The 72,089-nt window shown below is 40.6% G+C and overlaps 2 protein-coding genes and 2 long non-coding RNA genes across 6 annotated transcripts; 2 read left to right on the forward strand and 2 right to left on the reverse strand.

The window, feature by feature from the left end:
* Nucleotides 1-2,036: 2,036 nt before the first annotated feature.
* On the reverse strand, nucleotides 2,037-9,925 carry mrps23 (mitochondrial ribosomal protein S23). Of its 2 annotated transcripts, XM_085380322.1 has the most exons (5): nucleotides 9,745-9,924; nucleotides 7,900-8,079; nucleotides 6,608-6,685; nucleotides 4,464-4,587; nucleotides 2,037-2,442 (listed from the first exon to the last, which is right to left on the reverse strand). In XM_085380322.1, the coding sequence occupies exons 1-5, from the start codon at nucleotides 9,786-9,788 to the stop codon at nucleotides 2,329-2,331; spliced, it is 540 nt and encodes a 179-aa protein (XP_085236448.1). In that variant the 5' UTR covers nucleotides 9,789-9,924; the 3' UTR covers nucleotides 2,037-2,328. The 2 variants fall into 2 exon arrangements, with proteins under 2 accessions (XP_085236448.1, XP_085236449.1); XM_085380323.1 differs by lacking the exon at nucleotides 6,608-6,685 and having other exon boundaries at nucleotides 9,745-9,925.
* Nucleotides 9,926-10,741: 816 nt separating this feature from the next.
* LOC146653463 (uncharacterized) lies at nucleotides 10,742-12,678 on the forward strand. Its single transcript, XR_014907188.1, has 3 exons — nucleotides 10,742-11,318; nucleotides 12,245-12,346; nucleotides 12,542-12,678. It is a non-coding gene; the product is annotated as an uncharacterized LOC146653463 (long non-coding RNA).
* Nucleotides 12,679-15,606: 2,928 nt separating this feature from the next.
* Nucleotides 15,607-31,250, reverse strand: LOC146653464 (uncharacterized). The gene is made up of 3 exons (XR_014907187.1): nucleotides 30,248-31,250; nucleotides 24,739-24,889; nucleotides 15,607-15,741 (listed from the first exon to the last, which is right to left on the reverse strand). It is a non-coding gene; the product is annotated as an uncharacterized LOC146653464 (long non-coding RNA).
* On the forward strand, nucleotides 18,219-53,084 carry ngef (neuronal guanine nucleotide exchange factor). Of its 2 annotated transcripts, none has more exons than XM_085380082.1 (15): nucleotides 18,219-19,947; nucleotides 24,755-24,860; nucleotides 31,773-32,120; nucleotides 32,437-32,501; nucleotides 36,185-36,435; nucleotides 37,310-37,470; nucleotides 37,572-37,724; nucleotides 39,499-39,628; nucleotides 45,778-45,852; nucleotides 47,442-47,531; nucleotides 49,600-49,757; nucleotides 50,701-50,859; nucleotides 51,489-51,568; nucleotides 51,649-51,753; nucleotides 51,887-53,084. In XM_085380082.1, exons 1-15 carry the CDS (start codon nucleotides 19,740-19,742, stop codon nucleotides 52,099-52,101), a joined length of 2,304 nt encoding a protein of 767 aa, XP_085236208.1. In that variant the 5' UTR covers nucleotides 18,219-19,739; the 3' UTR covers nucleotides 52,102-53,084. The 2 variants fall into 2 exon arrangements, with proteins under 2 accessions (XP_085236208.1, XP_085236209.1); XM_085380083.1 differs by lacking the exon at nucleotides 18,219-19,947 and adding an exon at nucleotides 23,991-24,116.
* Nucleotides 53,085-72,089: the final 19,005 nt, after the last annotated feature.

The raw sequence follows: 72,089 nt of genomic DNA on the forward strand, positions 1-72,089 counted from the left end.
CTTACTCAGATATGATGTTCTTCTACTTCCCTGGCCGCTGTCGCTGTGGGAATTTTGTTAGCTCTATGTTATAGCGTCCTGATGACACCCAATTTCTGCACCAGTGGATCATTAGATTCAAACGTTACATTCTGATCTGTATGGTAGGCGCCCAGGACTAGGTCTGTTTACATTATATGTGCTTCTCTTAGGTAGTATCATTAGAAGGTGGTAGAAGTAGTATCAGCTTCAAGTTTGGGTTTAGGAGACAGACACCCTCTCTACTTTTAAGATTTACCTTTAAACTTTCCTTTTTGCTGAAGCATATAGTTAGGGTTGGATCAGGTGACCCTAAACCCACCCTTAGTTACGCAATAGGTCTAGGCTGCTGGGGGATTCCCATGATACACTGTTTCTTCTTCAGTCCCCTTTTTCACTCGATATGCATTTGTTTATACACCTCTATGTACTTGATTATTAGTTATTATTTATCTCTGGCTTTCTTCCACAGTATATCTTTGTCCTGTCTTCCTCCCCTGGCAGCGCTGTCTGAGGGCAGAAAAAGGTCTAAAAAGGCAGGATCACCGATGGCAAGGATCCACCACATCTAAGATCTAACCCGTACACACATGCCACGTATTTTAACCACTTCTACAGCCCTTCTGTTTCGAAAGATTCCAAGGTGGATCACGTCGATGCAGTTCCTCTGGTACCAACACCAGAGGTGGTGGGAGTCCTCCAAATCGCTGGCAATGCAGGGGAGGATCAGCATTGAGTCACGGATATTAACCTCCTAGGACCTGGCATCCATCTATGTGGACATCACATTTTGGGCCTGGTACCTGCTTACGAGGACGTTATACTGCCACTGTTCTATCAAAATTTAAAATGAATGTCCTCATATGTGGATCTAATTTTTCTCAGGAACAAAAATCAGGTAAAAAAAAAAAAATCTTGTAATTCTTTGTTTTTACATTCATTGGGTCCCAATCAGACGAATTGGCAAATAGAAATTAAAAATGAACCGAGAGATGGCACCATCTTGGACTTTTAAATATTACCAATACTTTTGGAAAAGCTAGCTTGTCATTTTTCATATTCTCCCTGCTCAACCTGATGTTTATCTATTTTGATGTGATCAGTGATTGTGGTACATCCTGACATTTGATTTTCACCCAGGTGTCATCCACGTACCCAAACCAATGCGTTTTTTTTGGTTTTCTAGAATAGGACAACAGAGCCCTGTTTTCCACTGAGAAGCTGAACAGGTATATCTAACAAAGTGGCTATTGAGTTTATATCAGGCTAAAACCAGCAGTAGTTTACAAACAGTGGACAAACATTCTATGTCCCCAAATAAAGACAGGTCCGGCCAAGTGAGTGCTTTTAGTTCAAACTGTTTTCCTCTTTCTCAGTCTGTACATCCTCGATTTCTTTCCTTGTAACTTGTCCCTCTCCTCGAGGTTTGGAAGGTGCAAAGAAGACATAAGAAACAGGCAGAGTTAACAGGAATTAATGCCATCCTTTTGTTGCAGCTAAATTATGTCAAAAGATGAATGGCACAGCTGCATTAAAACTATTGCATTGTTTCTCTGCATTTTGTGTTCTTTGGCATAACTGAACTGATGATATGCTTTATTTTAAGGGCGACTTTTAATTAAATTCTCAGTGTAGTACCATCTTACAAAAGACCCAATAATTTCTCTCACACACAAAATGAAGGCCAAAGTTTAAAGGCAGTTGATCATCTTAACAACCAAAACAACTTATAGATATGATAAAGTAGCTGTTGGCATAGTTCTCCCGAATTCAAGCTGTAAGACTATTTTATATATTTAAAGTTAATGTGCAAAGGATACACCCTGTGCATACTCGCTTCCTCCTCTGTCCACGTGGTGCTTGTAGGTATTGAGGCATCATTCAACATGTTACGCAGAAATTAATTTCCAGGTCAGCAAGAAGGCAAGATAGATGAGGTGCAAACCACAAAAACTAAAAAAAACTTGGGAAATTTCAGATCAGAAAAGTTCAAAACTATTACAATAATTTCACAACAATTCTACATGTTATAACAATGTGTTTTATTGCCAGACATAAGACCTCTAAATACTTATAACATTCTTTTCTGGGTTTTTTTTTGTAACTTTTTACCTGCACTGACATGATTTATAGCGCCATTGAATCTTTAATGGCAACATGCTGCCGCTGGTGCAGTGTGCAATGGGCTTTCAAGAAATTAAAAACAGACAATTGTTGGGTGTCAGAAACAAAAACAGAAATACATTGATCATAACAGCTGGTAAGAGAGAAAATATGCAGTTCACCAAATGATTCTTGAGCTACTGTGATCTATGAATTTTTATCTTCTGTTGTCTTCGTTGTGTCAGTCCCAGCGGACTGCTGCTCTGCCAACATGTCTATCAGTTTCAGGTCAAGCACAGGATCCCTGGACTCGGCCAAAACCTGCAGAATAAAAGCAACACAATGATAATATGCAATAATCAAAACAAAACTGTGTTTGTACTTGTGAATTAGTAATCTCTCTCTCTCTTTATATTTTTGTTTTTATTTTGTAATAAAAGCAAAAAAGCAAGCAAACTTTTTCCCTTTTCGAGGTGAGTTTTGAGGTGAAGAATAAAATGAATTTAATCCATTACCTGACAAAGTTGCTGGTTTAAGAAAAAGTGGCTATAGTAATTTATGACAAGAACTAGTCAAAGAAAATAATTTCAGACATTTCTGAAACAAAAAATGAGTTTAACTTCCCCTCACTTTCCCTTCATCCAGAGAAATCCCTGGGTTAGGCCTTTTTCACAGGAGAAAAAGTATTGAAACAATTAAGACGCATTTATTCTAAACACAGCGTTTCAGTGGCTTTTAAACACCAAAATACGCTGTGCCAAAGATTGGTCTACCCCAAGGATTGGGTCTCCCATTGCCAGTGCCAGAAGAATTGATATGATTTAGACATTGGGGAAACCAAACAACCTCTGGCTAAACAGGGACGAACGCTGGTTTGAGCAGGGAGTCAAGGAGAACCCACTCAGGAACCCATTGCACACCCATTTTTCTGCTGTAGCATTGACCCATATACATGAATTATATGGAATGAAGACACAGTTCCAAGAGCAAACACACTTGGCCAGTGCTGACAGTGGTCATCCCATAATCTCTGACAAACTATCCCCACTGCTTCACTGAATGGAACACAAGTAAGAGAGATGTAACATGTGAGACCATTGTTCAATCTGCCTCCATAGTGACATCTCTCACCTTCTCAACAAAATCCAAACTGTTCTGGATGTGGTGTTCAGAGCTGCCTACCAATGGGTTGAGGATCGAAGCCAGAAACGTTGTGATTTTATAGGTGACCCAGCTGATCATACAGACAATTGGTCTTAAAGGCACACCCTGTTTATCCTTCTTCAGTAAACAATACAGATTTGGTGTAGCTTCCCCTGGGTGTAGCCTGTGGTAGGAGGTCTGGTCAAGGGGTTTGTCTTGTTGTAACTGCTTCAGACAATCTTTCACCCTCTTCTTGTAGTCACTTCCTGGGTATCATTTCAGGGGCTCCTAAGCATTTCTTTTTCCACCAAGCATGGACAAAATTGTCCATAACCTCTTTAAGATCACCATTTAATATTGTGAACAGCAGATGAGACAGTGACATTTGACTTTGATTAATTTATCCTCAGCAGCAGAGGTGACTCTTGGTTGTCCTTTCCTGGGGCGGTCCTTATGTGAGCCAGTTTTGTCATAGCACTTGATGGCTTTTGCGACTGCACTTGGGGACACGTTCAAAGTTTTAGCAATTTTCCAGACTGACTGACCTTCAGTTCTTAAAAGTTATGATGGACTGTCATTTCTCTTTACTTAGAATTCATATTATGGAAAGAACCAATCAGCTAACAGTTGTCAAATAGGGCTCTGAGCTGTGTACGACCCTGACCTCTGCACAACACAACTGATGGTCCCAACCCCATTAAGAAGGCAAGAAATTCCAAAAATGAACACTGACAAGGCACATCTGTGAAGTGAAAACCATTTCAGGTGACTACATCATGAAGCTCTTTGAGAAAATGCCAGGGGTTTGCAGCAATGCCAACAAAGAGTGGCTACTTTCAGGAATCTAAAATATACCATATATTTAGAGTTATTTATCTTTTTTCCCCTTTGCTCCATAATTCTATATATCTTGCTTCATATATTTGATTTCTTTAGTATGTTTCTAAAATGTAAAAGTGGTAAAAATAAAGAAAAACTATTAAATGAGATGGTGTGACCAAACTTTTGACTGGTTAGATGAATCTTTGGATGTACTTGGCACCTTTTTCTTTAGTAAAAACCTTTCGTTTTCACACGACTACATAATTTAGCTGACTGGCATAACATAGTTTGCAGCTGGCAAAAATGTGACCATGTCAAAACAGGGCAAACAACATTTTTGTAGGAACCCAAAGTAATAATTATAACAAGAGTCTTACAGGAGGAGCTCCTCGCCTTCTCAGGATGATACCTTCTTTAAGTAAAGCCTTCCCAGTCTCTTCAAACAAAGAGGACTTATCCAGCATGCCATGGCTTTTTAACTCTCTGTACTTGTCAACAAACCTGCGGGATTAAAAAGATAAGAGGAAGAGTGTGAAAATTGCCTGTCAAACTGTTATCGTTGCATTTTTCATAGATTTAACTTAACTTACGAATGGTAGGTGTATGTGTAGTAAAAATGATTCATGGCGTTACTTCCATTTGCTTTTGACACAGTTGCAATGTATGCTAAAACTGGTTCTTCACACTACTGAATTCCTCTGACCCTTCTTTTCAACAATGTCCTTGTCTTTGAGCCTTGTTTGTTGGGGTCTCATATTCAGTAACGTCACTCAAGTATTCCTTAAAAGTTTCTGTTGTCCTTTTGTCTTTTATTGTCCTCACATTGTACTGATGTGTACAACTGCAGTAGCCTAAGCTTTAACACATGCTCTGCTGGTGGCTGCCCCCCTTCTAAGATCTGTGTATCAACCTAACATGATGTGATCAAACTTTATTCCAACTACATGATTGCTTTGGCATTGTGGGGTTAGGGTTAGTCACTTAGTCCCTAAACCCTAAACCCTTAGTCACTGGTTTGTTGTGTTCTCTGTCAAAACATGGATGTTGAATTTCTACTGGCCATGAACCATTTGTCACCAAGCTCTACTTGAACGAGTCATAGATTATTGATAAACTGCTAAACAAAAATGCAAGTAATAGATTGAAAATGAGTTTAAAAGCATCTAATATCCAGAGACAATTTTAAAAGGTTTTCAGAAAGACTGGAGTACTGTGTGTGTTATTCTGAACTAGGGGTGGGCGGTATAAACGGTATACGGTAGAAACGATATAAATTTGGCCAACGGTAGAGATTTTGATTATAGCGCTCTACCGCGATAGCGCATGTTGATGGTGTCATCAAGCTGCGGCTATTTGGGTCGAAAGCATCGCAGCGGCTACAAACAACATCATCATCTGCAAATTATGCCGGGCGACAGTAATAGCAAAGAGACGAAGCACTTTTGGAAGATGGGGAAAGCCAAAAATTTTGCTTCCTCCACTTCCCTACCATTGATTCATTAAGGCTGAATTCTCTCGCAGCTGCTCTGTTCCCATGTTGTTGCAGTATATTAATGACTAACCTCGTATTGTGGATGGATTATCTCAGTTGTTCTCCTGACTGAAGTTTGGTCCGTTTATAGCATCCTGCCATGCAATTGCATTTGTCCCTAACCACCAGAAACCCTCACGTTAACTTTTATCGAGTGGAAAAGGGTTAGCGGCCATCCTTCAGCTTCACTGTGCTAATGTTATGCTAACATAGCTGTTTTGCTAGCAATCACATAGCATATCGTTATATACCAGCTAGCTCAACTTCAGTAACCCTACAAATGTCACTGCTGTTTAGTTTTCTGTCTTCATTTATGTTGGAAGTGATAGCAGAGCTGTACTTTTTAATTTTTTCAGAAATCTCTCAGTCAGAACATGCTATATCATGTTTAGGTGGAAACTAGCGAGTTAACTTCCTGCTAACTTCTAACTCCGTTGAATTTAATAAATTCTGTTTTCATGGATGCCTGGATGTTAAACTTGATTGTTATACCTGGTAAAGCAGCAACGCTGATCATTTTATTAAAGATGAAAGAATTTAGACACTTTCTAACTCTCAGTGATGCCGCAGTGTTCATTTGACTTTGGGACCTGAAGCTGACAGAGTTTTGGACCCAGATTCCTCCGCGAGGCTCCTGACTACGGCAGCCGTAATGCTCCGGCAATCCATCAAGCGGTGCGACTTCATAGCTTACTACTATGAAGCCGCACGTCGTACTAAAGCATTTTTGACAGATTTCTGCGCGCCATGTACTGCATAAAATCGGTTCAAGGTCAGTAAGCACAACCAGAATTCACACATAAGGCGCACTGTCGATTTTTGAGAAAATTAAAGGATTTTAAGTGTGCCTTATAGTGTGTAAAATACATTATGCAGAAGAAAATAATATACCGCGATATATATATCGTTACCGCATATGCTTCAAATTATACCGTGATATGGATTTTAGGCCATATCGCCCAGCCCTATTCTGAACACAGTCAAACATACCTCTGACATGTAGAAACAAAGTTTGATTTGGAGAGATCAAGAGCCCGCAAACCTCTCCCATACTGCTCATAGAATCCCCTAGCAAAAACAAAAATCAAACAAAAAAACCCCAAAAACAACACAAGTTAGAAGTTAGTGAGGCCTACAAAAATATTTCACTTAGTATCAACACTTAGTTATCACTGTTTAAAATGTAAAATTGTTCCAAACCAAGACTAAATGCCCAAAACATGTGTCCACTCTGTGCTGATCAGAATTATGGTTTTGGTAGAAAAAAAGAGGAAGAAGAATATGCAAACTACATGTATTTTGTCTATATTCCTGTATTTATATAAGAAAAAAAATCTGGGTTAACATCTGAAGAATATTTCTCCCATTTCTGTGTAGTGTTATTTATTTAGGAAACAAAGTGGACCTATGGCATATTCATATTCATTTTTTGTGACAAATAACCATTCATTTCTCCTCTCTCAGTCGAGACATTTAACATTTTACTTTACAGAACAGAGGTTTTTTTTCTTCTTTTTTACAGCGCCCATTCAAAAGGCAACAAGTAGGTATTAGTAATCCTTACTGTCATCGTTGTATTTTTACTCAGTTGTATATAGTATTTGTATTTGTATTCTATTTTTATCTTATTGTATATTTATTTTATTTTATTCTACTGTATATAGTATTTTATTCTATTCTGTACAGCTGTGTACTGTATTTATTCTTATTGTATTCTAATTTTTGCCTCATAACTTTTGCACTGTCCACTTCCTGCTGTGACAAAACAAATTTCCCACGTGTGGGACTAATAAAGGTTATCTTATCTTATCTTATCTTATCTTAGCAATGTTTCAGGTGATTTTTTCCCTTTCTTGTTGCATAATTTGATGACTTATCAATCTTCAGTGAACTGGCTCATCTTGCACTTGAAGGAACTATATGTAATCAAAATGAAATAAATTTTTAATTATAATAATATAAATGAACCTAGCCCATGGACCAGGTTGCATATGGAATAATGTAACATGCATTTCAGGATAATGTATGAAGTATAATACTTTGCATGTTGTTACTGTGAACAGAAACTTATTCTCAAAGAATTCAAATAGAGTATCTGAATACCAGTCTCTTAGATGCTCCGCTTCCGACTTTTAAATGAATGCTATCAATCTGAGAGACTGATAAAGCCAGAAATGTATATTATGTGTGTGCTAAGGTGCCGTTTTCACAATATTTATAAAGGAGCCTTCAGATATAGGGAAAAAGTTATTTTCGTTGCCATGAGTGTGCCATGAACTTACGTTCTAATTTTATCCTCACTGTAGAAGATTTCAGGCACAGTTTCCTGTTTCTTAGCAGAAGGGCTGGTAACTGGTTTCACATGAAGTGGGGCCCTCTTTGGTGGAAAAGTCTTGTACACATCATACCAGAGAGGTTTTTCCTTTGGCTTTATGACTCCAGAGCGTATCAGGTCTCTAACCCTGTTGATAATGTGAAAACACACAATTCCTTATCATTAACTGTACAGGAGAATGCTTTACAAAGGATGGCATTACAACTTCTAATACTGAAACTCTTTTTGCACAAGTTGTTTATGCTTTAAAAATAAAATAAAGTCAGATATTTTTTACCAAGTCATCTCTCACATCCCATGATTTTTAATGTTTGCTGCTTGTGACTGGCTACAGGACTTTGACTGGCAGGCCCCAGTCCATCAGGATTGGCAACAGGACTAAAGCCAGCATTATTACAAACACTGGCATTCCACAAGGTTGCGTCCTCAGTCTCATCCTCTACACCCTGTACACCCACGACTTTGTCACCTCCAACAAAGTAACATCATTTTGAAGTTCGCAGACAACACTGCAGTGATCAGTCGCATCACTGGGGGGGACGAAGCGGCTTACAGGAGAGACACCGGTCTGGTGTCATGGTGTGAGGACAACAACCTCACACTCAACACTGACAAGACAAAGGAGATAATAATGGACACGGGGAAGAAGAGGAGGCCTGTTTATCAGGGGGCCTTGAAGTGGAGAGGGTGAGCAGCTTTAGGTACCTGGGCGTCTACATCTCTGAGGACCTCACCTGGTCACTGAACACCACACAGCTGGTCAAGAATGCTCAGCAGCAGCTGTATTTCCTGAGAAGGCTGAGGAATTTTGGTATGTTGGCCAAGATCCTCAGCAGGTTCTACAGCTGCATTGTATTGAGCATACTGACCAGCTGCATCATTGCATGGTATGGCAGCACTACTGCTATGGACTGCAAACGCCTGCAGAGAGTGATAACAACTGTGGAGAAGTTCATCAGGACTCCGCTGTCCTCTCTGCAGAGCATCTACCATCGCAGAGTCCAGAGGAGAGCTGCCTCCATCCTCAAAGACCCCACACACCCCGAACACAGACTGTTCACACTTCTGCTCTCGGGGCGGAGGTTCAGAAGTGAGAGATCCAGAACATCCAGAGTCAACAACCCCTTGTTCCCCACTGCCATCAGACTCCTGAACAGATGACCTATTTTTGACAGTAGTAATAATATATATATATATATATATCATATTAAGCCAGCATATTAAGCTATAGCTCGTTTGCACACATCCCTGTTTCAAATCTCCATATTTTGTCTCCCTATCTATCTTCATTTATTTATTTGTATTTGTTATTTTGTTTGTTTGTTATTTATTTGTTAAAAACTCAAACTCCCACATTACTATTTCATGATCACATTATTTCAAGAATGTAATAAATATGTTTGTAAGAATTTTAACGCTAACTAGGTACACGTATTTGCAATATTTATCAGGATCCAGCAAGCGCTGTTTCGGCGCATCAGATAGAGAGCAGAGCTATTAATGTCGCAAAACTGGTCGCATGCCGATGACGTCATCACGTCGCCCCCTTTTTAAAGGGTCACAGTTCCCGTGAATAATGTTTCTTGATTAATTAAATTATTTTAATAGTTGTAAACCCACGTGTTGGCTGAATAAAACACGTATTACTGCCCAAGGCTAGCACATATACTGTACCAACTAAAGACTCTTTATAGTGCCGGAAATAGTATCACCATCATCGACATTGTGGATACAGCTAAAAGCCACATTAGCTTCATCATTACTTGATAAAAAGCGTAAACATTGGTCTTACCTTGTGAATACCGTTCCAAATCTCTCTAGTCTACTACCTGCCATGTGGAGCTTTTCGTCGACAGATCTAGCTATATAATTCCCCTTTTCTAGAAAAAATCTGCATTAAAGTTGACCATTGTTTGCAACACTGTCGAAACAACCCGTTCGGATGCTGTCATGCGATTATAGTACGGGTGCCTTGAATGGTCAAATTGTGCGCATTGATACTGAAATATTGGTTCTTCCGATACCAGACATTTATGTTCCAGAATCGACTTTCCTATTACATTATCGATATTATAGTAATTTAGGGTAAATTTGTAGCTTATAATTTACAAGAACACAGTGGAAAGTAACTATATTATTGGATTGTCTGAATAGGAACTACTTCTTCTGCCTATCACAGTGAGTTGGGAAATACGACTGTATAAATGCATCACGGCTCACGTGTGCGCGCTAGTTCAGTTTTCTATCATAAGTATGGGGCTATTTGAGCTCCACAAAAAGCAAAGATGCGGTTTGTGACACATGTGGCAAGGCCACAAACCTTGTCAAACACAAACAAAAGTAAATTGTAACAGAATATGATGAGGCGAACTGGAGGAGGAGGAGAGACTTTGTGTCTAGGCATTGTGTTCAAATGACGGGAATTCGCCGCATTCTTAAAACTGCAGAATCCCATTTGTTCAAATTGCAGAGTATTTACAGCGTATTATATAGACTAGGTATATATAAAATATACAGTAAAACGGTCATTGTATGCTTTAAAAAACTCAAAATATTTCATACATAAGATAAATAGACAATGACATGTATCTATAATGTTTTTTCTCAGCTTTACTATTTTCAATCAGTCACATTTGTTTTGGAATGGAAAGGGAATATTTAAAATGTAGGTATAGATTTCAGGGTTGTTGTTTTTTTTGTTTTGTTTTTTTAGTTCTTGTGTGAATTCTTCATAATTAAGCAAGAAGAACAATAGTCTGATGTCTTGTAGTCATACAGTTGTATTTCCGAATACGGTTTGAAATACACTACTTTTCATTTTTATTTACCAAACACATCAAGTTTTTACGCAAATGGTAAATGACCTGAATTTGTATAGCGCACTTAGTCCCTATGGACCCCAAAGCGCTTTACACTACATACAGCCATCCACCCATTCACACACTGGTGTTGTAGCCACAGCTGCCCTGGGGCGCACTGACAGAGGCGAGGCTGCCGGAGACTGGCGGTCCTCTGATCAATGCCAACAACTCTCTATCGAAAACGTTGTACTTATGCAAAGTATTGGTATCGATACCAGCCTGAATTTTACTTGGTATTGGATCCCAACAATGCTGGATCCTTTTCCAGCCTGATCTCTCCAACTGTGGAGGTATTGTACAGACGACACAGGAGCTGTAACTTTCCATTCCGACTTTATTCATCTCCAAACTACAACTGGACACATTGCGCCAAAAACCAGCAGAACCCCTCCCCCCGACCTGGGTGTGAGTGGAGCCCTTTGGTGGGCCACCACACAACCATTCATTATGGAGGTGGATGCCTTGGATCCTGGGGTCAGGGCTGTGGTTTCTCAGCAGTCTGAAGGTAAAATAAATCTGTGTGCTCCAGAAGGAAACTATGATTTTGGTAAACAGGAATTGCTCTCTATTTAGCTGGCAATGGAAGAATTGAGGCATTGGTTGGAGGGGACAGAGTATCCACTGGTTGTTTGGACAGACACAAAATTCTCTCTTAACTGTTGCCAGAGAAGAAAGAAACCGTCCTCTTCCATTATTATGTACATGGTGGTAAGGTGTCTTGTGGGAACTGACGGATTGAAACAAATGAGTGTGCTGTGTGCACAACAGTGTGACAAACATTACCTGTCCTTTTATTAACTGCAATAGTGGTGATCATTAGCCGCTAACTAACTGGGTAAGGGTGTCATGGGCCTGTAGCACTGTCCACTGTTTTAGGGAACATATTTGGTTTTACAGTAAGATACAGGGCTGTTCCCTGCCTTTCTGGGGGGGCTTATATTTCACTATTAACAATAACAACAACAACCAAACTATCCAGAATGAATTTTGACATAATTATGAATTATTATAACAATGATATTTAAAAACAACACAGTTTTAAAGAAAATACATTAAGACGCCAATTAAATATATTAGATTTATATTTCAAATATGACAAAAATGCTGATTTTACAGCAGCAAAATTATTGTATCTCTACAGTTTAAATGTGTAATAAGCTCACCCATCTGCCTAGCACAGAGTGGATAGTGAAACTAATTGAATCATTATAAATACAGTATTTTATATTTATTACTTTTTATTAAATTTCTCATTACTTAATTATTATAGCACTAGGAATAAATAATAAGGGAAGGATGTGGATCAGCGCTATGATGCAAACCTGTGGCCATAGTACATATAGTCTTCTGGAGAAGGTAAAAATGTCATTGTGTGTGCATGTGTGTGTTTTATGTGTATAGATTTTTTAAAAATTATTACTCATTGACCAGATATGCCCTGTAAGGACAGGGGGAGGAAACAGCTACAAAAGGAGCTATGTGAGGTTGCTAAAGGTATTGGAGCACCTCACCAGCTGGATTAAAAGAGCACAGGTAACATTAACACATGTACCAGTTGTTGAATTGCAGAGGTATTCAAGAATGAAATCAATAATAAACACAACTGCAATGTTATGGTTCTATAACATGTTTCTATCATTACTTTATTAAGGATTAGGTGCAAGAGTTGTTAAGTGTGGACAATTAAATAATAGATTAATGCAATAGCAAATTGTGCCTTGTTCTCAGATGGACCACAAGTGGAGAGTGACAGATCAGATGAGGAGATGGAAGGAGGAAGAGAGTGAGTCACAGGCAGAGGCAAGTTTATTTTCCACAGTTTTTTTCATCAGTTTCATCACCATATGGTTCCAAGTGCTGTCACCAATCTTTGCATTATATTTTTTATCTCATAACACTTGTTTAATCAGCTACCATCTCTCCTATGGACTTTTTAATGTCTACAGTCTCAGATCAACACAGTCCCGCCCTCCAGCACTATCAGCATGAGCACCACCAGCAACCCTTTAACAGCAACATTGTATGCCATCAGCTAAAACATAGGCTAGGTTTGCTTTGCATTGTCTCCACATGATCACAAAGATATAGTATGATGCGATTCCATATTAGACTCTTCATGCATGTCGGTTGTTGTTATTCAGCCTGGTTCTATGTGCCCCTTTTTAACTTTGAGCACCCGCCCCTTCAAACATCTCTGCATGACCCTCGCCACTCCTGTATGGTCCTTCCAAGGTCAGAGGAAAGTGATTCACTGGGCTCATACTGCCAGATTCACTTGCTATCAGGTTGAGAATCTAACCGCTTCTTTCATGCAACAAAACCTCCAGTTCTCCACCTACCAGGTTATTAAAGCTATTACCCACATTGGGTCATTCTTGGGAACATATTGTGTTTCATTTTGTCACACAACTACCACCCTCATGTAATACTGTAATATTAACTATTAGTGATATTTTTTCCAAAGCTGTCCATTTCATAGTTCTCCTTAAAACTTGAGACTGCTCAACTTCAAAGTGTTTTTCGCTTGCATGCATTCGCTGAGGATATTGTCTCCGACCAGGAGCCTCAGTTCAAAGCTCGTGTCTGGAAGGAGTTGTGTTCCAAACTTGGGGCCCAGGTCAGCCTCTCTTCTGGTTTTCAACTGCAGACTAATCGACAGGTGGCGCTGGCTAATCTAGAGCATGAGGCCACTTTTTGCTGTATTACATCTACTAAGCTATCTCTTTGGATTTTCTAGCTTTTCTGGGTGGAATATGCCCATAACTCCATGACCTACAAACTCAAAAGTACTCTGTTCCCTCTGTCCAGCACCACATTTGTTGTTGCCGCTGTCTATGAAGGTGCATCTGTGCCAGAACAGTATAAGGAACAGAATAAATGCATTGCTGACTGCCCTGCTATGAACCAGACCAGAGAGTGGTTGTCCAATAAATATCCCTCTATGAACAGAATCTAAAAAGCTTGCACCTAGTCTTTTTCTCTTTTTCTCTTTTCATGCCTCCCAGCTCAAAGTGGTCTGGACCAGTCAACTGCCCTTTCCTCCAGTCATAAGAAATATAGATCCCCTTCCCTTATTTAAGTCATAGCTCAAAACATACTTGTTTAACCTGGCTTACTCACTTTAATACAGATCTTGTTGTCAAATCTTGTTTATTTGTTTTTTGTATCTTAATTTATTTTAATCTACTGTTTTATTGATATGTTTTTCTCTCTTTGTAAGGTAACCTTGGCTTTTAGAAGAGCACCCTCCAAATAAAATGTATTATTATTATTATTATTATTATTATTATTATTATTATTATTGTTGTGTGTAAAGTGATTCTGACCGGTGAATCTGTGAAAGAAAATTTACCTTTATTTTCTTTCTTAAGAGATAAGATGAGATGAGAGAGATAGCCTTTATTTGTTAGTTGCAGTTTTTTTGCCCACAACCGAGATGACAGACCTTGCCGACCGTACATACAATACACAAACATCACATTGGGGAGACAGGTCAGGCCAGGTAGCAAGGAAAAAAACATCAAAATGTGTAACACAAAAATGATAATACAGGAATGCACAGATATCAACACACCATAGCACAGTAAACACAGACAAGCAACATGGGAAAGTGTTCCAGTGTGTACAACTGATCTGGGACCGCTGCAATCTTTGATTGCGCCTCCAGCTGATCCAGTGTCCACATCGGATGGTAGGTAAGCGTTGGAGGAGGCGTTGGATCCGGGGTAGGGAGGGTGATGCATCAGTGAGTGCTTATCAGTATCAGTATATGTATGTGTGTGCGTGTCCATAGTTCAGCTGAGACAGTGTCCTTCGCCCTGCCAGGCTAAGTAAACAGTCTTCCAGCCAACCCAGGTGGCCTTGCATGGAACGGGAAGGAACAGACTAAACACAGTCGTTATCAGGGAGTTTTTGTTCAGCTTCAGCCTTGAGCCCACGGCTGGCGCCGAAGGGGTAACCGCATTATGATGGTGATTTTTCTTTTCTTTTGCAACAACTCATGAGAATTTCAAAGCTGTTCTTTAACACTCCGTCACTGGACTCTCAATCTCCCGTTGGAGAGCTGCGAGCTTCTCCATGATGTTATCAAATTTCCGCTCGGTGGTCTTGTCATTCTTGTGCTCAAAGAGCAGATTCTGGGACCTCACGACCGCAGTGAACTGCTCCAAGATGTAATCCAACTTCCGCTCAGAGGTGTTATTCTGAGTATTCACTGCAGCTGTTAGCTCCTCCAAGCTCTTAACCATGCTGCATTCAGTGAGCGCATTCTGAGAAGTCACGCCTCGTCCCATCATTTCAATCCCAGCGGGCAGCCTTGGGGGGGTTTGAACAGCCGGTTCCGCTTTCTTAATTCTCCGATAAGCCAGGGCCAAGCCAGCTCCGATCAGCAAGAACCCTGTTATCATGGTTCTGAATAGGTAGATATCTTCAGCGTCCTCGATCGACAGTCCCGCCAGGCACACGATCCTCTATTTCTGCCACCCGTCCATCGTGTATCCGGCAGGGAAAGTCCCTCCAGGGCACTCAGGCTCTCCTGAGCCCAGACTTCTCGTTGAGAAAAGGGTGTCAATAGCATTCAGAGACCAGTTGAATCCATAATTCTCTTTTAGGTTTTAGAAACAGACTGTGAGAGAGTGTTCCAGGGAAAAAGTAATACAAAAATCACGAGACTAGACAAGGACATAAGGGCTAAGCAGGGAAGATAAGGGAAAGGAGAGGAGAAAAAGTGCGTCCGCCTCCTCCGAGAGCCAAAAAGAGGAGGAAACCCGTGGAACGGTTTTGGGGAACCCTTGGTGCACACATGTTGCTGCTTATAGTGCTGAGTCTGACCCTTGTATGTGAAAAACTTGGTTGGTGCTGACAGTGGTCCTGTTGCTGAGGTTGGGGTCATCCTGTAAACTCTTAAACGACCTCCACTGCTTCGGTGACTGGAACACAAGTAAGAGAGATGTCACTGATTTTGTCACTGAGCAGTGACAAAATTCTCAAGATAGTCTCCCTTTAGAAAACCACCAGGATTTGTCTCAGCATCACAGTAAAGTTCATCCCTTTGCAAGGATGTTTTTCTCTGCTTGAGTGAGTTAGTCAGACAAATTTCCCCCCCACTTGTCCATGTCCCTAGTGTGACATCCTGTCTCTGGCCACTGAGGACACACTCTGTATTTTGTTGGTGTTTCCAACGCACAACAAGTAGGTCAAACGTCTTTTGTTGCCTGGTATTAGACTTTTCATGTTGTGGTACACGAACCTTGTCAGTGAATTCAGAACTCTTTTCAGAGTATTCTCATCTGAAAGAGTTGTAAGTCTCTGTCTTGATCTGCCCCTCTTTTGATTTTAGCACACAATGGTAAAATTTGTTTGTCTGACCCATTCATTGAGCAGCTGGCTGTGTGTTCTGGAGGATTTTTGTTGCTTGGAGTTCCCCTAACTCAAGAGCTCATTTGCAGACAAATTAGATTTAAATAAATATTTTAGACTAGATTTAGGGGTTTTATTCACTTTACGGATTCATGTTTATATATCTTGGGGTTTTTTTTTAAATGAGAGAAGACAAATTTGCTCAAATTATAAGTTTAATTTTTATGTTATTTATTTCAACTTCGTCATCATCATCATCATCAGTTTCTTTCTCTCATTACTTTTTTTTTTTTAAATTTGTCTGTTTTAGTTTATGCTTAGTTATTACTGTGGTCATTGTTAATCCGTTAATTAATTTCTTATTTTCTCAATCCTTAAATCATATTTCTTAATTTTTTAATTAATTAATCTTATTTTTCCATTCTACCCATGTCTACCAGGGGCTGGGGAGTGGCCTGCAGTATCACCCTCCTTCTACTGGATGGTGGTGCTTTAGCTCAGTCCTACTACTAGTTAGCACTGTTGCATTTTTTTTATGTGTAATACCCTCTTTTGAACACACAATGTCACACTCTGTTGAATAGACCCGTGCTTACACGAAGTCGTGCACCTTTTAAACAAAACAAAGACACGACATAGAACAATAACAAACATTTACACCACTTTCTTTTAAAAAAATTGGAAGTATGTTACCCAAATGACTTAAAAACCATGTGGATACAATTGTCACCATGTTGCTTTCATAACATTTTTTTTAAATTAAACAACTCAAAAAGCAGTGACCACTATTTTACCGGCCTCAATTTTTCCCACAGTTTCAAATCCTGTGATTACTTGTTGCTTTAACCGGACCTCAATTTTCCCTGCAAACATCTTTATACGATATCTTTTATGCCGATTATGTGTAGTCGTTGCTTTTATAATGATTTAGCTTACACGGCTTTAAATGCTATACAAAGTTTATAAGGTCCTCGTGCTTCTGAGAGGAAAATCTCAACACATATGTTGTCGCTTTTCTCCTTAAGGCAGGGGACTTTAAACTTTCTATATTTAAATTGAAAATATTATATCATATATAAATTATGGTTAGAATTTTAAATTGTTTTACATGATGTGATGGACCTCCATCTCTCTGGCTCAGAGACAAAAGCTGGCGCACCCAGGCAGTAAACACTTTTATTGCATGTGGTAAAAACAGAATGTTAACATGATTGATCAAAAAGTTGAAGGGAAGCCCTTAGACCCCATGTCCAACTCGAGTTTCATCTCCTACACCTTTTGGATATCTCCCTATAAGGAGATGACACTTCTCACATCACCATGGCAACTAGCTCCTATCCTCCGCTCAGGGCTGTAGAGAAAAGTGCCCATTCCATAACACCTGATTTATGGCCCTGCTTTTTCTCTAGTAGTCAGCATTAAAGTTTGTACCTTCTGGTGCCATCTCTAGTGCAGGCAAACTAGACAGGTCAAAGGCATTAATCATCCATGTATAGGGATGGGAATCGAGAACCTGTTCTCTACAGGAAATGTTTTCTAGTAGTCTAAATTTCTTGTAATCGCAAGTCTGCTTGCCTATTGATTCAGCCTATCGGTTCATACTCTTACATTACATTTAGTTGATTTCAGTTGTCGGAGGAGCAAAATACTAGTGCAGTCTACAGCTTGGATATGGACATAACATATTTTAATTGCACAAAAGGACAAGTGTAACAATGGTTGCATTCAGTTGTTTAAAGGAGGTGGCAGAAACACTCAGGACAGTCAAAAAGTCATGACCACACCATCAGTTCATCAGTAGGATGAACAAATTAAAGGTTTTCAGGCCACACTAACAGTAATGTTCAGTGATAAGCACAACTGAATTATTCATGATTTTCATAAATTCAAGATCTTCTATAGACATTTGAGGTTAATTCTCTTGCTTTCTCATTGAAGTCACGATTGTATTGCTTTACCAACGGCTCCTCTATGTGAGCAATGGAGATTTGGTTAACTTGAATGGTGGGAATGCTGCTCCCCAACTTATAGACTTCTCTATAAGGTAGCGAGAACTAAAATCCACACATACACGCACCCACCATTGTCCAACATCAGTAACAACACACTTATCATTTCAGTAGCAAGACACCCTTGCAGAAAACAATAAAAAGTGGGAAATCTTGCTGCATGCTTTAAACGTTAAAAAGTACTACCACCTGGTGGAAAAATATAGAAAAAAAAATTCAAAGTAAATAGTACAAGAGCAAAATATTCCTTGATGTTAAGATAAATGTGGGAGCAAATGTTGGTTATTGGCCAGCTTAGCTACTTCAAGCTAATCCAAGGAAGTGAGATGGTGCATTGGTTAGCAATGTTGCCTGAGTTCAATGCCACCATCTGTGTGGAGTTTGCATGTTCTCCCTATGCTTGTGTGTGTTCTCTCCAGGTACTCCAGCTTACTCCCACAGTCCAAAGACATGTGATTGTAATTCTAAATTGCCATAGTTGTGAATGGTTATGTTTCTATGTGTTAGCCCTACGTCAGATTGGTGACCTATCCAGGGAGAAGCTCGCCCCTCGCCCTATAGGATAGGCTCCAGCAACCTGCAAACCTGATAAGAGAATGGATGGATAGGTGATAATTATTCATTCATCCATCCATTCTATTCGGTCAATTCCACATTCTTTATTTAGTTATATGATAATTATTAACATAATCGTTCTGTTTTCCTTTAAGAGTAAATAAAGCAGGAATCATGTAGGTTAGTGAATTCCACAGTAAACCATCTTCTGTTTGTAGAAACTGTGCAGGATCTTTATTTTACAGTAAAGGTTATTCCAGTAAACAAATTCTTTGCACTTCCTTTTTTGGTTGGTACTGTTCAAAGGCAGAGAAAGCAACTTTATTGCTCTGTTGAAAAAAGGAAAAGATGAACTTTAAACTCTCCTTGTCAGCTGACTAGAGATAAAACTATTATGTGGGACAACGGATCAACAGGGTCAGAAACTCTTGAAGAACAAAGGCCAAGAACAAAAACATGCCTTGATTTCATGAAGGGATCTGAGAAATGTAGAAGGCACAGACATTTATAAGCATTTCCAAGTGGCTTTTCTGGTTCTGCAACAGAGAAAGTTTTAGAGCAGAAAGGCATTATAAGCTGGTAAGACTAGGTTGAGTTCAGGAATGTTGGCACATAACAGGGTGGTGCAAGGAGGCAGAAAGAGGGAGGGACACAAACAGAGGAGGGACAAAGAACAGGAGAGAGTCATAAATGTAATAATTACACTGTAGTCATAAATAAGCGTCAAGCACTCTTTCCACAGGTTACCCATGTAGTTAACAACATTATTGCTGTACGGATAGGAGCAAGAGAGGGCTGAGGATTCCCTTTTCTGATCTTAAAATTGTTTTCAACTGTATTCTTTTTTTTTCTTTTCATTTTTCACGTGAATTTCTGATTCCAAGTGATGGATTTATTCCTGGATTCTGGCTAACTATGGCAAATGTCTTTCCACTCATTTCCTCAACACCAAACAACATTTTCCAGTCTTAGTTTTTCACGAAAATTGAGCAATAGATTTCACTATGTCTGTAGCTACCCTGTTCAGGGGTAAGTGGGGACAGAAACCAAAAGACGTCACAGAAAAGCAACCAGTTGTGGTTCAACCAAGCCAAGAGGAACATGATGATGATGACTCCAGCACTGGATTTAGTAGAGAACCTATTCGCAGAAACTCCCGCTTTTACCGGTCAATGAGGAAGAAGAGACTGATCTCATCTGAGCAATCTGAAAGTAAGACAAGAAGACTAGTACAGAATTTGGCTGTGACCACAATTCAACAATGAATTTGCAGTTAATTTGAAGTTAATTTTAGCTGGGCTTTTAGCCCAGCTAAAATCTTTTTTTTTTACTTAGATGCTAGATGTATAGTTAACTTTAAATTAATCATTTATATATAACTGTGCTTAAGCTAGGTTATGAATTCATTTCTCACACGTTGTTATCAAAGGCATCGTGTTAGGGACTGCTGTAGTTAATGGTGCAGTTGTTATTGAAAGTAGAACAAAGGCAGTTTCTATCCTTCAGTAGAAATCTACATGAATACAACCTGAGAAACTGGTTCTGTTTGAACCGCGTACAGCGGTGAATAATGTATTTCCCACGGGTAAATGGACTGGCGTTCAACCTATGACCTCATCAAAGCAAGAACAACCTTGAGTTTAAATGTTAAAATGAACCTACCTGGATAACGATATATTGTTAAGTATATATACTTAATGTCTTGCTATATATATATATATATAACCCCAATATATAACCCCAATTTTGAACAAACAAACAAACAAGCATGCTGTTTAAATGCTGTGTAAATAAGACTGGGATTTGTCTCTGCCTGATTTCCCCAATGACTTTCATGTCTGCTTCAATGAGCCCCTCTAGGACTACACTCACTTCAACACCAGGTGAACTACGACTCAGCTTGACCTCAGCAGAAGTGGCCCACATGAAGTTGCAGGCCCTGACAGTATACTAGAATGGACACAGAGATTGTGCCAGTCAGCTGTCAGATAATGGGATCTCATCAGTGTTTCATACAGCCTGCAAACCTTGAGAATAAGGACTTGTATATATGTCTCCTATTCTTGGACCACTTATGCCCTCAGTACAATAATTCAACAAACTCAGCAGCAAAAACTTGCAAAACCTGACCTGAGCTTCTCCCTCTTCAGTTGGTTCCTGGACTTCTTAATCACTAGATCCCCCTAGGTTGTGTATGAGACCTCTCATACACTGCTCGGTAGAATATCAAAGCTCTCACATTGTGACGTTTGTAGATGACACAGGAGTGGTGAGATGGAGAACCAACAGTGATGCGTCTGACTACAGGCAGGAATTACAAAACAACCAGCAGGCTGGTGCTCTAGAAAACCAAGGAGATGATTGTGGATTTCAGGAAGTGTAGAATCCCCCCCGTCACACTCCTATACATCGAGGGAGTAGCTGTTGAAGAGGACTCCAGCTGTAAGGATCTCAGTGTACATCTTTAAGAGGACCTTTTCTGGAGTCACAAGACATCCTTCCTTGTTCAGAAGACGTACCACCGTCACTACTTTCTTAGAAAGTTCAGGTTCACTGTATTTTGGGGCTAAGTATTGACCACAACAGGAAAAGACTCAGCTGTGTTTTAGAAGAAAGGTCACACTGTCAAAAAAAAAGAAGCCAAGTAAGTCCACTGTGACCAACCATTATTGAACACAAGGGGTGGATTATGACACCAGCTATTAGTCAGCTATACTCCTACTTCTACTACACCTTGCTCCAAGTCACCATCAGTAATTCACATGATTGTGTGTTGGAGTAATGTCATACAGAGGTTTTACACCTTGGTCCCTTACAGTCAAAATTATTTTTTCCCCACATCTCAGCTCATGTGACAGCCAAGATGGTTACTAGTGGCTTGTGACTACAATGACCAGAATGAATGAAAACCTACGCAGGGATCTTTTTAAAATCCTAATATCTATATCTATATATCTATATATCTATATCTATATATCTATATCTATATATCTATATATATCTATATATCTATATATATCTATATATCTCTCTCTCTCTCTCTCTCTATATATATATATATATATATATATATATATAGAGAGAGAGAGAGAGAGAGAGAGACGGAGCAATACTGGAAGAGCATATGGGAGAAGGATGCAACCCATAACGGCAATGCTCAGTGGCTAGTGGATCTGAGGGCAGACCATAGCAACCTCCCTGAACAGGGTCCAGTAACAATCACGGTGGGAGACATCCATGCAAGGGTCTCTAGTATGAAGAGTTGGACAGCACCAGGCCCTGACATGGTTCACGCCTACTGGCTGAAGAAGCTGACTGCACTCCACGAGCGTCTGGCAGCACAAATGAACCAGCTGCTAGTTGACGAGAGACACCTGGAATGGCTAACCGAAGGTCGGACGGTCCTGATCCCCAAGGACCCCAAGAAGGGACCAGTCCCATCCAACTACCGACCAATAACCTGCCTCAATACTACATGGAAGCTCCTGTCAGGCATCATATCGGCTAAGATGAACAGGCACATGGGTCAATACATGAGCGGGGCACAGAAAGGGATTGGCAAGAATACCAGAGGCACAAAACACCAGCTACTGGTAGACAGAACAGTCAGCCGAGACTCCTGTACATGGATGACATCAAGCTGTATGCCAAGAGTGAACGAGACATCGATTCACTGATCCACACTACCAGGATATACAGCAATGACATCGGGATGTCATTCGGGCTGGAGAAGTGTAGTCGGATGGTAACAAAGAGAGGGAAGGTAGTCAGGGGATCGAGCTACCAGAAGGCAACATTGCAGACATGGAGGACAGTTACAAGTACCTGGGGATCCCGCAGGCGAATGGGAACCATAAAGAGGCCGCTAGGAAACCTGCAACCACCAAGTACCTGCAGAGGGTCAGACAAGTCCTGAGGAGTCAGCTGAATGGTAAGAACAAGATCCGGGCTATCAACACCTACGTCCTGCCCGTGATCAGGTACCCTGCTGGTATAATAAGTTGGCCAAAGGAGGAGATAGAAGCCACTGACATCAAGACAAGAAAGCTCCTTACCATGCATGGAGGGTTTCACCCCAAGTCCAGCACCCTGAGGCTGTACACTAAGCGGAAGGAAGGGGGCCGGGGACTGGTGAGTGTCAGCACCACAGTCCAGGATGAGACAACGAACATCCAAGAATACATTGGGAAGATGGCCCCAACTGACCGAGTGCTCAGTGAATACCTCAGGCAGCAGAAACCCAAGAAAGAGGAGGGAGACGAGGAACCATCATGGAAGGACAGGGCCCTGCACGGTATGTACCACCGGCAGATAGAGGAGGTGGCTGATACCCAGAAATCCTACCAGTGGCTGGACAAAGCTGGACTGAAAGACAGCACAGAGGCACTAATCATGGCAGCACAAGAACAAGCTCTGAGCACAAGATCCATAGAGGCTGGGGTCTATCACACCAGGCAAGACCCCAGGTGCAGGCTGTGTAAAGATGCCCCAGAGACAATCCAGCACATAACAGCAGGGTGCAAGATGCTAGCAGGCAAGGCATACATGGAACGCCATAACCAAGTGGCCGGCATAGTGTACAGGAACATCTGTGCCGAGTATAACCTGGAAGTCCCGAGGTCAAAATGGGAGATGCCCCCAAGGGTGGTGGAGAATGACCGAGCTAAGATCCTGTGGGACTTCCAGATACAGACGGACAAAATGGTGGTGGCTAACCAACCGGACATAGTGGTGGTAGACAAACAGAAGAAGACGGCCGTAGTGATCGATGTAGCGGTTCCGAATGACAGCAATATCAGGAAGAAGGAACACGAGAAGCTGGAGAAATACCAAGGGCTCAGAGAAGAGCTCGAGAGGATGTGGAGGGTGAAGGTAACGGTGGTCCCCGTGGTAATCGGAGCACTAGGTGCAGTGACTCCCAAGCTAGGCGAGTGGCTCCAGCAGATCCCGGGAACAACATCGGAGATCTCTGTCCAGAAGAGCGCAGTCCTGGGAACAGCTAAGATACTGCGCAGGACCCTCAAGCTCCCAGGCCTCTGGTAGAGGACCCGAGCTTGAAGGATAAACCGCCCGCAGGGGTGACCTGGGTACCAGTTATTTAACCTAAAAACAATTACAGACCTAGATAATGCAATTTTAATATAAACCTTCAAAACATGTCTAAAAGCACTCTTACCTTAAGCTATGTTTCTTTCCTCTTGCAATTTTTATAGCAAATCTCTGATGTTCAAGTGGAATGGCCTTTAATCCATCCATTCTCTTCCACTTATCCTTATCAGGGTTGCGGGGGGACTGGAATCTAACACAGGGCTGAAATGTTATAAAGCCAGAAGAAAAAATGGAGATTGATTCATTCAGTCTTCATCCAACTACTGGTCCCAGTGAGATTTCCTGAATCCTTGTTGTTGAATTACACTTAGTCTAGCCCCTCACCAATTTGCCTTTGGAGAGCCTATCAGGCACAAATTGCCTCTGAAGACATAGGTCCTAGGATCACTTTGGCACCTAAATCACTTTAACATAATAAGACAGTTACTCATAGCGGAGGGATGTTTACATTCAAGTGATAAAGTACTTTAGTGATAACTGAATAGCAGAGTTACAGGTCAACAAAGAGGGCTTAGTATTCTTTTCATTTCCTATTACCAGTAGACACCTTTTACTCTGACAAAATACTTTACCTCAAAATTGAAATGTTTATCTCATGGCTGCTGGCAGTGACCTGTGTCTGTACAGAGAAATTAACTTTTTAAGGTGCTCTGAGTGTTTGAAAACCTAGAAAAGCAATGACAATCTAACACTTCAGCCAGTTTAATTACAAAAATTCATAAAAAAAACCCCCAAACTACTTCACATAGGAAACAGGTGTGAGTGAAAGAGAAAGACAGAAAAACAGATAGATTTTTTGTAACCCACTAGAAATAAGTGATTAAAATGTAGCCATTTTAACTACTGTGTAATTTTCAAATTCCTCCCTACTATATCTATAAATACACTCTCTACCTTTCTAACTTTCCAGATTCCACCAGGCTTACTTTGGACCACAGTCCATCCAGTAGTGCAGGATCTTCCTCCTCTCATTCTCCCTTACCCCACAAGTCACCTTTGTTGCCAGGGGCTAGACGGTGAGTCTGCATGCCTTCACTGCCCAACCCTGTAACCAAACACACCCAGAAAACAAACAATCACATAACAATGCTTGCTTGAACATTGTACACTGCTTTATAATTAACACCTGGCACTCTTAGTGTCTTATCATATCTGTGATAAGCACACAAGTCTCTGTGAAAGTTAAGTCTTTGTTCTTCTCGTGGTTCTAGGTCGTTAATCAAGAGTTTTCTGTTTTGACTTTTGAATCGTGTTAATTCATTATTGTTTTGATTGAAGAAGTGGGATTTGTTTCTAGATTCTATTAATTATCTTTGCACTTATGAGTTTTCCTATCTCTGTTTGTTTCCAATTGTATTATTTTATGTAACTGATATAGCCATAAATTACTTTATGTTTGTTAGTTCCCTTCTGGTCTCTTAGTTTCATCTCTGTGTTTTGCCTTTATTATCTCCCATGTTCAGCCGGTCTTGTCTTGTGTCTGTTTACCCTTTTGTGTGTGTCAAGCTCAGGTGTCTTAGTCTTGGTATTAGTTCCTGTTTTATTTTGATAGTTCCTTGCCTCATGTGCTTTATGTTCAGTTTTACTTTTCCCAATTTCTTTACCCTGATTAGCTTCAGCTCTGTTCCCTGGTATTTCCCCATCTCCCTAATTAGTCTCCTGTATATATTCTCTGTTTCCCTCTGTCCTTTGTCAGAGCACTTGCCCTTTTTTTGTCTTCAAGTTCCTGAGTGCTTGTTTTTTAGTGGTCTTCCCCAGTGTAGGTTTTCTGTTGACAGAAGAGTTAAAAAATAAGAGACAAAAATACCCATCAAGTCAAGCAAATTTATAATATTTGAAATTACTAATAAGAACAAAGGATTCATGTGGTGAAAGGTGTAAGATAATCTGATTAAGTATGTCTAAAGTGGTGCATTTTAAGAAAAGATTTGAAAATGCAAAGATGTTAAACTGACTGGATCTTATATACCCCTTTTCTAATGAGCTCTGAGCTCTATCTGAGCACTCATTGTGCTTTATACAATTTGCCTCATTCATCCATTCATATAGAGAGCAACTTGGGATTAGTACCTTGCCTAGTGATATTTGCCATGCTGGAGCATCCAGGGGTCAAATCACCAACCTTCTGATTAGTAGATTACCTGCCAGATATGCTGGCTTGACCTAAAAAGTCACATTTGACTTTTTAGTCACATTTGACATTTGACAACCATACATATGACAGTAAAAAGGCCTGTATTGTAACTTGCGTCTAAAGGGTCACCCTCGCTGCCCCACAGCGCCGCGCTAAATCATCAGAGGGGTCATGCAGGGGCAAGAGGGCATCCTTTTTCATCGGCTACCTCTGTCCAACCCACCTGAGGGTTGCTGACGTGTACCATTGACTCTGGCTTCCAAGGAATCATCTCCTCAGCCATTGGCAAGCTCTAGCTAAACCATGGGATTAGTCACGTTTACAAAACATTGTTTGAGGCTGGACCAGCCAAAATACCAGACAAGTAGATGTGGCAAAAGTAAAGGTACTGTTAAAAAATACTTTGGTAAAAATTGAAGTTCTGATTCAATTTCTTTACTTAAGTAAAACTGAAAAAAAAAGTTTCTGAAATGTACTCAAAGAAAATAAAAAATAGCTCTTCAGAGGACATTTTAACCAGCTATTTTTATGCAAAGCTAACTGAACATTGCAATATATTAATATAATAAACTATATGTACATGGGAATACAAACTTTGTTTCCGTGTAAATTTTATTTCTAATAAATGCACTCAGCTTGAATTAGATATATAGCAGAGGAAAAGAAGGAGAATCTTTAAAAAACAGCTCTATTTTCTGTCTAACACATTGTAGATGGTGACTTTGCCTCCACACCTAAACAGAAACATGAGTACATTCCGGGGTTAAACTGGGATTCAGCAGGTGGGAGAATCCTAAAATCGGTTGTAGCAGCTCAGGGTGGGGAAAAAAAATCACAACTCACAATAATTTCTTTTGTGGGCTCCATCGGATTTTCAGTGTATTGGCTGTGATCAGCTGACCATTCAGCAAGATGTGAGCACATTTATGAGCAGTCTTCACTAATTTCCCTCCCCTACATTGACAGCATACTGTTTATACTGTATTAATAGTAGGTGGTATAACTTTGGTATGAAGGGGAAACTCAGTGAATGAATCTTAGCATCATCAGCTTAAACTTAATTCTCAATTTTAATAATTCTTGATGCATTTTTTTTGGTTTGTTATTTTGCTTTGATTCTTTGTAAGGCGCTTGGAAAGTAAAGGACTTCTTTAAATTTCTTGAAGATGTTTCACCTCTCATCCAACAAGCTTCTTTAGTTCCAAAACTAAAGTGTCCCAGTCCCATCTGTACTCCACCATTTCGTTTTAAAACTAGAAACTTAAACCACCACTCTCCTTAGATTACCATAACCTGGATGACTGAGAACCTACACAGATACTCTGATTCTTTGTTTAACGCACAGCTCTGTAACACTTAGTTGTCACCATGTAAACGTGAGCGTTTCACCTACATTTGTGACTAAAAATGGACCTGCAATATAAACATGTATAAGACGAACGTGAATAAAAAGTAAAATAATCTAAGGAGCTTGAAAAGAAAGCGACTGGTCCTTTTGAAGTTTCTTCACAAAACTTAAAGAAATGACATGACATGTCATTTACATCATGGAGCCTTGCTCTTAAAAAACTGACAGAGATGTAACACTGTCTGTGAAGCTGGATTTAAGAAATAAGTGCTTAAAGTTAAAGTTTTAAAAACATGTTTAGTGCCATCTTCTGTCAATAAGTGATGTCATGTGCTTGGTTGGTTGGCTAATAGACTTAAATTAATTTATGCTAGCTAGTTAAGGAGAAAATTGATAACTCAGAAGAAAATAAGGACACTAACAAACAAAGATTTTTATGATAAGAAAACAAGTGTCCACTTTCACTTTACTGGCTGTTGAAGACACTCTGTGTATTTTGCTGTGGTTTCTGACACACAACAAATAAGTCAAACTTTCTTTGTTGCCTAGTCTTAGACTTCTCATGCTGTGCTAAACAAGCCTTCTCCATGAATTCAAACACCTTTTTAAGAGTATTCTCATCTAGAAGCATAGAAAGTCTCGGATCTGCTCTTCTTTAGCACTTCTCTGGTAAAATTTGTTTGTCTCACCTGTTCATTAAGCAGCTGGTGCTGTGCCTTCTGGAGGATTTTTGTTGCCTGGAAGTCCTTAACTGAAGAGCTCATTTGCAGACTTTTAGAAGTAATCCTGTTTTGTCTTCATCTGAGGCTGAATTCTCAGGTGGTTCCTGCAATTAGCCATCTTATGTGCTGTTTGCTCATACTGATGTACAAGCTTTAGGCAGTCCTTGCCAAAGTGGGTTAAAATTGTATGTAGTTCACATACATGGGTCAGTACCAGACAGAAACATGGGTGTGCCATGGATTCCCCAATCTCACCCACTGTGGCCAACTTGTACATGGAAGAAGTGAAAAAGAGGGCTTTGTTATCTTACCCTGGAACACCACCAAGTCATTGGTTCAGGTATGTAATGGCACCTGGGTGAAAATCAAATCTCAGGACCAACCACAATTCACTGATCACATTAACTCAGTGGACCAACACATAAAGTTCACCAGGGAGAATATGAAAAGTGCCAGGTTACTAATGGGGGACATTTAAAAGTTGATGTGTACCATAAACCTACGCATACGGATTAGCATTTAACGTTCGACTCTCATCATCCACTGGAGCATGCACACCATCCCCACAGACACAGTGGCCAGGGAAGCAGAAGAACGTCACATCAGGAAGGCCCTGAGAATATGTGGTTATCCCAGCTGGACTTTTGTTGAAGCTGGGAAGGCGCATAAAGAAAGCTCCAGTCGATCCAGGGGAGGACAACCACTGCCTAAGCGGAAAAAAAACCCCTGGTGATGCCATATGTGTCAGGAGTATCAGAACAGTTGAGATGCATTTATCCCTCTGTGGCGTTTAAACCCCAAAACACGCTGCACCAAGAATTGGTCCACCCCAAGGATCGGGTCCCCCAACACAAACGGAGTAATATAGCGTACGCTGTTAAGTGCCATGATTTATGTATCGGGGAAACCAAGCAACCTTCGGATGGCACAACACAGAAGAGCTACCTACCAACTCTGCAGTCTATTTGCACCTACAGGCCAGCGGGCAGTCTTTCAATGATGAGGATGTACAAATCCTGGACAGGGAGGAACGCTGGTTTGAGCGTCGAGTCAAGGAGGCCATTTACGGGAAAAAGGAAAGACCATCTCTGAATCAAGGAGGTGGGTTAAGGGTACATCTTTCACCATCTTACAATGCTGTGATTGCAGCCATTTCCCAACCCTCTGTGAATGGTAGTCATGGCCATTGATCAGTGGTCTTTGATCAGTAGTTGTTGATCAATGGTCATGATAATTTGCATATTAATGATCAAGGAACTGATCTCATTCAGTGGTCCTAGTTTCAGTCATTGGGCACTTCTCATCTTTCAACATTGTCAGAATATGTCTTTTTCCCCTTTTCAATTCAGTTGTTTTAAGTAAACTGTGAAACTTTATTTGTTATTTTTTACTGTAGATGAAGTGCAAAGGGTTTAACTATTGCAGTGTGTACTTTGCATTAGATGGAGGAGTTGTACAGGGAGGCATAGGCAGGAATGATTTCCTGTGTCATTCAGTGGTGCATTTGGGTAATCTCAGTCTCACACTGAACTCCTTTGACTGGTCAGCACGTAATGGAGTGGTTGGTCCAGCATTGTACTTATCTTGGACATCATCTGCCTCTCCAACAGCACCTTAAGGGAGTCCATCTCCATCCCCACAACATTACCAGCCTTGCGGATCAGTTTATTGAGTCTCTTCGCATCTGCGACCCTTAACCTGATGTCCCAGTGTGGAACAGCATAGAGGACAGCACTGGCCACAACAGACTAATAGAAAATCCTGAGCATTGTCCAACGTCAAAGATGTCTCAGCCGCCTTAGAAAATAGACAGAACTCTGTCCCTTCCTGTACAGTGCAGTGGTATTTTTTTTTAACCCAGTCCAGTTTATTATCTATGTGTACTCCGAGGTATTTATGGTCCTCTACAATATCGACCCCCTGGATTGAAACAGGGGTCACAGGTTCCTGGTCCTCCTAAAGTCCACGATCAGTTCTTTGGTCTTTGTTACGTTGAGCTACAGATGATTCTGCTCACACCACGTTACAAAGGAGCCAACCACAGCCCGGTACTCTGTCTCATCACCCTCTCTGATGCATTCAGTCACTGCAGAGTCATCAGAAAACGTCTGAAAATGGCAGGTCTCTGTGCAGTGGCTGAAGTATGTGGTGTAGCGGGTGAAGAGGAAAGGGGAGAGCAGCAGTATATTAATGACTAACCTCGTATTGTGGATGGATTATCTCTGTGGTTCTCCTGACTGACGTTTGGTCCGTTTACAGCATCCTGCCATGCGATTGCATTTGCTCCTAATCATTGGGAACCCTCACATTAACTTTTATCGAGTGGAAAAAAGTCCTCTGTTCGTTAGCGTTCGTCCTCCAGCTTTACTGTTTATGTTATGCTAGCATAGCTTTTTCGCGCTAGCGATCACGTAGCACATCATTATATACCAACTAGCCCAACTTCAGTAACCCTACAAACGTTGCTGCTGTTTACTTTCCTGTCTTCATTTATGTTGGAAGTGATAGTAGAGCTGTATGTTTTAATTTGTTTTTAGAAATCCCTCATTGTATATTATATTTAGAGGGAAGCTAGCAAGCGAACTCCCTGCTAACTTCTAACTCTGTTAAATGTCATAAATTCCGTTTTCATGGATGCTTGGATGTTAAACTTAATTGTTACACCTGATAGAGCAGAACGTTGATCATTTTATTACAGATGAAAGAATTTAGACAGTTTTTAACTCTCAGTAATGCTGCAGTGTTCGTTTGACTTATGGACCTGCAGCGGAGTTTGGGCCCAGACATGGCTAATGACATCAGACTTACAGACCGGATAGGTCGGGGCTGGTCAAGGATAAGTCTTTCCAGGGTTTTCATGATGTGGGAAGTCAGTGCCACAGGTCTCTAACCATGGGGGGGCACTGGGACATGGCGTTTTTGGTACAGAAATAAGGGATGATGTCTTCCACAACACTGGACCCTCTGCGGACTTAGACTCATCATGAACAGTTTATGAAAGACTCCACAAAGCTGGAGGGCACAGGGACTCACCTTGTCTGGTCCAGCAGACTTGCCCGAGTGGAGTCTTCTCATTTTTCTCTGAACCTGGTCATGAGTGAAAGTGACAGGTGGGGGAGGGGTGTCAGGACTTTCACAGGAGGCTATGGTGGAATGTGGAGACAGAGGGAGAGTGGATTGCAGGCTGACTACAGGTCAGGTCAGAGGGGTGAGCATTTACCTCAGTTTTGAATCTGTTAAAAAACACATTCAGCTCATTGGCTTTGTCCTCACTGCCCCAGCTTCTTTGCTGTTGGATGACCTGGATGCAGTGATTGTCGTTATGCTACTCCACACCTCTGTCATGCTATTCTGCTGGAGTTTCCACTCCAGCTTTCTCCAGTAATTGTCCTTAGCCTCTCTCATCTTGCCCTTCAATAATGCCTGAACCATTCTCACCTCGCTAATTAATTAACAATACGTTGACCAAGTTAATCCAAGTCTTTCTCCAAGTTTCTTCACTTACATCTACATGAAACTAGTTATATAAACTAGCAGCTAATTTAAAGATTTCTCATGCACAAGGGCAATATATTTTCCTGTGATAATGAAAAAACCTAATTATAATATCCAGTAAATATGCACACAAATTTAAGAATTTGCTGTTGTCAGTTAAGCTTTAGATGATGTGAATGGCTTCTGTACATGTATTTCTAAGGTGTGTTTCTTGTTTTTCTTCTGTCAGATGTAGTCCTCAGCTCTCGCGGCAGCCTCATCATTCCAGAGATTTGTTGCCAAGCAATGGTGAGTTCAGTAGCACACATGCTCTGTACAACCAGAATGCTGCGGATAAGAGAAGAGGAGGAGTGGGAGGAAAGAGGACTGTGGAAATATCAGCTGCTTCATACAGCCAGCAAAGAGATTTTACAGCAGAAATGAGCACGGACTGGACTCACAACAGTGACAGTGAAGCCATAGAAGAGCTTTCTGAGCAAACAGCTAAAGCTTGCACTGTGAAGGATACCAGAAGGAAGACCATGAACTCACAACAGCCTAATTCTGAAGGAGACCAGGATATCCACATGAACCACAGGTCAGATCAAATTACTTTAGAAATAGAGATATAAATATTTTAGAAATAGAGATATAAATTTATAAAAAAAATTAAAAATCATTTGAATTCTGATGAAAGCAAATAATATGCCGAGAAATTAGACAAATAAATAAGATAAAAATGCTTATTGTTTTTTCACAAAATAAAATTACACATTGTAAGAATGTATATTATGAATTATATTATCTTATGAAAAGATTTGAAATTTAGTAGTGATGACACACACACACACACCCAGAGAAAGCGAGAGATAAGCGCTCTCTTCACAAAGGTATGTCCTTTTTTTTCTTCGTAGGGTGCTGAGAAATGGAGAATGCTCACAGACAATCTGCCACAGTCTCAAAATCATCAAAAATATCGGTGAGTTTGACAAAGGGTGAGAGTAGTGCATATATTACACCCACCATCAGAGCTATTGCTAGAAAACCCTTTTGTATTTGTTTCTATATTATGGCTAATATAAGCAGTGGTAAGTCACACCATTCATGTAAGCTCTCTAGCACTTTACTAATTCAATAATATGCATGATAAAATCTTCCTGTATGTAGATTCAGATCGCTGACTGGTTAAGCAATTTTGTGCCTCATATAGAGTTTCCTGGATTGATAGACTACTCCACACAGTCTAATTCACTTTGGATGATTTTTACAGGGATTAGTAGAAATTTACTTATGATGGCAGCATTTAAGAATATAATAAAGAATTCTAAATCTTAAATGAAGAAGAGGAAGCCTGAAAATTGACTAAGAAGTGGAACAATACAGTACACATAGACCATATGTTTCTCTAAAGTCTGTGCATTTATTTTTGCTATGTGTGAGACTGTACTTTCACCCTGCTCTTATGTAATTCAAGTCCAGTTCTACACCCACAAAAGTAATCTGCAGTATATGACTGAGGAAGATTACACAACATGTTCCAATTTCTGCACCAGCAAACTTTCAGCCCACCTGTGAGAAGCACAGTTTAGCTGTGTTGGGGTGTCTGTAGCTCAGGATGTGGAGAGGTTCATCTTATAATTTGAAGGTTGGTAGTTTATATCCCTGGCTGCTCCAGTCTCCAGTCTGCATGCCTAAGTATACTTGGGCAAGATACTTAATCTCAAGGTGGTCTCTGAAGATATGCTCCTCAAGTATAAATGTGTGTGAATGTTAGATAGAAAGCACTTGGGTGTAGGAAAAATAGTGCTTGAATGATTGTTTGGGTTTGGGATTGATTGTGTGTGAATGTGTGAATTTGTAAAGGGCTTTGCATGCTCAAGCAGAATAGAAACGAGCTATATAAGAACCAACCAGTCCAATTATTAATAACAAATTTTAATTATCCAGAGTTTCTATTAATATTTTGTTAGTATATATTTAAGTTTTTCTAAGGAGCTTGAAAAGTAAGTAAATGGACTTCTTTATGTTTTGTGAAGACGTCTCACCTCTAAACGTTTTCTTCAGTTCTAAAACTTATCCATGGAATGAACCAGTTTTTCTACTTCTTCGGTTTTGATTTTGACCCAGGTATCACCACATATCATATCAACTCAGTAGATAGAAACATAGTTCACCAGGAAAGATACAGGGAAGACTCAAAAGATAATGCACTGAGGAGCATATAAGCCTTAACACTGTTTAACGAGTTTACCAGAAGCCCCCCACACAGTCTGGTATCTAGTGTTTCACTCCCATCACCACCAGGAACAACAACTTGTGATGAATCAGAAAAGATGCACAGGAAAAAAGGTCAGACCCCAAGCAGGGAGAAAAACAGAATAACATAATATAACATGACATAACATAACACTGTTGTCACTCATGTAGCAGGATACTCAGACAAACTGATCCAGCTACACTCTCAGAGAAAAACTGGTTCAATCCAAAGACAAAACTAAAAAATACGAACTAAGCAACATAACGTATTCTGTGCAGTGCAGCACATTTGCACTACATTTCTTTAATGCAGAAACCAAACAGCCACTCTATAAATGCATGATGTAACATAGAAGAGCCACCTCAATAGGACAAGACTTAGCTGTACATCTGCAACTAAAGGATAAAGGTCATTCTTTTGAGGATGCCAGTGTTCAAATTTTGGACTGAAAACTAAAAGGAGCCATCTATGTCCACTGTGAACAACCATCATTAAACAGCGAGGGTTTGTTATGACACCAACTGTCAGCCACCTACAATGCAGTTTTGAGATCATTTCCCAGGCGCCTCAAACCGCACTCACATCTTAGGTCAGGTGTCCTCAATAGGTCACAAAAAAGGTGGAGACAATATCTCACAATGGTTTCACTTGAAACTTCTGGTGATAAGGGACAACACCCAGTATGGGTTTAAATACCTGGGACTCTCCACCATTTGATTTAGAACTGAATAAGCCTCCTGGATGAGAGGTGTCTTCTCAAAACTTAAAGAAGTCCAGTCACTTTCTTCCAAACTTCTTAGACTATCAAGGCCCGGATGACTGAGAACCTACACAGAAATTAAAAAATGTCATGAGAGTTTGATAATATAACAATACAAAGAGCATGCACACAAAGTAATTTAGACACCCCATTCTCAATAAATATTTGCCTAAATTCTGGATCGTGGTTCTATTGATTATTTGGAAACACCGACACATACTAATACCAAAAACAATTCCTGTATATTTTGGTTTTATTTTTATTTAATCTGTAAGTATCTTTGGTGGAATGGTGATTAGCACTGGCACCTCACAACCAGTGAATTGATCGATAGACTATATGACAGTTAATTTTGAGATAACTGCTAAAATCGACTTTTCAAAAAAATTTACAAATTACCACAGGGGAACAACTTACTGTAAATTAGCCACTGTTAGCCATCCCAAGCAGATGGGACATTAGGCCAGCTGGGTGACAGTGAAGTGTAGCCCTAAACAGAAGCCCCTGGTACACCGCCAGTCTCTGCACATTTCAAATTGATTTTCCCCATTCACACATCTGCTGAGGAAAAAACTCTTTAGCACATGTTTTCTATAAACAGCATTCTGGACTTTCTGGACACCACTCGGGTACCTGAGTGGTGCTGGGTTGAGATTCACGAGTCTGGAGCGGAATTAAAAACATGACATTCATTTAAGGTTATCACGTGTTTTGTGAGCAAATGCTTTTGCATATTCGTAGTGTTTCCCCCCTTAAATGAAATATCTACTTTGCAAGTATTGCAAGTTGCCCTGTTGTCATCCGTTCTCGTAAAGTATAATCAAACTTTTGAGCGTTTGAGCCGCCGTGTTTCCTGCCAGGTAAATGACGCTCCGCAACGTGGTGACGTCATTCGGGGCGACTGGAATCGATAAGGGAATCGTTTGCAAAAATGGCAAAAAATTCCAAGGAATTGAGACAGTGGGAACCGGTTCTCAACAAGAACCGGGTTTTGATACCCATCCCTATCCTCAACTGTACCTAAAAGTGAAATGTGGATTATTAAACACAAGGTCTCTCTTCTAAATGACTGTTTGTAAATTATATAAATGCCCCCAAACTCCCAAGTGTTAACTCATTTGATCCTGAATTAACACACTTACCTTTGTCCACCCTAAATGGAAAACTCTAAAGTCAGTTTTATTTGTTGCTATCTATCCTCACTGTTTCTATCTGATTTCGCAGACCTTTTATCTGATTTAGTGGTCAGTTGAGCTAAAACTGAATTATAGTATAGGTTTTGTGGTTTCTAACCAATTTCATTTTACAATGACATCTAGAAGTGATGGAATTTTAACTTGTTCTAACAGTGGCATACTATTATAGCACCACACTCAAATTCAGTGAACTCTTTAAAACAACCCTATAACAAATGTTTGTGAAGGCAGACTAAATGGTTAGGTGCTTGATTTTATACACTTGTGGCAATGAGACTAAAGAAACAAGTACATTTTCAGTTTAACTGACTAACCCAGAACTTTTATCCATATACAATAGTGTATGCCTTCTGTCTAGACACCGTATGAAAGAATGGTAATTGAAGCCACTGAAAAAATAAGCTGTATATGCATACTTAACGCGCACTAATCATTTTTTGACTCTTTAGCCTTCCTGTACCAGGAATACCGAGACACCTCCAAGCAGCAGGAGATTGAGCAGCGGCGTCAGCGTGACAACCTTTTTCCTGGGGTCAAGGCAGGGACTGTGGGGACAGACTCTGGTGTAATGTCTCCACCAGTGTTACAGCTGCAGCTGAGGAATAGTGCTCAGTCACTGACCTTGTGGCAGAACCTGGAAGCTGTGCAGGCAAGCGGTCTGCTTACTCAGTTACCGCACAAAGAAATTATAATGCAAGAGGTGAGCAATTTTGTGATGCCAAAAAGTTATTTGGATTGAGTAACGTTATTTATTACAGTAACATGTTTGATTTCAATGACGTCTTTAGAACAACTCCTTGTTTCACAAATGTTTGTAAAGGCAGACTGTATGGCGAGAGACCTTTATTGCAAAGTGGGTTAAGTGTAACTAGATTATGTGTCTGTTATCTGAATTCACTTACCCTACAATGACAATCAGGATAAACAGTCACATGAAGCTGGTTATGAACTCGCTATATTAATCCAAGGTTTTGATTTTATTCACCTGTGGCAATGGGACTGAAAACACCTGCATTTAAAATTTAAAAGGACTGGCCCACTATGTTTAGTGTACTTTATTAGTCATAGACTTGGGAAATCCTTTAGAAAAAATACACTAAGCTCCAGGAAGTGTAACGATATGTACGTTTGACCTTAGCAGACTCAATCACAACAGGCACTTAATAAAGAGATCTTAGCATATGTGTGCATGCAAAACATATAAATGGCATACAAATAGACGAATGTACCAAGTGATACTAAAATATTTCAGTGTAGACCATAGCTTATGTGATAAGGTGGATAATCAATTAATTGTGGTGTTGGTCATTTGGTATTTGATCCTTCTACAAGTTAAAATTGCCCTGGGCAAGACACTGAACCCAAAAGTTGCTCCCAAGCAAACCACTAGAACTGGTGTGTGAATGGTTAGATAGTAAAAACACACTGTAAAGTGCAATGGTTAGAAAGGACTAAGTAAAGACTATTTGCCCAACTGGTAGACAGACTGACAATGCTGCTGAGAAACAAATTAAAAGACAGCTGCCCTGGTAGTGATTTGTTTATACTGTATTGAAATTTCCTTTTGTCCCTAGGCCATGTTTGAGCTGGTCACTTCAGAGGCATCCTACTACAAGAGTCTGGAAATTTTAGAGACACATTTCCTACGTAACCCTGTTTTAGTGAACACGCTAAGCCAGTCCGACATGCATTTTCTGTTTTCCAACATCGAGGAAGTGATGAAAGCCAGTGAAAGGTGGGACAGTATATGTTAACCAAAATCAGTTTATTAAGTCTTAACTGTGAAGTTTAGCCACACAATGTGCTTGAGTTATAGAAATCTCATAATTTTTTCAGGTTCCTGATGGATCTTGAACACCGAATTGAGAAGTCTATTTTGATTCCTGATGTGTGTGACATTGTTTATTACCATGCAGCAAAACACTTCAATGTGTTTATCACATACGTCATTAATCAGGCGTACCAGGAGAAGAACTACAGACGCATTTTGTGAGTATTATATTTCATATGCCTTCTTCATACACAAATAGTTAAATTATGGAGTGTTGTATGAGTCATTTTTTTTGTTGTTGTTAGAAAAATATGAATGATCGTAATTTATATTTATTTACACTTATATTTTTTAAAAATTCATTTTTCATAGTGTTTTTGTTTCTGTTAAAACAACACAATATAGTTCCTGCTATTTTTGTAAGCATTGCTGTTAATGATAAATACATGCTTGGAATTAGAGAAAGTTTTAAAATAAATATCATCTGTTAATGTTTTAAGTCTCTGTTAAGCAAGTTTTTGTAATGACAAATGTTGAGAAAATGCACAGTGTTGTTGGGTATGACCAGTACAATGGGAGAAATAATTATTTGATGCCTGATGAATTTTGTAAGTTTGCTTATAAATGAAATCTGTTAATAAATTTTTAATAGAGACAGACAAAATATCAACAAAAAAAAGATGCTTTTACATAAAAGTTATACATTTATTTGCACGCCATTGACTGAAATAAGTATTTAATCTCTAAGCAAAACATGACTGGGTCAACTTTGGTTGCCAAGTACAATAGAAAGACATTTCTTGTAGTTGGTCACCAGGTTTCAGGAGGGATTTTGGCTTACACGTCTTTAAGAAAAGTCTTTAATAAACTCAATTTAACCTAACCTAACCTAACCCCTAACCCAATTTATAAAACCCAGATTATTGGCTTAATCCCTTTCTAGCTTCTAATTTTTTTCCTTTGTTTTCACTTCTTTCCAGGTAATTGGGAAATTTTTAAGGGGATTCTGGTTTCTTTCTTACTTTTTTGAAAGTGTTTTTACATTGTCTTAATTAACGGGGTTCATATGTATGTCATTGTAGTGATTTTCAAAATGTGCTCTCCAAATGTTGTCAGTTTGGATAGGTAATGATTGTGGGTTGTTTGTATTGTAGCTTTTCTGCCTATCTCATATCTAATTTTGGTTTCATTTCATATACAAGTTTCATGGGAAAATAATTTTATTTGCTTTATTCATGCAAAAGGCAGTTCATATTTAATTGCATGTAAGACTGCTTTTTTTCTTCACAATGTTTGGTGTTAGCCATGTATTGTTATTTTTTATTTTGCATTCTTGTTCAAACGTTTAGTATTTTGCATTTAAAGGCTGCAGTTATTGATTTTATGTAGGTGGACACTAAAGGTTTGATGTCATTAGTGACCATATTTGTATCATCTTTGGTAGGGCCATATTTCTTTTGGTTATATATGACTAAAAAGAGACAGGAGAAAGAGCTAGAGGTGGCAGAGATGTTAAAATTTTTATTGGGAGTGATGAGAATGGACAAGATTGGAAATGAATACATCAGAGGGGCACCTCAGATTGAATGATTTGGAAAGATGCTTTGCAATGAGGAAGGGTGAATAGCAGAAGACGAGAGAGGAGATATATGTACTGTATGTAGTAAAGAAGGATATGCAGAAAGTGGGTATGCAAAAAAGGATAGGAACAGATTGAGATGGAGGCTAATGATTTGCTTTTATGAACCCTAAAGGGTGCAGCTGATTGCTCTTGATTCTAGTATGAATCTCTCCAAAGAACCTCCTTTTAACCTACCATTAAATATGTACAGGCCAAAGACATGTCATAGACATACTGCTGCACTGCCACTTTCCTTATCTCTCAACACATATAGAGATAAGGAGAAGAACATATAGTATATGGAGAACATATAGTATTCAAATAAGCAATGTGTTTGAATGTCCAAGTTCTGATTATGACTGTCTGTCCAGAGATGGAAACCAGCAATTTCGGGACACCATGGCTACACTAGAAAACCATCCATGTGTCAAGGGCCTGTCCTTTACATCTTTCCTCATCCTTCCTTTTCAAAGGATTACAAGGCTCAAGCTTCTTGTTCAGGTGAGTTTACCAACACTGTTATATCTATCTATCTATCTATCCATCTATCCATCTATCCATCTATCCATCCATCCATCCATCCATCCATCCATCCGTAGGGATGGAAATCGAGAATTGGTTCCAGTAGTTCAGTTCCTTGGAATTTTTTAGCCTGCTAGACAAAGCGTCAGAAAGAATTGGCTGAAATGCTAAAATTGGGAGTAAAACAAGTCACATAGCATGTTGTGTAGCCCCCATAGTTCTTGTGGTGAAGACAGATACGTCTATACAGTTCTGTGTAGACTACTGGTAGGTGAATGAGGTGTCAGTCAGGGTGTTGGGTCTTTGACCCAGCATTTTTAGTTTATTTTGTATTCGTGATTCTTTCCGTTGCATCATGAAGATGTTTTAAGTTCAAGTTTATACAGATTAGTCTTGAGTTAGTTCTTTCATCCCTCAGAGATTATTTTTATTTCTGGTTCATGTTTTCATGTCTTTGTCTCATCTCTGTGTCTCCTCTGAGAGTCTGTCATGTCCTATGTGTATGTTTTCCCTGTCATGTCTCTGTTTATTCCCTCTCCGTCTCATGTTTGTGTTCCCTATTTGTTTCTCGGTTCCTTAATTGTGTCTCTGTGTTTCATCTCCCTCACCTGTTCCCATTTTCCTCACCTTGTGTTTCATCCTTTGTCTCCCCGAGTCTGTTATATGCCTCCATGTTTTGTAGATCCCCATTTCTACTGTCAAGCTTGTGTGTCCTTGTCAATGTTCGTGCGTTCATGTACTTCCTGTTTTATTTTGACAGTCACTCGTCCTGTGCTAAATGTGTGCAGTAATGCTTCCCCTGTCTCATTATGTCTAATTTGTTCCTGTTGTGTTCCCATGTATTTCCACTTCCCTCATCACCCAGTGATATATATTGTCTCTGTCTTCCTCACCCCTTTGTCAGATCATCTGTTCATCTTCCTCACGTGTTCCAGGTTTTCATGTTTCTAGTTTCATGTTCCTTGCTTCATGTGTCACATCCTTAATGATTTAGTTCATGCCCAGTTAATGTTTCCTAGTGACCTCTTGTCATTGTTTTGCATCTTTATTTAGCCTCAATAGCCTTAAAACCTAGTTTTGCCCTCAGAATGTCTGCATTTGGGTCCTTACTACAGCAATGACAGCAGCTGCAGCCAGTGACAGTGTCACAGTTTGACGTTTACTCCATGCCCCAGGTCCTGGATCGGTTTGGCACTGCTTGTTTTTTCACAACATTGGATTTAACTAAGGACTACTGGTAGATTACCTTGCCTCTATAGTTCAAGGAAAAACCAGCCTTCTGCACTCTGTACGGTTTGTAAAAATAAGTCACAGTTCTGTTCGGCTCGTTTGAAGCCCCAACCACCCTTCAATGCCTTATGGCTGTTGTGTCATGCTGCATATCCTTCCATCTACTTGGATGACGTTATCATCACCAGTGGAATCTGACCAGAGTATGTGAGTAGCCACAGTCCTGGAGTCTCTGAGGCTCGCAGCCAACCCAAAGAAGAGTGCAGTAGGACGACCAGATGTACAGTATCTGGAGTACCACTTAAGAAGTGGTCAGATACACCCTCAGATAGAAATAACAGCAGCCTTCACATTCTGCCTGCATCCCAAGACCAAAAAAGAGGTGAGATGGCTCTTGGGGCTGGCTGGTTACTACTGGTGGTTCATGCCCGACTTAGTTGACCAGCCCCTCACAGATCTGGTCCAGTGAACAGAGCAGTGGCAGGCAGGGTTTGTGCAAGTAAAGAAGGCTCTTTATGGGGAACGCCTGCTCCACAGTCCTAATGTTTCCCTACCTTTCATTCTGCCTACTGATGCCTGAATAAGGGGCTGGGGGCAGTACAGTGGAAAAGGAGTGCTTCGCCATGCAATGGGCAGTCGACTATATTCGTTATTGCCTCCTGGGCAACCCTTTTACCCTCTGTTCAGATCCCGGCTGAATTCACTCCATCGCATGAAGAATGCCAATACCTGGATCAACCAGTGATATCTGGCTCTCCAGTCTTTTAAGTTCAAGGTGATCCATAGGCCATGGGCGCAGATGCTTGTGGCTGATTTCCTAAGACAGGTTATTTGAATATCTGAATTTAAGTAGGATGCAGGAACTGGGGTGTGTAGAGCAGCAAAAGGCAGCTGTCCCCAGTTTGGAGAGTTTCCTGTCTGACAACAACCTAAACCTTGCCAATGGAGTCATAGACAACATTGTTGCATTCTTTGTCTCTTTGGTTTGGTTGGTAATTTATTTCAACATGTGAACAATATACAAGTACATTTAGAAAAGAAATAAGAGAGAAAAAAAAACTATACAAATTACATACAAAAAAAATACATTCTTTGTCTCTTTCAGACAACAGTTCAGTAAATATTTTCCAGGGACAGCAGAAGTGAATAGCTGGATGAGAAACGGCATCAGCATCAAAGCATCTGACATGTCTGAAGATTTTACAGTTGTTCAGCAGGAGAGTTTAATAGAACTGTCTTGTGACGAGACACTGAAGTCCCCTTTCAGAAATCAGACATGGTTGGACTTTTGGACACAGCTGCCCAGTAAATACTTTAGGGAAAGCCATGCACTTTCTTTTTCCATTTGTGACAAGCATGTTGAATGCTAAATCAAATCTCAGACTGAAGCTGACCTCAAATGACCTTTATATCACAGAACTGTCTGGAGCCATGCCCATCCTTTTCATTTGGTATGTAGGCTGTTTCCAGGAGCATAAACCAGCTGTACTCCACTGAACCATCCAAGATGTGCTCTCAGTGGCAGGGGAACAATATGAGAACAGCCCCACCAAGGGTGGTGACAGAGCATATCGGAGACGGCGGCAACTTATAATAACAATGCTCAGTGGCCCGTGGAGCTAATAACAGACCAAAGTAACCTCCCTAAACAGGATTAAGTAACCATCATAATGAGAAGACATCCAAGAAATAGACTCAAGCATGAAGAGCTGGACAGCTTGAAGAGTTGGACAGTTCTTACATGTACATCTACGGTCTAAAGAAGTTAACTGCACCTGGCAGAACAAATGAACCAGCTGTTAATGGATGAGACATACCCAGACTGGCTAAGTGAAGGCAGGACAGTCCTAAACCCTAAAGACCTGCTTCAACACTACATGAAAGATCCTGTCATTGTAGCAGCTAAGATGAACAGCTATATGGCTCAGAAAGGAATAGACAGAAAAACCAGAGGGGCAAAGCTATATCTACTGATAGATAAAGCAGTCACTCGAGACCATAAAACCAGACCAACCTGTGCACTGCCTGGATGGACTATAAAAAAGCCTATATTTATTTACTTCTATTTATTTATTTATTTATTTATTTATTTAATCGTTTGCAAAAATGGCAAACAATTCCAAGGAATTGAAACAGTGGGAACCGGTTCTCAACAAGAACCGGTTTTCGATACCCATCCCTAAAGAGGAGGAACCATCATGGAAGGACAGGCCCCTGCACAGTATGTACCACCGGCAGATAGAGGAATTGGCTGACATCCAGAAATCCCACCAGTGGCTGGACAAAGCTGGAGTGCTAGACAAAATCAAGCTGTATGCCTGGAGTGAAGGAGACATCACTCCAGGCCACCTGGAGTGATGTAGTGCACAGAGGCACTAATCATGGCAGGAGAGGAACAAGTTCTGAGCACAAGATCCATAGAGGCTGGGGTCTATCACACCAGGCAAGAACCCAGGTGCAGGCTGTGTAAAGATGCCCCTGAGACAATCCAGCACATAACAGCAGGGTCCAAGATGCTAGCAGGCAGGAACATACATGGAACGCCATAACCAAGTGGCCGGCATAGTATACAGAAGTGTTTGTGCCGAATATGGCCTGGAAGTCCCGAGGTCAAAATGTGAGACACCCCAGGGGTAGTGGAGAATTGCCGAACTAAGATCCCGTGGGACTTCCAGATACAGGCAGAGAAAATGGTGGTGGCTAACCACTGGACATAGTAGTGGTAGACATGCAGAATAAGACGGCTGTAGTGATAGACGTAGTAATACCAAGTGAGAGCAACATTAGGAAGAAGGAACACACTGAGTTGGACTGATTGATGCTGTTTGGTTATTTCTAACCAAACAGTGATCCAGGAGCAGGTGGCAGTGAGGAATGCTGGTTCTCACTTCATCCACAGTTCCCATATGCGTTGTAAATAACCTCCCTCAGTGGGTTTGCTGGCATAGTAACAACCAATTCATTCTGTGTTATCAGTTATGTATGGTTTGTTCCAGTATCCCTATCCCACTACTCATCAGTATGTCCTGTTTCCTGAAAACTTGACGTGGACCTTGTTAATCTGGGCAATATCTGAGTCAGTTAGACTTCAGTTATTTGTCTCTTGTTCATACTTTGAGGTAGGCTTAGGTACCATGGGGGACCATGATTTTGTTCCAAAGACAGTGTTGCATAAACACACACCTCAAACAAACAAACAAACAAACAAACAAACAAACAAACAAACAAACAAACAAACAAACAAACAAACAAACAAACAAACAAACAAACAAACACACACACAAACAAGGGGTTCTTAAACAGTTTAAGCTGCTTTGGTGTTAATCAAATTAACAACAGGTTCACTAGATGTGTAACAAGACAATTCCTCAAAAGGTGAAAGCCACTGACATTTTTTTCCTGATTGTTTTTTCACTATTTTTTGCATTTTGCCAGTGCCACTACTTGTAGCATAAGAAAACAGAAAGTTACTCTAGGTCAGGGGTGGCCAACTCCGGGCCTCGAGAGCCGGTGTCCTGCAGGTTTTAGATGTGTCCTTGATCCATCATAGCTGATTTAAATGACTAAATTGCCTCCTCAACGTTTCTTGAAGTTCTCCAGAGGCCTAGTAATGAACTAATCATGTGATTCAGGTTTGTTGATCCAGGGTGATATCTAAAACCTGCAGGACACCGGCTCTTGAGGCCTGGAGTTGGCCACCCCTGCTCTAGGTCTTCAACCTATCAGCAGGACCGTAATCTGTTCCTCTGTGCAAGGAGGCACAGGATGAGTTCAAGGATAAGCCAGCAAGCCAGTGGTGTGAATGTCTCTAAACAATCAGAAACAGACTTCATGAATGTGGCCTGATGGCCCCACATCCTGTAGTAGACCCTTCTACTCTCTACCCAGAATTCTGGATCCCAGTTGGTATTGCCAAACCACTGGTGCCCTGTGGTTTTTACATATGAGAACAGGTTTGTTCAGAGCACATGTTACAGATGTGAAAGGGTCTGGAGAAGCTGGGGAGAACATTATACTGCCTATAACATCATTCAGTATGACCACTTTGATGGGTCAATGATGGTCTGGGGTGGCATATCATTGAAGGGACGTACAGACCCCTACAGGCTAGGCAAAAGCAACTTGAGGTCCAGGGTTATCAGGATCCTTGGACCCATTGTCAGACTCTACACTAGTGTAGTGGTTCATGGGTTTCTCCTGATGCACAACAATGCCTTGTCTTATGATGCTAGAGTATGCGGGCAGTTCCTGGAGGATGAAGGAATTGATACTATTGACTGGCCCCCACACTTACTTGAATACAGTAGAACACCTCTAGGACATTATCTTTCACTCCATCCAATGCCTCCAGGTTAGACCTCAGAATCTTTCATTTTGAATGCACACAGAACAAGGGATGTCAAAATAAAACAGGAAGTAATGAACACAGAGACCAAGACTAAGAGACAAGAGACAAGACTGAGGGGACAGAATGGGGACACAAAAAGGAAATAAAAACAACCTTGCGGTAACTCAATGCAGAAATAACTGGGACATAACAATGACACTATAATAAAAGGTCAGAATTACAACAGTACAAAATGTAAAAACTATAATACAAAGATAATCAAAACTAGAAACCACTAAGCATCCCCAAAACTCAAAACGGACCATCACAAGTAGCCTGCTGTTTTTTTGTTTCAGTTTGACTTTTTATAGGTGAATAGTTTTACATTCCATCAAATGATGTGGTCCTTTCTATCCCAACTGACTTTAAATTTCAACATTATCTACCATGCTGTTTTTTTCCAGTGAAATCTGATGTGATTTTGAAGTGTTCCTTTAACGTTTTAAGCAGTGAACGCTTGCAAAGAAAATGTATATGATGATGATGATGATGACCACTTTGTCTTCGACAGAACATTCTGAAAAAAGCTGAAGAAAACTCAGAGAGGGAAGCAAATGCCATAAAAGCACATCATGAACTGGAGAAGGTGAGCAACATTTTTCATTTTATTTCCTTTTTCAGCGTTTGATTTTCTAATAATTAATTGATTTATGACACTATTACTACTGCCCCATTTTAAAAACATTTTTAGTTGAACTTGAACTTGGTGGCAGCAACATCCCATATGGAAAAGATATATATAAATCTTATAAAGTTTGTATCTGTCTTGTGTGAAACTTGTATGAAAAGCATACAAGAGTGAAAACAGATATAAGATCCCTTGAAAAATTATATAATGAAACTTGTATGTTTTGGATACTTACTAAAACAATGTATGAAAGTAATGAGAAAGTGGCCACTTTCATGAGTAAATCATGTAAGCCTTATATGATTTACTCATGAAAGTGGCCACTTTCATGAGTAATCACATATAAGTTTTTACTATTTCTTTTCCATATGGGATGTCTCGAAAAAGTTTTGACAAGGTTTATTACTGTGTAGCGTCATCGACTTTTCTTTTAACAACAGTCTGGAAATGTATGGGAACTGAGGAGAAGAATGCTTTCCCATTCTTGTCTGATATAAAATCCTAAGAGATACAATCAAAAGGTCTTATTTCCCATTTTGTTTCATTATGTTTAGTGTTTTCAGTTAGTGAGAAGTCTTGACTGCAGGCAGGTAAATCTAGACTCTTATACGATGAAACCTTGATTTTTAAAAATATCTACAGTAAGCAGTTCAGCATTTTAAAAATGGAATTCACATAAGGCATTATCTGGATGAGCGCATATGTTGTTGTATATACCTTGGTGTGCAAGGTTGCCAGTATCACTAATGAGGCCTCATATTGTCAGAGATGCAGGCTTTTGAAGCAAGCTCCCATTAGTCAGATGATCGCTCTTGTTTTTAGACTGAAGGATACAATGAATATCATTTAAAAAACAAATTTCAAATTTTGATTCATAATGCTCTTTGCACGATAGAACTTTTAGGTCAAACTAGTACGGTAACTTTTGTACCACTGGTGCAATAGTAAAATTCCAATGGTTCCTGAAAGCAACAACTGATATTTGGGTCATTACAGTAATCCCAGTCAAGGTGCCACATTAAAATCATTACAGATGTTTTAAAAAAATGTTGCAAAATAACTGTCTGACACCAGCAACATGTTAGGCTTTAGAGTATTAAACTGTATTTTTTGGACGGCCAGTTTTGTGGAAACTGGTGAATCACATCTTTACTTTTGCTAACTTGTCTACAGCAAGTTAAACCAATTAGCTGCAAAATGTTCCTCCCCTTGTTTCTTTTTAGCATTACTTTTTCAGGCTTTTGTCAACTTTTTAGAGAATGTAACAAATTCAAAGTGATTAAATATTTTCATGAAATAGTCAAATGTTTTATTTTATACTTATTTCATTCCTTGTGTTGTATTGTAGCTAAAATATTGGTTTATGAGATCTGCAGGTATTTGAATTCTGTTTAATTCCATTAAAATGTTATAGAGTTGGGGTTGCAATATATACAACATACATAATAATATAACACTATGGACAGTTTGAATTTATGTTTAGTCTTTTCCTGTTTTATGGGGTAAATCATTTTTTTCTTTGTCTCTAATTTTTGTTTCTTTCTCAGATTGTAAAAGAGTGTAATGAAGGGGTGCGGAAAATGAGTCGCACCGAGGAGCTTATCAGCATTGAAAAGACACTTGAGTTTAAATCCAAGGTAAAATACATGTTATTGTAACAAGCTTTTTCAATCAAGGGGGAGTATATTGGTTTTTGGACCGAAGTGCAGACTCATTAGACAGAGTGAATAAACAAAAAATAACTTTTTTTTGTAGTTGGTCACCAGGTTTGCACACATCTCAGGAAAAATGCTGGCCCATGTCTTTTTATAGAAACTCACAGCACAATGACTTTCTTGCCTGCCTCTTGGCAACTCAAAGGTTCAGCTAACTCCACAGGTTTTCTTTAGGATTGAGATCCTCGTTTAGGTGGCACTCTCACTTGGTGTTGACTTTCTGCAGTACAGTATCACTTTTAGTCAATTGGTGTGTAACTTGGCCAAAACAATGCCGGACTCTATAGTTTTCTCTGCTCCCCTTCCCAGTTCCCCTTCAGTCACTCTCTGTCTGTCTGAGTGGTGTCCAAAACTGATGTGGACTTTAAAGTTAATTGAGAAACTTTCTGGGGAAAACCTGGTCTTGTTAGAAGAGACATCCATCGCACTTTGAATGGAGCTGTTTATGTGTATTATTTCATAATAATATTTAAATTTACAATAATGAGGAACACATTTCATCAACAGTAGATGTCTTTCTGAAAGTGCTGTAGCTAAGGGTTCTCTTTAGCATTATAGCCAGGATGACAAAAAGTCAGAGTTCTGTTGAGTCAAAGCATAGCAGCAGTCATCATTGGAGTTAATTATTGCTTGGGCCACATTGAGTGCTCTGCCTCTCACCAGACTGAAACACAATAGGACTCTAATGGGATACATGGAGATGATAATTACTTCCTGTTTGGAAGTGAGGTGGTAGAGAACCATCATCTCTGCTTTTCCAGCTGAGCTCCATGTGTGGAGAGGGGTTTCTGGAGGGAGTCTGAATCCAGTGAGTTCATAATGGCCATAATCATTCTGTCACCAAGCCAATGCTAGGCCAAGATGCACTTGCTGGACACAAAAGGTCAGCATTAAGGGTCAGTCTGCACTAAGATAAAAAGATTTCATACCAGGAAGCAGACACAAAACTAAGAACTGTTTTAGACCATTAAATTGTGACTGGGACTGTAACAATCTGGTTGTGACTGTGGAGAAACGTCAGCCTTAAGATGACAGCTGTGAATGACGGCATGGGCTACAGGTTCGATAGCAAGGGAGGACCAGGGGACTGTGAAAAACACTTTTTTCCCCAATATTTTTAGTTGAATCTATGATCATCACATATTTATCAATAATAACACAGTTTGAAGGGCATAGAATATAATATTTTTTCTCCCAAAAGGTGATTACCAAATAGCTATTAGCTGAAAACTTGGGATATTTTGGCATTATGTGGAACACATTTGAAATTTGAGGAAACTAGCAAGTGGATGGTAAAAGAAGAAGTGGCATAAAAACTGATCTGCAGTAGATGAACAGTACCTGAAAGTACCTAAAAGTCATGTCCTTAAAAATAGGAAACAAAAAACATTCAGCAGAGACCTGACACAGGAGAAGAGAGATGCATGTCCACTAAAGCCTCATCAGACATGGTCTTAATGGTAGGGTACTTCTGGTAATGAGGATACAATTACCATCCTAATCATCAATGCTTCACAGAGGTCAAGTAGCAGACTCCTTTTAACATCGGGAGTTAGGTTTTCTTGCTCAAATTGCAGCAAAGAAAACACCTAACGGAGATCAAGAACTGTTTGACCTTCATTTGTTAATTTGTTGCAAGACATGCAGCAAATGAGAAGTCTAAGGAGAATTCTGGTCAAGTTCTGGTTCCAACATGTACCTGTTTCTTTTTGACACACAGAGAAAATGTATTGTTTCAGATAATTGATTTAGATTTATGGACATCTTGAGCTGGCTATTATTCTCATTGTTAATTAAACATTCATTAATAAACAGTTGTGTTTATCTCTTTGACTGAGATGTTTTCCATATCACCCAAAGCAACTGCTTTCTCTTTGCTTGTGGGTAAATGGTCACTGCTATGTTAATTGAATTTCCAAATGTATTCTGTTTTGGAACAATTCAGTAAGTCTGTACCCCTTTTTGTTTGTTATTTCTCTTAACCTTGTAGTCTGTGCCCATCATTTCCCACTCACGCTGGTTGCTAAAGAAGGGCGACGTACAGCAAATGGGTGGACCAAAGAGTACTAGGACCATGCGAAGCCGTAAGCTCTACCAGCCTGTCTACCTGTTCCTTTTCAATAATCTGTTGCTGGTCACCAAACGCAGGTAAGCATTTAGTAAAGTACTCTAACACAATAGTTTTGTAAATTTTTTGAATAGATATTTAATTGGCACCTGACATTGATTTAGGTTCAGTTCTGAATTTCAGTCTTTTGACAAAAACCTTTATTTGCTTGGTCAAATATAACACTTCTTAAAAATCTCATCAACCAAACTAAACATCCAGGGTATACCCACAGCCGAGATCTTTTTCCTGCTCATGGATGGTAGGATTCATAACATAACATAACATAACATAACATAACATAACATAATTTCCTTAGGGATTATTAAGGTAATCTGATTCTGATTCCGGATCATGTTCAGTAAGACACTTAGTTATGTTTGTGGTGTGATATACATGTAGAAAATTGTTTGGCCGTGCTTGGTAGGACATATATGTTGATGTCCACTGGAGCGTTGTGTTGTAGCTTGTATTTTGCCCCTCTGGTGTTCCTGCTAATTTCTTTCTGGAACAGGAGGGTCGAACCTACAACACGCTAGTTTAAGATTAGCTAGTCTAGACTTCAGATAAGCGGAAGAAAATGTATCGATGAGTTATTGTTTTGTTATTTTAGATTTTAACTCTTATTTAAGTGATTTTTATGAATTTTTGAACAGCTTGCATTATTCATAAATGGTTTTCAAATTTTCTTAGTTTCTTAGTTTTAGACTAGTTAATTAGTCTACCTTTTTTGCTAGTTTAGTCAATTATATAATTATATAATAAGCTGATATTCCCTCCTACTGTACTGACGATAAATTAAATAATGTGTTTAAAACAGCTTCACTAAAAACTAAAAGCTATCTTTACTAAGGATTACTGTTTAGACTACTTTACTAAAGTGTGCCAAATAAAGTGGAAACTGCGAAATGTTTAGATTACAACAGATCATTTTACTGTTGCTCTGTAAAACAGGGGATATTAATTCTGTTACACTGTTACCAGTGGGGACAAGTTCCAGGTTATTGACTCCTGTACACGGGCCATGTTGAGAACAGAAGATCTTGAAGACCAAGGTCAGCAGCTGGCCAATGTTTTTAATCTTAAGCTGCTTGAGAACCAAGATGAGCGTGAGGTCAACTATATGCTCAAGACCTCCAGTATGTGAGTATTCAGAGAAGAATCCTCTTAGGATTCCATTAAGCAGTTTCTATCATGTCTTCTATTTCCATTATTTGTAAAATACAGTGTAAAGACAGGAAAAATATGACAAGGCAAGAAAAATATTGCGACAGTCAAGAAACCTAAAGGACTGGGCCTTCCTTTGTATGTGAGCAAACTTTGCAAAATTGTTTAAGTAAAGCAATTTAGTCCTTCTGAAGCTTTTTACCACTTCTGAAATGTCTCCAGTTATGCCACAGAATGGGTGAAATCATGAACTTCATTGTAGTTTGTAAAGAAATTTCCATAAGTTCATGTAGGAAACAAGTCTGTGCATGATATTGATAAGCTGAACTACTGAGACAAACTAAAGTGTACATTTGCCTGGATCATTAAATGCAGAGTAAGTGCAGGTCAGTGGGGAGCAGGAATAATCATGCTCCAAGTATGGTCCAAGATCACATGTTCTACAATTCCCTCTATGGAAGGAGTCATGGCATTGGCTTGGATCTTACAGGTTTAAATTGTTTTGTATGGACTGTCTGCTTGCAAAAAAAGGTGAAAATACCATAAAGCAACGTGGTAGTCGGTTTTCTTTAAATGATTATTAATCAGTACTATCATGTGGGCAGGAGTGATAAGCTTCGATGGATATGTGCACTCACTCCTAACCGGCGCACACGCTTTATGTCTACTAGTGCCCACCAACCAGGTGAGACAGAATACGGAACCCACAAGTAAATTTCTTTGTCTGTGTAGACATGAATTTAAGTTGTCTATTACTTTTATCAGATTCTCCACAGGTGCAGTGTATTCAGTCATACTCCGCTCAGGAACCAGATGAACTCTCTACTGAAATGGCTGATGTTCTGAACCTCCTAGAGAGAACAGATGATGGTATGTAGATACAAAATCTGCTTATGTTTGTTATCAAAAACAATTGCCTTTTCTACCTAATACGTTTTGGTTTCTGCATTATTTTCTGTAATTTTGTCTTTGGTCACCTTGGGTCTGGTCTTCTTTATTCCAGGCTGGATGATGGGTGAACGGCTCCATGATGGTGAAAGGGGATGGTTCCCTAGTCGAGTAGCAGAGGAAATCCAGAACAAGGAAGTCCGAGCTCAGAACCTGAGAGAAGCCATCAGGATCCAACAGGCCCATGAAGGTGGCCTTCATGCTGGAGCCAAGAGTGGCGTAAGGGCAGGAAGACATGCACCAAAAGGCTCCATCTTCTCCAAATCATGAAGTAATCAAATGGGGGCAGCAGTGAAGAATAGCAGTTAATTTATAACAGTAATGTAACTTTATTTTTAGACAATTGCATCGTATGCCCTCACAACATAAAATATTTTTGAAACTCCACAATTGTAGCGTGAAAAGGGAAAAAAAATATAGTACTTGAGTCAAAAACTCAAACCAGTGATATTCTTTCAGGGCAAGCAAGGCAGATAAAACTAAAACTAAAAGTCACCATGCACAACTGGTGCAAGAAATGCTTCATATTGCATAAATGTTTACATGTGTTTGCAGGACCGCACATTTGTGTGCAATGGATTAATAAGTTAAATGTTGTCAAACCCCCTTATTGAGAAGGTTTTAAAACTGTAAAGCTGTAGTCATTTCATTATAAAGTTACTTTCATTACACTTACATAAAAAGACCCAACACACTACAAATGGACAAAATGATGAAAAGATGTTCATCAATTTACAGAATTTACGGAAACTATAACAATAAAAACAAAGAACGCTTTGTTTTGTTTCTCTTTGGCGGTCAAGCTATCTATCACTGTATATTATAAAGTAATGAAGTTTTCAATTATTAAATTAAATCTTGTATCAGCAACCAAGAAGGAGGACCTAATGCTGACTTCAGTTTAATGAGTTCAACAGAATGCATTCAAGAACTAAAATGTACTCAGAAATAAGATTCTTAGTGTTCATTTAAACTCACTCTGTTTTGTCTCAAGTTTCACATACAATAAGCTCTACCCTCTTTAGACTGACAACTAATGAAAAAGAAATTTGACAACTTCTGATTACAACATTGCCAGTGATTTGTATGTCAAGACCACTCTGCTGCTCTCCATTTCTCTATAACCATCATTATCTGCTTGATTCGTTGCAGACCTGTACTATAATTGTGATAAACATTTTCTGCACTTTAAATGTGTACGTATGTACAATTTTATATATATATATATATATATATATATATATATATATATATATATATATATATATATATACAGATACAAGTAATTAAAAACCACATGCATGGCTTTTGTTGTACAAAAAGGGGCTATTTTGTTTCTAGTGTGTGTTGAACACACACAGTTCTCCTGATTTTCTCCTGATTTCTGTTCTACCACAATAACCTCAAGCTGCAACTCTTGTTTGCTGTCAAAGAAAAAACTATTCGGAGTGAAATAGCACATAAAACACAAAATTTCATGAAAACAAACACAAAAGGGTAAAAAAAAAAAAAAAAAAAGCAAAAGCAATTGATTTTAAATTAACTGTCTAGAATGTAACTATGAACAGCTATTCACTATGCATGACTCCAAAATTCTGTTATAATATAATGTTTGTGCACAGTAATGAAGCATTTTCATCCTTGGATCTAAAGGATTACAATTAGTAATTTGTAAGATGTATACTAATGTTAATAAAAACAGATGTGTGAAACTTGCTGATATCAACTGAATTTAGAAATCTGAAAGTTTGTTTTTGTCTACCCAGTGCAAGGAACAATACACACTTCCAGAAGCCCTTGTTGATTTGATATATGCCAGTGGAACTAATGGCATGCTTAGAGTAGAAAATATAATTGGTTTAGAAAATATTAAAAATCCTTTTTGTTTTTTTTCCACTCTCTGGTTGCATTCTTGCACTTGCAGCCATTGTCATGTGTCACAGAGATGGACCCAAAAAAACAGAACAGCTTAAATCTGATGGGAGCGCAGGTGCTCCCATTGGTTTTAGGTCAAACGTTTAGGCCAAAGTACCATAATCTTGAACCTTTGGCAGCAACCCTGTGCTTTTCAGTGATATTAGGGTCATTACAGTAAACAGTGCATATCCAAATATTGGTATGTAACACAGAAAACAACACAGCAAACAGCAAAAACAAAACAGTAAAAAAAAAGAAAAGAAAAAAAAACATTATAAAAATAACCCTAAATGCCCAATAAAATGTCTGTTTTTGCCATCCAACTCAATCATTCTCTCTTCTCTTAACCAACCTTCGTTGTCATTGGGCTGCTTGACACTGCCTGGGATTACCATAATCACCCTAATATCACTGAAACACGCAGAGTTGTGTAAATCACAATGCAAAATAACAAGGCATAGGAGCTAATCAGGCTGAAGATCTCAGGCAATCTAAGAAGAGAGGGAAACGACAGTGGCTGAAAAAACATATTTATCCTTAGGCAGCAGTTTCAGGGTTCCTTCTGTGTCGCCTGGTCTGGCTCCTGGAAGAAAACTAACAGTGGAAAACAATATCAGTTGGTGTTTTACCGAGTGGGGAAGAACAAAATGATTAGAGATGTGAACAGGTTGGGGGCTTCTGTTGATTGAGTGCCTGCACCACATTTGCCTTGTAATGATAGAAAAAGTAATTAGTTAGATTACCCATTACTAAAAAAAGTAATAGTGTTAGTAATGCCGTTTATTTTAACGTCATTATTCCCATCACTGACTGCCTGGTTCTGAGGAAACAAGAACTTACAGGGAAATATAATATTCACAGCAGTTCATATCTTCCAGATTTTGTCAGGTTTCAGCCTTATTCATAAGTGGATTCAGTTCACTTATTTCACCTTGAAGTTCTACACAGAAGTTGTAAGCAATTCGAATCTTATAAAGCACCTCTCAACGTCACATGCTTCAACAAAACTAGTCACCAAACATCTGTACAGCAAATAATAAAAGCAATTTTGGTGTAAAATTACCATAATATTGCTGTTGAGTTGGACAAGATTCACTCACACTACGGCATATCCCACAAAATAACATCAACTGTGATGGACAAGGGCCTTAATTTTGTCAAGGCCTTCAAAAAGTACCAGCCAGTTGAGGAGGATGACTCTAAGAATGATGAGGATGAGGATGAGGTAACTTTTACAAACATGAACGATGCCTTAAAAAACCGTGTTGGTGATAATGACAATGATGATAATGTTGGTGTGGTGATCACTTTGCGACCACATCAGAGATGTGCATCGCACACATTAAACCTTGTTTCTTGAAATGATGTTGACAAGCAGTTACTATCACGACCAGAAGTAAAAGTGGTATATAGAAGTGCTACCACAAAGTGCACAGGGTTATGGAACAAGGCCAGTCATTCAAAAGTGGCCGCAGAGACAGTGGATGGCATTATTGGAAAGAAACTGCTAGTTCCTTGCACTACCAGATGGAATTCGTTTTATGACTCCATGGCTAAAATCTGCGAGATTTCTCTGGTTGAGCTGAACACCATCTTCTCCAAGTTTGGGTTGACAGCCATGACAGAGCAGGAACATGAGTCCTAAAGGGAGTACTGCACTGTCATGAGGCCATTTACAGTGGCCCTCGACATTCTTCAGGGAGAAGACAACACATTTCATGGGACACTCCTACCCACACCGGAGACACTGATGTTTAAGAACCTGGAATTGAGCAGTAGTCTCCAAATTCTTGATAATATTCCAGAGGTTCACCTCCCCTGTGGTGTCATTATGTTTATTTCAGTCAGCTGTTTCCCCATGTGTTCCCACTTCCCCTGATCACCTCCTGTGTGTATTAAGTCCTCTGTTTTCCTTTGTTCACTGTCAGGTCATCTGTTATGCTCACCATAGTTGCCACAGTTCTTCATAGTTGTCACAGTTTTTTCATAGTCATCATAGTTTTTTCATAGTTATCATAATTTTTTCACAATTTTCATGTTTGAAAACAGCAAAAAATGTGCATGCTCGTTGTGAGCTTGTTCACCCTCGATGGCAGAGCACGCTTGCTCAAGGACGAGCATTGGTTAATGGTCGTCATGTGACTAACACAAGCCAGATCCTTTTATTTAGCAAAATTGTAATTAATAATAAAATGTTATTGTTGAGGGGTACAGGCAGGACTGCATACGCACACACACACATTAAAAAATTTTTAAAAAAATAAATGTCTCAAGAAAAGGGCACTTAGGGCACCCTTCTGGAAAGGGGCAGGTGCTCAAACCCCTTCTGCCACCCCCTCTGCACAGGTATGGAGGAGGTACAGAATTTGTCACCAGAAAACAATCTGAAGCTGAAAGTCCTTAAAATGAAAGAACTTCTCATGGATATCAGGAGGCACAGACAGATCCACTCCACTCTCATCATAAATGGAGAAAAGGTGGAATCTGCCTCCACCTTCAGGTTTCGGGTCATCCACTTCTCTGCTGATCTCACCTGGACCCAGAACACCAATGCCCTGGTAAAGAAAACCCAGCAGTGGCTGCACTTCCTCCATGTCCTGAGGAAAAATAACCTGGATGGAAGCTGCTGCCGGCAGCACTGCTCCTCAGTGGAGAGCATGCTCTCCTACTGCCTGGGTGCAGTGTACTTAGGGGCCACTAGTGAGAACAGGTAAGCTACACAGAGGGTAATAAACACTTCCCAAAAATCATTGGCTGACACTATTCAGACCAAGTCTTTTTTTTCCTATGATTATTTCCAAGTAATAAATAAATAAAGATTATTAGAAGATTAGGATTATTTTAAAAACAAACAAACAAAAAACATTTATTGTCTGAGGGGGCTGTAGAGATTTGCTAAAACAACTCTTATTCTCCAAATTAAATTCTCAGTAACCTGAACTCATTTATTGAATAAACTTATAATAAAATATTACAAATACACTTATTCAGCAATGGCGATGGTTGACATTTTCCCATGATGTTCCCCATAACACCTGGGATTGATTATTTAAAGATGACTTATTTTTCACAATGACCATTGACTGTGGGACAGACTTGACTGGGGAAAAGAAAAGGGAGAAAGAAAGAGGGAAAGAAAAAGAGCGGGGAAGAGGGACGGTGATAAGGGGCAAAAACTAACAAAACAAACAGACAAAAAATACATATATCAATCACCTGGATCACCTGTTGAGAAAGAAAAAAGAGAAAACAAGCAAAGAAAAAGAGAGCAATATAATAAACAACAACATCGCGATGATCTATGTGAATATAACAGTAAATACTAAATATTAAATATTATTGTGCAGCACGTAAGATCCACAGCGCACAGTGTGCTTTGAGGTAGGAGCCAAAAAGGGTGTCGTTTTTTTGTGTGAGCACCCGTGTGTACACCTGTGAGCGTGACCATGCTTGTATTTAAAAGGTTCCTTCATATAATGATCTGCTAGAGGGTGTGGGGAGCCAAAGCCCCATCCTCCTGGGCATGAAGCAGGTATGGAGGAGATCAAGGCTCCAGACATCCAGAGGCCGTAAGAGCAAAGGAGACCAAGGAAGACCAACGGAGGGGAAACCGTGCCACTAACCCGGAAAGAGCTGAGGAGAGCCCCAGATGAGGGGTCACTCAGCAGCCGTGGAGCAGAAGCCAGGGGGGGTTGCAGCCAGCTGTGCCAGAGTGACCGAGCCCCAGGCCGAGAGGCCGAGGGCACCCCACCCCCGAAGGAGCCCGAGCGAGCCCCAGGCTCCAGGCCCCGATAAGCGGCCGCCAAGGAGTGAGCCGGTGGGTACCTGGACGCCCATCCCCGGACACAAAGAACCACCAATGCACCGATGTCTGCCACTGGCAGGGGGAGTGGTGGGGGGAGAAAGGCCTCCATACCATGGAGGGCCTGAGATGTCCCTAGTGAGGTGGCGTCTGATACCCAACCTGACATATAGACACAAACAAACAGGCACACGCAGATACAGACATCCATTCCCACCCTCATGCTCTCATATGCAGTTACTCAGCACTCACCCAACGTGGAGACAGACATAAAGAGACGCTGTACACACAATCACACTCCCCAAGCGTACTCTAAGCCCCAGGTCTAGGTACCCTTGCCCCTGGAGGGGGAAACTGCACCTAGACCCAGGTAGTGTTACCCTTTTCCCTGGGGTGGAGAGAAGCAGACTGCCCCGACTCGGCAGCAGCAGGGAGGCCCCACATTCCAGACCCCAATCGGACGGCCAACTCCTCCTCCTAGCCAGGCCCATCCGGACCGGGGCCCAGTTCAGCAGCGCCGCCCGGCCCCACAGAGCCCGGGGCAGCCCACCCAACCCCACCACAGAGAAAACTGCACCCACCCCGTCATCCACTTATCTTCCAGACATAGACGCCCAGGCTAGGATCTTCCTCCACCTCTCCTATATCTCTCCCCACCTGCAGAGTCAGTTCCTGGAGAGAGGAGACCTCCTGCAAGATGTAACAGCTTCCCCCACCAGTTGAAGAGCCCCCCAGGTGGCTTGATGCACCGGCGGCACCCTGCACCAGGGCTGAGCCCCCATACACCCACCTGCCCACAACCCCGGTGACACACCAACCAGGACCCAAGCCCCCAAGGCCCAGCCAGGGCCCCAGCCCGGAGACGGAGCACCCCCAGAACCCCCCGCCTGCCCTGGACCCACCCAGGGAGAGCCAGGCTCCCAGGTCAGTAACCCACGTCCGTCAGCACAGACCCTCCCCTAGCCCCGCTGCACGCAGCCATGAGGAAACCGTCACCTAAGAGCCAACAGAGCCCTTAACAGGCCATGACCACAACCCCGGGTTGAGCCCTCCAAGCAAAACGCTTCTGGGGAATCCCCCGACGCCCCAAGCCTGTCCCTACCCCCACACCAATCACAACAGCGAAGGTGGGACCAAACTATGACCCCCCCACCCCCACTAGGTGATGGAGCTGATCAAAGGAGCCCAGAGCAATTGATCTGATGTGGTGGCAGAGGCTGTATCAAGACTAATGTAATCTATTAGATAATTTCTATATTGGTTAGAATTAAGATTATTTTTATTTTCCACTTCATGAGGACTGTTTTCTTGGCTATGCATAGGGCAGTGAAAACCATATGGGCTATATTCTTTTCTGTAGTGACATAAGCTGTTGTTTTGTATACAAATACACATAGAAATATACATATATTTCTATGTGTATGTGGGTTTGTTTTCATCCAGTGTTTGGGGTGTTGTATCTTAAATGTACAAACATTACATCATAACAGACATCCAACATGACAAAAATCCTGTCCCCCTGCTGGCTGGGCTCTCCTGAACCCCAACATGACACACGAAGCTGCTGGTTGGGCCCTAAACTCCCAGCTGACACAACAAGATGCTTGGTGGACTCTCCTGAGCACCGAGCTGAGACCGAGAAATTAAGCTGCCAGTTCAGTTTCTGCACAGGGCCTGGGCTGAGCCTTAGTCTCTGAGGACACCAAGTTAGCAGCAAAGCTTGTCTCTCTAGACATTGCCAAGGTTGCACAAACACCAGAGCCAGTCTCTAAACACACAAGTCCTAGTTCCATGAAAGCTGACTTTGACCCTTCAGAAGTATAATATTCAGTCCTGGAATGTGCTCTCCGACAAACTGTTTAATTCACAGCAGACTGTAATGAACTAAAAGTCTTTGGAAATGCTCATTTGGAAGGTAAAATTATCTTTAACTTGGCAGGATATTTAACACAAATTAATTGTTTGCTGCTTTGCTTAATTGTTTTTCTACTTCTTAACCGATCTCTCTGGTTCAGAAGGAAACATGACAGGCCCCAACATGTTACATACAGACATGACATTTGATTCAGAATTGGACAAATTAACACTGGCAAACTTGGAAACATAAGGTAAGGTATCACGAACAGATTCCAAGATGCAAAGTTGTTCTTAAGCTCACACTCTGAGACAGCAGTCTCATTTATTAGAAAGGCAGCCTTTTCCCTCTCAGCCCTGATATTCCCAAAATCTGACTTTAGTCTTTCATTTACAGCCTACGACTCTGTCAACACGGAGGAAAGCAACACAATCTCTCTATTTGCCGACCTGAAAACAAAACCTAGTGAATCAAGTTCCGCTGGATCGGCGGTGCATGGGACAGACAGAATCTGAAGTCAGTATTGTCTTAACCCTCAGGGAGACCTACGGCCATTTTTTCGTCCTCAGCGTTTTTTAATATTAGGCCATTTTCACTGTGTTGAATAGAATATAGCCAAACCTTCCAACACTTTTTTTTTTCCTTTTTTCTTTAGAATTGCAGTCTCCGTTTATTCGATTAGCTTAAAGTGGCTAAGCTACAAACCGCCATCCACTTGAGGTCCTAGAGCCATAAATCGCCCCATTGACTTCCATTATAAACGCTATTTTTCACTGCAGAATTATTACCGTTAACATCTGGGTGACGGCTTAGGTTTCGTTTTTGTTTTGTAGAAGAGGCCTTAGAATTGTAATTTTTTTATTTGCCCACCGGGTGGCGCCCTTGCTCCACATTTGACCCGGGGCTGGAAAACAGCGGGCTGCTTAGACAGACCTGCGGGGAATGAAGCCTCATTTCCGGCGTGCAGCAGCGGCTTCGCCCGCTGATCGGGCGGGACCATTTTCGGCCCCTAGGACCATATGAGGGTGCTTTTTTTTTTTAGTCAACAGGAAATGACGTATTTGTTGTCACGTGGTATCGGATGTGTGTGCTGCAAAAATGAGTCCCCGGTGATCGTGCCCCGGTAATCGTCGCGACTTACCCCGGCAAGAATGCACTTATTTCGGCCTAGAGGAGGAGCATTTGCCGCCTGGAGACCATTTTCTGGTCCTGAAAAAAAAAAAAAAAGGCGATCGAAATGACTGTTGGTGCCAATCTTTAGTCCATCTAAAGGCCTAATTATAATAACAATTGAATATTACCTCAAATGTTTTTTTTGGAAAATATTCAAGTTTTATGTTTTTTGGGGCAAAAAAAGCAGTGCGCTCATCAGAATCAGAATACTTTATTGATCCCTGGGGGAAATTATTTAAGCAGGAGCGACTGTAACAGGCTGCACGCTGGTTGGCGCATGCGACGAAACCGGGATATAAAGGGTTAAAATCTGCGAAATGTAATTAAAACTTGACATGAATATTTCAAGGAGAAGTAGGTCTAAAAGATTGGCTAATTTAAAGTGGAATAAAATATTAATGTATAAATTTTTTATAGCACTTTTTTGGGCGTGGTCGATTGGGACCGATAGTGTGTGCATTTTATGAAATGCGCTCCTGCAAAAAAACATAAAAGGCGATCGAAATGACTGTTGGTGCCAATCTTTGGTCCATCCAAAGGCCTAATTAAAAGTACAATAAAATATAACTTTCAAATGTATTTTATGGAAAATATTTCATTTTTTCATTTTTTTCGCCAAAAACGGCCGTGCGCTCATGTGACAAAACCGGGATATAAAGGGTTAAAATCCGCGAAATATAATTAAAACTTTATATGAATATTTCAAGGAGAAGTAGGTCTAAAATATTGGCTAATTTAAAGTGGAAAAAAATATTAATGTATAATCTTTTTATAGCACTTTTTATGGCAAGGTCGATTTTTGGCTCCAGGACCTCATAAGGGGTACTTTTTTTAGGACCCCCCAAGGAATCCCAGCTCTCTCAGTTCTAGAGAGAGCTGATGGCGAGAAGCTGCCATTACTCTACCCCACTACTTGATCCAATGGCTTGATGTCCACTCTATTCAGAGAGGCTGTGGTTTCCTATGGCGATGGGGTGAGCCGACAGCGGAGGCACCGCTTCTTTCTTGCCAAGGGTGTAGAGGAAGCCACTGGGTCAGCTGACTCCTCATCCTCACCCCACATTCTGGCCATAAACGCAGCTGGGGAGGACTAGTCTGATGGCGGGAAAGCAGCAAGGTGACACCTGGAGAGCTGTAAGGCAGTAACAAGGCAAGGAACCTCAGGGTCTACTCCTCCACCTCGTTGTTGCCCATCAATTCTGCCACAACAGTCCCATGCAGCATGTTGGATGTTCACACCAGAAGTCCCCTCTTCCCAGGGAAGACTGTCGTTGCTGTCATCGTACAAAAAGTAAAACAAGAACTGATAGTGTGCCACTATTTCAAAGACTGTTTGCTTTGTTTCTGTGGACTTTTTCCAAACTAAAGAAGCAGATTTTTGTAATGGTAAATGGACTGTTTCTTACATAGCGCGTTCCTATTCTGAGTACTCAAAGCACTTTACACAACTTGCCTCATTCACACATTCATACAAGCACTTTTTTCTGTGCAAGTGTTTTCTATATAACATTCACACACATTCATACTCTGATGCATCAGAGAGTATCTTGAGGTTAGTATCTTGCCAGTGATATTTGGCATGGGGACTGGCGCAGCCAGGGATCAAACAAACAACCTTCTGATTTGCAGATAATCTGCTCTGTCTCCTGAGCTACAGCAACATCTTTTCATGTGTTTGTGAAAAGACACACTAGCTGAATGCTTGGACATGAATTGAGCTGCGGTTTGGGGAAGGCCTCGAAGGGGACTGGCGACGGCTCCCGGGCCTGGCAGATCCCCATGTACTAAATAGAAGTGAAGAAGTTAAAGAATTGAGAACAAGGAGGGAGGGTGGGGCACGTAAACGAGAATGAACAGTTGCAGAACTGGGGGGAACCTATATAGATGGCAACTGAAAGGAGCGTGTTTGGAGGCGTGGTCCCGCTCCTGAAATTCAGATACATAATCTCCAATTAAAAAAACATTGTTTGGCATGTCAGAGAGCCCCTCTAATAAAACAATGTTTGGTGTCTCTGAGAAAGTAAAAAGAGGTTTATTTTTTCTTTGCCCACCAGTGTGTGTGTAGACTACAAACCAGTCTTTGACATTTCTATTGCTATGCTAACTATTAGGAAAGAGACAATGTCTTCTGCTGCTAATCTAATCATCCTGTTTTTGTTTCCAAGCCAGCACTTCCTATAATTGTTAACCCGTTGAACCCCAATGCCCCCTGTACCAGGGCAGATGGGGAACATCTGGTTTTACAGGCTGTGCCACGAGTTCCGTTATTTAAATATAGGTGTTTATGGTATTTACAGAAATGCCAGAATATCAGCTAAAAGCTTAGGAAACAATTTCCTGATTACTAAACACAGCTAAAACAACAAATAATTAAAGAGCAGGTAAACAGATTCTGCAAAAAGATCTAAACACAAAGTGCCGATTTCTACGTTCAAAAGATGGCATATAAAAATGGACAAACAATGTCTCTGCTGAATGCACAGATCTCACAGATATCAGTTTTTTGTCCGCTCCAGCAGATATTCATTAGACAAGAAACAAGAGACCAAAATTACCTTTTACGTTTGAAGAACGTTAGCATGAATTCTGTCTTATCTTTACTGTCTTGCTCCAAAGAAAATCTATCTCCTATTGTGCTTGAAGAGCAGTTTCCCATTGAAAACATTATTTTTCTGCTCAGTGGTTTACACTTAAAGCCCCAGTCCGCCGTTGTTTAAAGCATGGCTGTCTTCTTTTGTATTTTTTTTGTTTTGCTAGAATTACCAACAGGAAAGCCTAATTTCTGCTATTCAATACCTAAGCAATTTCATCTTTCAGAGATGGTGCTGAATTGTGCCAAACTGAAAAACATCAAGCTATGCTGTTTTTCACTTCAACAGCATCAGTCATGCATTGGTAATGTCCATATGTTGATTGATGATTTTCTTTAGTATTTGTTCTACTGCAACATATTTTCAAAGGGGTTATCTTGGGCCAAGATCTCTGGCTCAGGCAACCCGAGACCCTTTGGCTGAGGTGGAGCTGGCTCAGAAAACACAGGACCGTCTGGCACTGGCTCTGGCTCAGGACTAGACTGAGCTGGGCTAGACTTGGTCAAAGGTGCAGAGCGGAGACCTCTGGCCCCAGCACAGACTCTGGTGGTGGGAAAGCTGGTCCAAGCTCTGGCCCAGATTATGGTGGTGTGGACTGCAACAGTTCAGGCAGGTGGGCCTCGGAGCCATTTCTTCTGACAACCCAGGCTCACCTGAGGTACAGGAATAGGTGAAAGGACTGCCTGAACCTTAGCCTCCCTCACCCGAGGAACAGAAACAGTTGCAAGGACAAGCTCAGGTATGGCCCTAGGAGAAGCATCACAGCCCACATACAACACTCACAAAAAAAAGGTCTTGGAAAGTAAGCAATGTTATACTTGACCAGCTCAGATACCCCACCGATTGTTTTTGCTTTAGCTGGCAAAAACAAAACAAACAAACAAACAAACAAAACCCCGCAAGCTCAAACTCAGAAATGTGCATTTCTGGACGCACGAAGGAGACTATTTTTTTTTATCACTGGTCATAAACAGAATACTCAGTTGTTTGCCCACAAACGAAACAGCTTTATTTCCGGTTGTTTTAGAAACATTACACTTGGTTTAGGCAAAAAAGGCAAAAAACAAAACTCAAACATGTCTTGGGTCAATGACCTCTGTCCCCCAAGTCATCTTCAGAGATTCCTGCATCTTATCCCTGTGTATCCTGTACCATCTCTTTACTCTGTCAAGGTGCGTTTGTGTTTCCGAGTTCTGTTTCTTCCCGTTTAGCTTTTTTGTGTGCGTGTTGTGTTCAGGTAGCTTCCTCTGCCTTCCTAGTTACGTTTTGTTCAGCTGTGTTGTCCTAATCTCCTGTGTCATCTTTGTTGCGTCCTCCCCACATGCTCTGTGTTCGGTCTTTCTATTATGGCCGGTTGGCTAAAACCAGTTCATTGGACCCAAACACAGAAACAACGGAGGCAAAAGGTTCAAAAGTGATAACCAAACTTTTATTTAGAAATCACTCTGACAGTCAGGTGATGGCTATGAACTACACAATCTCGAATGTGAGCAATATGTCTGAACATGAGCTCTGAACTAAGAAATGGAACATGAACTAGAAACTATGAAGTGAACACATAAGCTATGGAGACAACTCAGGGAGAGAATGGTGGCTCAGGCAGCGGAGGTCAGTGGCACTGGAACACAGAAAGAGAAATATAAGTGATGGCAGCGATTTTTCATGTAAGAGGAGTAAGTAAACAGGAAGTGTTTTACAGGTTTTGCAGGTGGAGGCTGGCGTTAGTGGAAGGCAGTCAAAGTGGTCCGGGTGAGTGTCCAGAAGCCGAGGGCCCCTTTGAGCAGCAGCAGGGAGGCAGGCAGGTGAATGAAAACCCAACAGAGCTTGGCTGTGACTGTGATTACCAAGTAGACCAGCATCCACATCCACAGCATGTGAAACCTGCTGTGAGGACAATGAAAGTGTGGCCAGAGGGGACAGACGCAGTGCTCCAGGACAGATTTAAAAACACAGACTGGAATATGTTCACCCACACAGACCTGGACCAGTACGCCTCATCTGTACTGGATTACATCTCCGAAACCACAGACAGTGTCACCACCCAGAAACGGATCACCATGTACCCCAACCAGAAGCCTTGGATGAACCGGGATGTTCGTCTCCTCCTGAAGGCCCGCAACATCGCCTTTAGGTCAGGAGATGCACACGCCTACAGCACAGCCAGGGCTAATCTAAAGAAGGGCATCAAAAAAGCCAAACACCATTACAAAAAGAAGGTAGAAGAACACTTCTCCAACTCCAACCCCTGACGCATGTGGCAAGGACTCCAGACCATTACAGACTACAGGACCACCAAACCCTCCCCCGCATCCTCTGATGTCTCCTTCCTCAATGAGCTCAACAACTTTTATGCTCGTTTTGAGCGAGGGAACCCCACAACCACAACCAAAGCAGACGTGACGCCAGACCACCAACCTCTGACTCTCTCCCCCACCGATGTAGGAGCGGTGCTGAGCAGGATCAATGTCCACAAGGCTGCAGGTCCTGATGGCATCCCCGGGCGTGTTCTCAGAGCATGTTCTGGGGAGCTTGCAGGAGTGCTCACAGACATATTCAATCTGTCCTTGGCCCACGCTGTGGTACCGGCCTGCTTCAAATCCACCTCCATCGTCCCGATACCCAAAAACTCCAACCCATCTTGCCTCAATGACTACCGCCCAGTAGCACTCACCCCCATCATCACTAAGTGCTTAGAGCAGCTGGTCCTAGCACACTTCAAATCCTGTCTCCCCCCCCCACCCTGGACCCCCACCAATTTGCATACCGCCAGAACAGGAGCACAGAGGATGCAGTCTCCATCGCACTGCACTCTGTCCTCTCACACCTGGACAACAACAACACATACGCCAGAATGCTGTTTATAGACTTCAGTTCAGCATTCAATACAATCCACCCCTCACAACTCATCAGGAAACTGACAGACCTGGGCATCAGTTCCCTCATCTGCAAATGGTTACTGGACTTCCTGACCAACCGCCCCCAACACGTCCGGCTGGATAACCGCTGCTCATCTACCATCACAATGATGAGCCCTTTTCTCTACTCCCTCTTCACCCACGACTGCAGACCTGCTGATGGTTCCAACACCATCATTAAGTTTGCAGATGACACCACGGTGATTGGCCTCATCAGTGACAACGATGAGGCCGCCTACAGGGAGGAGGTGGATCGTCTGGCTGAGTGGTGCGACACAAACAACCTGCTGCTTAACACCGAGAAGACCAAGGAGCTCATCGTGGACTACAGGAGGAATGCTGACCCACATCCACCCATCCACATTAAGGGGACGGCTGTGGAGCGTGTGAGCAGCTTCAAGTTCCTGGGAGTCCACATCTCCGAGGATCTCACCTGGACGACCAACTGCTCCAAGCTGGTCAAGAACGCTCACCAGCGCCTCTTCTTCTTGAGGACTCTGAGGAAGAACCACCTGTCCTCAGACATCCTGGTGAACTTCTATCGTTGCACCATCGAGAGCATCCTGACCAACTGTATAACAGTCTGGTACGGGAACTGCTCTACCTCGGACCGGAAGGCGTTGCAGAGGGTCGTGAAAACTGCCCAGCGCATCGCCGGAGCACCACTTCCTGCCATAAAAGACATCTACAGGAAGCGGTGTCTGAAAAGGGCTGGGAAAATCATCAAAGACCCCAGTCACCCATCACATGGACTCTTCACCCTCCTGCCCTCTGGGAGGCGCTACAGGAGCCTCCGGACTAAGACCACCAGGTACCGGAACAGCTTCTTCCCCACAGCCGTCAGACTCCTGAACTCTGCCTCCTGACATCTGACCCACGTTAACACATGGACTGAACATACACACACCCACAATGGACAACTGTACCCTCAAACACACAATAATAACATGGACTGAACCACCACTCACAACCACTAGCACTTTATATAGCCTCTGTAGGAATTACAGTATATCTCACTTATCTTAACTGCACTACTGTATAGCTCTGTGTAAATAATCATTCTGTACATTTGATAATTTTTAATCCTACAACTGTTTACAACTTGCATAGTTCCCATTTCTGTATAACTGTATATCTCAGATTCTGTAAAGTTATTTATTTCATATTCTGTATAGTTTTTCATATTTATATCCTTTTCATAGCCTGTACATAGCTTGTACATACTTATAGTTATAGAATATTCACAACATACTTCATACCATGTACATTATAACATACCATAATAGACCTATTTCTGTAATATATTCACATATCTATATTATTGCTAATATATATTGTAATATATCTATATCACTAAAGCACTTCTGGATGGATGCAAACTGCATTTCGTTGCCCTGTACCTGTGCATGTGCAATGACAATAAAGTTGAATTCTATTCTATTCTATCCTGAAGTGGCCGAGAGTGAAATGGTGGACCGGAGGATTCCTGAAAACCACAGGGAGAAGAACATCAGGTAAGCATACGCCAAAAACTAAGATGCATAGAAACAAATTGGTGGCTTCACACTAACACAGGTTAGCAGAAGATAGATCGTGATTTGAATGAAGTAGCTCCACCCAGGGGTGGAAACTCCAGCTCTATGGAAAAATATCCACTCACCCACTCACCCAAATCATGACAGTTTCCCCTTTCTTTTCCCATATTTACATCTCTGGCTCCAGCTCCATAGCAGCAGTCCCCAACCCCCGGACCGGTCTGTGAGTCGTTTGGTACCGGGACGCGAGAGTTGAGGTTCGGGTGTGAAATTGATGGTTTTCAGGGTTTTTATTGTTTTTATTGTAACTTGGTTTCCCTGGGTCTTTTCCTGTGTGTTATGAATAAATCTTCTTTCTTTTTTTGGTAACAGTACTGGTTTGACCTCAGTTGTAAACATATGCAGCAGTAATATAAATCCATTTAACACTGATAGGGAACTTTTCTTGCAGAATTACAATTTTTACTTTTTTAATGCTTTATGTACAACTTTCCAGTTATATAGTTTTACATGTAGTGAGGTGTTTTCATTATATTTTATTGCTTCCTTTCCTAAAGGAGTTATATGAATAATTCCTCCACCAACTGCCATTTCTAAAAGGTCATTTCTGTCAGGTCCGTGGCCTGGGTCTTGGGGACTGCTATAGAGCACATGTTTGCAGTAGGTGTCCTGTGAGGACCAGACCAGATAAAAAAAAAAGTTAATGAGCTCAGAAATCCTCCACATTGGAGGGTTTTCGAGAATGAACTGTCTTTTTAAAGTTATGCCACAGCATCTCAATCAAATTCAGGTCAGAACTTTGACTAGGCCACTCCAAAACAGCCCCAGACCATCACACTACCAACACCATATTTTACTGTTGGTAATGTGTTCCTTTTCTAAAATGCTGTGTTACTTTTACACCAGATGCAATGGGACACACATCTTCCAAAATGTTCAGCTTTTGTCTCGTCACACAGAGTATTTTCCTCAGTCTTCATCAAGATGTTTTCTGGCAAAACTGAAACGAATACACCACAAATAAACCCATCTAAAAACGAAATTGATCAATTTCTCTACAACATAACTTGGGTGTCTAACAAAATTATTAGACACCCAAGCAATGGCACTGGATTCACCACTGACGCCAGGTGAACTCCAGGAAGTCCTGATAAGTATGCCCAATAATAAGGCTCCGGGTCCAGACGGCTTTCCAGCAGAATTTTACAAAAAATTCTGGACGATTCTAGCACCAATTTTTCACAGAACGTTGCAGAAAATCAAAGAAAATGGCAGACTACCACCAAATATGAACTCAAACATTAGTCTCTTACTAAAACCAGGCAAAGACCTTGTATTTCCTTCAAGCTGTCGTCCAATATCCCTTATTAATGTAGACCTTAAAATAATCTGCAAAGCTCTCTCAAAGAGATTAGAGAAAATAACCCCCCTTTTAATTCATCCTGACCAAACTGGTTTCATAAAAGGTAGGCACTCATCAACAAATACACGTGGACTACTTAATTTAATAGACTACTCATACAGTAAAAACATTGAAACCATAATATTGTCTCTTGATGCAGAAAAGGCATTTGACAGAGTTAACTGGAAATTTCTATTTGCAACTTTACACAAATTTGGTTTTGGAAACTCTTTCGTAAGCTGGTTAAAAATATTATATAATTCCCCAACAGCTTGTGTCAAAACAAATGACCAAACATCCTCCAGGAGCACCAGGCAGGCAGGCAAAAGGAGAGGATCAAAAACAAAGACTGGACATTTTGGGACTAACTTGGATATATAGAGAAAACAACTTCTATGAAAATGTCATGTGGTGTAAGTAATTCTCATGTTTTGTTCTGTGCATATGTATATGCTATAATTTTAATATATATATATATATATATATATATATATATATATATATATATATATATATATATATATATATATATATATATATATATATATATATATATTGCATGTTTATTCAATTCAATTCAATTTTATTTATATAGTGCCAAATCACAACAAAAGTCGCCTCAAGGCGCTTCATAGATACAGAGAAAAACCCAACAATCATATGACCCCCTATGAGCACTTTGGCGACAGTGGGAAGGAAAAACTCCCTTTTAACAGGAAGAAACCTTCAGCAGAACCAGGCTCAGGGAGGGGCGGGGCCATCTGCTGCGACCGGTTGGGGTGAGAGAAGGAAGACAGGATAAAAGACATGCTGTGGAAGAGAGACAGAGGTTAATAACAGATATGATTCAATGCAGAGAGGTCTATTAACACATAGTGAGTGAGAAAGGTGACTTGAAAGGAAAAACTCAATGCATCATGGGAATCCCCGGGAGCCTACGTCTATTGCAGCATAACTAAGGGAGGATTCAGGGTCACCTGGTCCAGCCCCTAACTATATGCTTTCGCAAAAAGGAAAGTTTGAAGCCTAATCTTAAAAGTAGAGATAGTGTCTGTCTCCTGAATCCAAACTGGAAACTGGTTCCATAGAAGAGGGGCCTGAAAACTGAAGGCTCTGCCTCCCATTCTACTTTTAAATACTCTAGGAACAACAAGTAGTTCTGCAGAGCGAGAGCGAAGTGCTCTAATAGGGTGATATGGTACTACAAGGTCATTAAGATAAGATGGGGCCTGATTATTTCAGACCTTGTATGTGAGGAGCAGGATTTTGAATTCAATTCTGGATTTAACAGGAAGCCAATGAAGGGAAGCCAAAACAGGAGAAATATGCTCTCTCTTTCTAGTCCCTGTCAGGACTCTTGCTGCAGCATTTTGGATTAACTGAAGGCTTTTCAGTGAGTTTTTTGGACATCCTGATAATAATGAATTACAGTAGTCCAGCCTGGAAGTAATATATGCATGAACTAGTTTTTCAGCGTCACTCTGAGACAGGATATTTCTAATTTTAGAGATGTTGCGCAAATGGAAGAAAGCAGTCTTACATATTTGTTTAATATGTGCATTGAAGGATATATCCTGGTCAAAAATGACTCCAAGGTTCCTCACAGCGTTACTGGAGGCCAAGGTAATGCCATCCAGAGTAAGAATCTGGTTGGATACCATATTTCTAAGATTTTCAGGGCCGAGTACAATAACCTCAGTTTTATCTGAATTAAGAAGCAGAAAGTTAGCGGCCATCCAGGTCTTTATGTCTTTAAGACATTCCTGCAGTTTAACTAATTGGTGTGTGTTATCTGGCTTCATGGACAGATAGAGCTGGGTGTCATCTGCATAGCAGTGAAAATGTATGCTATGTCTTCTAATGATGCTGCCTAAGGGAAGCATGTATAATGTAAACAGAATTGGTCCTAGCACTGAACCCTGTGGAACTCCATAATTAACCTCAGTGTGTGAAGAGGACTCTCCATTTACATGCACAAACTGGAGTCTATTAGATAAATATGATACAAACCACTGCAGTGCAGTACCTGTAATACCTACAGCATGTTCTAATCGCTCTAATAGGATATTATGGTCGACAGTATCGAATGCTGCACTGAGGTCTAGCAGGACAAGCACAGAGATGAGTCCACTGTCAGAGGCCATAAGAAGATCATTTGTAACCTTCATTAAAGCTGTTTCTGTGCTGTGATGAGCTCTGAAACCTGACTGAAACTCTTCAAATAAGCCATTCCTCTGCAGATGATCTGTTAGCTGTTTGACAACTCTTTCAAGGATGTTTGATATGAAAGGAAGGTTGGAGATTGGCCTATAATTAGCTAAGACTGCTGGGTCTAGAGATGGCTTTTTGAGTTTAACTGCAGCCACCTTGAAGGCCTGTGGTACATAGCCAATTGTTAGAGATAGGTTGATCATATTTAAGATCGAAGCATTAATTAATGGCAGGACTTCTTTGAGCAGTTTTGTAGGAATGGGGTCTAAAAGACACGTTGATGGTTTGGAGGAAGTAATTATTGAAGTTAACTCAGAAAGATCAATTGGAGAAAAAGAGTCTAACTTAACATTAATGGTACTAAGAGTAGCTGTGGATAATATTACATCTGTAGGATGATTATTGGTAATTTTTTCTCTAATGATAAAAATTTTATTTGTGAAGAAGTTCATGAAGTCATTACTAGTTAATGTTAAAGGCTGACAAAAAGTCAGAGTACTGAGCTCTGACTTTTTGTCAGCCTGGCTACAGTGCTGAAGAGAAACCTGGGGTTGTTCTTATTTTCTTCAATCAGTGATGAATTGTAAGATGTTCTGGCTTTATGGAGGGCTTTTTTTTTTTTATAAAGCAGCAAACTATTTCTCCAGACTAAATGATGATCCTCAAAATTTGTGACACGCCATTTCCTCTCCAGATTACGAGTCATCTGCTTTAGGGTACGTGTTTGAGAATTATACCACGGAGTCAGGTACTTCTGATTTGAGATACTATTTTTCACTGGAGCTACAGTATCCAGAGTCGTACGTAGTGAGGAGGTGAAATTATTAACAAGATAATCGACCTCTGTTGGAGTAGAG

Source organism: Rhamphochromis longiceps, linkage group LG14 (assembly GCF_057381845.1).
Source record: "Rhamphochromis longiceps isolate RC_006_pf linkage group LG14, R_longiceps_female_GT1.1, whole genome shotgun sequence".
Classification (NCBI taxonomy): domain Eukaryota; kingdom Metazoa; phylum Chordata; class Actinopteri; order Cichliformes; family Cichlidae; genus Rhamphochromis; species Rhamphochromis longiceps.

Bases quoted from the DNA above. Each gene is read 5' to 3' on its own strand.
- mrps23 (XM_085380322.1), bottom strand. From the start codon at position 9,788: ATGGCAGGTAGTAGACTAGAGAGATTTGGAACGGTATTCACAAG. The intron at 8,080-9,744 runs GTAAGACCAATG...CATTATCAACAG, and splicing joins TTTGGAACGGTATTCACAAG to GGTTAGAGACCTGATACGCT. The intron at 2,443-4,463 runs GTAAGACTCTTG...TTTATTCTGCAG, and splicing joins GAAGGCGAGGAGCTCCTCCT to GTTTTGGCCGAGTCCAGGGA.
- ngef (XM_085380082.1), top strand. From the start codon at position 19,740: ATGTCTGTAGCTACCCTGTTCAGGGGTAAGTGGGGACAGAAACCAAAA. The intron at 19,948-24,754 runs GTAAGACAAGAA...CTAACTTTCCAG, and splicing joins CTCATCTGAGCAATCTGAAA to ATTCCACCAGGCTTACTTTG. The intron at 37,725-39,498 runs GTGAGTATTATA...CTGTCTGTCCAG, and splicing joins AAGAACTACAGACGCATTTT to AGATGGAAACCAGCAATTTC.